The 66521-nt window shown below is 49.8% G+C and overlaps 24 protein-coding genes across 24 annotated transcripts in view; 12 read left to right on the top strand and 12 right to left on the bottom strand.

Annotated features, from left to right (window-relative positions):
- Positions 1–107: 107 nt before the first annotated feature.
- Positions 108–467, top strand: Z517_05762 (uncharacterized protein; the record flags this gene model as incomplete). The annotated part of the gene is made up of 1 exon (XM_013427504.1): positions 108–467. One exon carries the CDS (start codon positions 108–110, stop codon positions 465–467), a length of 360 nt encoding a protein of 119 aa, XP_013282958.1.
- A 7936-nt stretch (positions 468–8403) lies between these two features.
- Positions 8404–9189, bottom strand: Z517_05763 (uncharacterized protein; the record flags this gene model as incomplete). Its single annotated transcript, XM_013427505.1, has 1 exon — positions 8404–9189. The coding sequence occupies one exon, from the start codon at positions 9187–9189 to the stop codon at positions 8404–8406; it is 786 nt and encodes a 261-aa protein (XP_013282959.1).
- A 1710-nt stretch (positions 9190–10899) lies between these two features.
- Positions 10900–13346, top strand: Z517_05764 (uncharacterized protein; the record flags this gene model as incomplete). The annotated part of the gene is made up of 8 exons (XM_013427506.1): positions 10900–11298; positions 11354–11372; positions 11423–11617; positions 11672–11961; positions 12019–12225; positions 12278–12777; positions 12844–13183; positions 13239–13346. The coding sequence occupies 8 exons, from the start codon at positions 10900–10902 to the stop codon at positions 13344–13346; spliced, it is 2058 nt and encodes a 685-aa protein (XP_013282960.1).
- A 98-nt stretch (positions 13347–13444) lies between these two features.
- Positions 13445–14127, bottom strand: Z517_05765 (uncharacterized protein; the record flags this gene model as incomplete). Its single annotated transcript, XM_013427507.1, has 3 exons — positions 13445–13921; positions 13974–14030; positions 14107–14127. 3 exons carry the CDS (start codon positions 14125–14127, stop codon positions 13445–13447), a joined length of 555 nt encoding a protein of 184 aa, XP_013282961.1.
- A 666-nt stretch (positions 14128–14793) lies between these two features.
- Positions 14794–16860, bottom strand: Z517_05766 (uncharacterized protein; the record flags this gene model as incomplete). Its single annotated transcript, XM_013427508.1, has 8 exons — positions 14794–14955; positions 15027–15255; positions 15312–15438; positions 15486–15629; positions 15689–15934; positions 15994–16155; positions 16212–16632; positions 16687–16860. 8 exons carry the CDS (start codon positions 16858–16860, stop codon positions 14794–14796), a joined length of 1665 nt encoding a protein of 554 aa, XP_013282962.1.
- A 427-nt stretch (positions 16861–17287) lies between these two features.
- On the bottom strand, positions 17288–18993 carry Z517_05767 (uncharacterized protein; the record flags this gene model as incomplete). The annotated part of the gene is made up of 3 exons (XM_013427509.1): positions 17288–17377; positions 17435–17515; positions 18484–18993. The coding sequence occupies 3 exons, from the start codon at positions 18991–18993 to the stop codon at positions 17288–17290; spliced, it is 681 nt and encodes a 226-aa protein (XP_013282963.1).
- Positions 18994–19560: 567 nt separating this feature from the next.
- Z517_05768 (uncharacterized protein) lies at positions 19561–21868 on the top strand (the record flags this gene model as incomplete). Its single annotated transcript, XM_013427510.1, has 12 exons — positions 19561–19672; positions 19749–19832; positions 19889–20051; positions 20107–20191; positions 20252–20407; positions 20463–20667; positions 20725–20842; positions 20896–20932; positions 20980–21118; positions 21171–21271; positions 21339–21649; positions 21727–21868. 12 exons carry the CDS (start codon positions 19561–19563, stop codon positions 21866–21868), a joined length of 1653 nt encoding a protein of 550 aa, XP_013282964.1.
- Positions 21869–22202: 334 nt separating this feature from the next.
- Z517_05769 (uncharacterized protein) lies at positions 22203–22769 on the bottom strand (the record flags this gene model as incomplete). The annotated part of the gene is made up of 1 exon (XM_013427511.1): positions 22203–22769. One exon carries the CDS (start codon positions 22767–22769, stop codon positions 22203–22205), a length of 567 nt encoding a protein of 188 aa, XP_013282965.1.
- Positions 22770–23217: 448 nt separating this feature from the next.
- Positions 23218–25154, top strand: Z517_05770 (uncharacterized protein; the record flags this gene model as incomplete). The annotated part of the gene is made up of 2 exons (XM_013427512.1): positions 23218–23538; positions 23631–25154. 2 exons carry the CDS (start codon positions 23218–23220, stop codon positions 25152–25154), a joined length of 1845 nt encoding a protein of 614 aa, XP_013282966.1.
- A 375-nt stretch (positions 25155–25529) lies between these two features.
- On the bottom strand, positions 25530–27102 carry Z517_05771 (uncharacterized protein; the record flags this gene model as incomplete). The annotated part of the gene is made up of 4 exons (XM_013427513.1): positions 25530–25842; positions 25911–26248; positions 26337–26917; positions 26976–27102. The coding sequence occupies 4 exons, from the start codon at positions 27100–27102 to the stop codon at positions 25530–25532; spliced, it is 1359 nt and encodes a 452-aa protein (XP_013282967.1).
- Positions 27103–27611: 509 nt separating this feature from the next.
- Z517_05772 (uncharacterized protein) lies at positions 27612–29882 on the top strand (the record flags this gene model as incomplete). The annotated part of the gene is made up of 12 exons (XM_013427514.1): positions 27612–27726; positions 27783–27869; positions 27923–28085; positions 28149–28233; positions 28306–28479; positions 28517–28721; positions 28784–28886; positions 28943–28979; positions 29032–29170; positions 29221–29321; positions 29377–29693; positions 29744–29882. 12 exons carry the CDS (start codon positions 27612–27614, stop codon positions 29880–29882), a joined length of 1665 nt encoding a protein of 554 aa, XP_013282968.1.
- A 204-nt stretch (positions 29883–30086) lies between these two features.
- Z517_05773 (uncharacterized protein) lies at positions 30087–31115 on the bottom strand (the record flags this gene model as incomplete). Its single annotated transcript, XM_013427515.1, has 4 exons — positions 30087–30575; positions 30619–30692; positions 30749–30797; positions 30849–31115. 4 exons carry the CDS (start codon positions 31113–31115, stop codon positions 30087–30089), a joined length of 879 nt encoding a protein of 292 aa, XP_013282969.1.
- Positions 31116–31531: 416 nt separating this feature from the next.
- Positions 31532–32110, top strand: Z517_05774 (uncharacterized protein; the record flags this gene model as incomplete). Its single annotated transcript, XM_013427516.1, has 3 exons — positions 31532–31724; positions 31787–32013; positions 32069–32110. The coding sequence occupies 3 exons, from the start codon at positions 31532–31534 to the stop codon at positions 32108–32110; spliced, it is 462 nt and encodes a 153-aa protein (XP_013282970.1).
- A 3703-nt stretch (positions 32111–35813) lies between these two features.
- Z517_05775 (uncharacterized protein) lies at positions 35814–36311 on the bottom strand (the record flags this gene model as incomplete). The annotated part of the gene is made up of 1 exon (XM_013427517.1): positions 35814–36311. One exon carries the CDS (start codon positions 36309–36311, stop codon positions 35814–35816), a length of 498 nt encoding a protein of 165 aa, XP_013282971.1.
- Positions 36312–39152: 2841 nt separating this feature from the next.
- On the bottom strand, positions 39153–39866 carry Z517_05776 (uncharacterized protein; the record flags this gene model as incomplete). The annotated part of the gene is made up of 1 exon (XM_013427518.1): positions 39153–39866. The coding sequence occupies one exon, from the start codon at positions 39864–39866 to the stop codon at positions 39153–39155; it is 714 nt and encodes a 237-aa protein (XP_013282972.1).
- Positions 39867–40961: 1095 nt separating this feature from the next.
- Positions 40962–42425, bottom strand: Z517_05777 (uncharacterized protein; the record flags this gene model as incomplete). Its single annotated transcript, XM_013427519.1, has 2 exons — positions 40962–41772; positions 41821–42425. 2 exons carry the CDS (start codon positions 42423–42425, stop codon positions 40962–40964), a joined length of 1416 nt encoding a protein of 471 aa, XP_013282973.1.
- A 3029-nt stretch (positions 42426–45454) lies between these two features.
- Z517_05778 (uncharacterized protein) lies at positions 45455–47904 on the top strand (the record flags this gene model as incomplete). The annotated part of the gene is made up of 3 exons (XM_013427520.1): positions 45455–46521; positions 46573–46749; positions 46800–47904. The coding sequence occupies 3 exons, from the start codon at positions 45455–45457 to the stop codon at positions 47902–47904; spliced, it is 2349 nt and encodes a 782-aa protein (XP_013282974.1).
- Positions 47905–48613: 709 nt separating this feature from the next.
- Positions 48614–50302, top strand: Z517_05779 (uncharacterized protein; the record flags this gene model as incomplete). Its single annotated transcript, XM_013427521.1, has 2 exons — positions 48614–49854; positions 49906–50302. 2 exons carry the CDS (start codon positions 48614–48616, stop codon positions 50300–50302), a joined length of 1638 nt encoding a protein of 545 aa, XP_013282975.1.
- A 568-nt stretch (positions 50303–50870) lies between these two features.
- Positions 50871–51993, top strand: Z517_05780 (26S proteasome regulatory subunit rpn-8; the record flags this gene model as incomplete). The annotated part of the gene is made up of 2 exons (XM_013427522.1): positions 50871–51054; positions 51104–51993. 2 exons carry the CDS (start codon positions 50871–50873, stop codon positions 51991–51993), a joined length of 1074 nt encoding a protein of 357 aa, XP_013282976.1.
- Positions 51994–52350: 357 nt separating this feature from the next.
- Positions 52351–53205, bottom strand: Z517_05781 (uncharacterized protein; the record flags this gene model as incomplete). The annotated part of the gene is made up of 1 exon (XM_013427523.1): positions 52351–53205. The coding sequence occupies one exon, from the start codon at positions 53203–53205 to the stop codon at positions 52351–52353; it is 855 nt and encodes a 284-aa protein (XP_013282977.1).
- Positions 53206–53606: 401 nt separating this feature from the next.
- Positions 53607–56399, bottom strand: Z517_05782 (uncharacterized protein; the record flags this gene model as incomplete). The annotated part of the gene is made up of 1 exon (XM_013427524.1): positions 53607–56399. The coding sequence occupies one exon, from the start codon at positions 56397–56399 to the stop codon at positions 53607–53609; it is 2793 nt and encodes a 930-aa protein (XP_013282978.1).
- Positions 56400–57079: 680 nt separating this feature from the next.
- Positions 57080–61327, top strand: Z517_05783 (uncharacterized protein; the record flags this gene model as incomplete). Its single annotated transcript, XM_013427525.1, has 1 exon — positions 57080–61327. One exon carries the CDS (start codon positions 57080–57082, stop codon positions 61325–61327), a length of 4248 nt encoding a protein of 1415 aa, XP_013282979.1.
- A 1855-nt stretch (positions 61328–63182) lies between these two features.
- Z517_05784 (uncharacterized protein) lies at positions 63183–64679 on the top strand (the record flags this gene model as incomplete). Its single annotated transcript, XM_013427526.1, has 2 exons — positions 63183–64203; positions 64261–64679. 2 exons carry the CDS (start codon positions 63183–63185, stop codon positions 64677–64679), a joined length of 1440 nt encoding a protein of 479 aa, XP_013282980.1.
- Positions 64680–65717: 1038 nt separating this feature from the next.
- Positions 65718–66521, top strand: part of Z517_05785 (uncharacterized protein) — a gene marked incomplete at both ends in the record, with an annotated part of 959 nt that continues 155 nt past the window's right edge. The window contains 2 exons of the mRNA XM_013427527.1: positions 65718–65804; positions 65858–66521. The exon at positions 65858–66521 is cut by the window's right edge and continues 155 nt beyond it. Of these exons, the coding sequence (XP_013282981.1) occupies positions 65718–65804; positions 65858–66521 (751 nt within the window). The remainder of the gene's footprint in view (positions 65805–65857) is intronic.

Consider the following 66521-nt stretch of genomic DNA (forward strand, 5'->3'; position numbering starts at 1 on the left):
AAGATTATACAACCAAGTTCCGAACCCTAAACGCAGCACTTAGATGGGGCGACGGTATATCGATCCCTATTTTTCGCGAAGGCCTCAAGCCAGCGATCAAATGGGAAATGAGGACGTATAAAGGAGAGAAAATCGAAGACTGGATCGATGGGGCAATCCAGGTCGACAACGATTACCAAGAATACAAACGCCACGACAACTACCGACGAGGATTCGTAGTGAAAGGACAAAGGTCCAATACCAAAAAACAGAGGCAACCATACTACGGACCGATGCCAATGGACCTTAACCAAGTCCAGAAGAAACGAGGAACGACCCAAGGTAAAGACACAAAACAAGGCAGGAAGCCCAATGGGCTAAGGAACCAAGGAAACTACTATAATTATGGAAAGCCTAGTCACTACGCAAGAGAATGCAAGTCCCCAAAGAAACAGGCGAATCAGGCAGAACCCCAGAAAAAGAATTAGGCAAAGAGATCAGAGACAAAACCAGAAGCGAACGTAGTCCACGCAGGAGAATCAGTAGATCACCAAAGCGCAACAATCCTCGCTATTACCCCGAATCGCATCCACATCAAGACAAGGTACTAGAGCGATAAGGAATGCGTAGATCCTACATGCCCGAAAGGGACTATGTTCCAACATTGCCATACGGTCTACGAACTAACGGAGGAACCGAAGCCAAGGGAAAGGATTTTCTCGATTATCCTGTGCAAAAACCCGGAATGCCCTAGGAATCAGGTAGAGGGCTATGTTCATTCACATCAGGGGGGAAACCTAGAAACTCAATACATATACAAGATCGAAGAAAGTCAAGTAGAGCCGGAAATTAACATGACAGGCCGATTCAACCTAAACGAGTGGGAAGAAGATGACGAGCACCTAACTACGCTCCCAATGCTCGAATAGCTGCACGAAGAAGTAATTCGGATCGTATAAAGAGTACGAGACCTCGGAGCAGGAGGAACTAAGGAACAACGAGACGAGGTACTCCAAGAAATGGCCAGACTCATGACGAGAATTCTAGAAGAGAGACGAATCCTCAGAGAACGATACGAACGAGTAAGAATACTAGGACTAAACGACGACAGGGTCCTAGAGGTGTTTCGCATCTGCAGAGAACAAGGTGTCCCTATGCTACATATAGACGAGACTCTAGAAGGGGTATTAATCAGAGGCAACTTCGCCTACAACGAGGTAATAAGGTGCCCGTTAAGGAACATACCCCACTATTACGAACGACACCTGGACTATCTACAACCAGAAGCTCTAGGGATGTCAATTGAAGAAGCTAGAGAAGCACATCAAGCATCAGTAGAACGATGCAGGGACTAGAACTGTAAGGTATCCGACCCGCGGAACGGGAGGATGGACCACCTACACTAGCTAAAAAACTAGGGTAGGGACGGCCTAAGGAGCAGGCCGCCTAAGGAAGGACAGCTCCACCAAGGCGCGAGCGGAAGAGGGCCCGCAGAGAAAGCGCAGCAAGGGACCAACCAGAGGAACTATATGGAATGGCTATGGCGACTCACTCGCATTCAATCATTCTACATAGAACTCTAGGAGATCAGGAAGTACACATCCTTATCGACTTAGGATGTACCGGTAACATCGTCAGCCACCGGGTAGCTAATAAACTAAAGGAGTGGAAATACGAGAAGACCACGTCCTATAAACTATCAGGATTTACCGGAAAAGCACTATCTAACGTCACACACGAATTGAGAAGAATTCGATTATCGATCGACGAGTACCACGAAGAAATCAGCCTCGACGTCGCGGAGACGAAATACGATATTGTACTCGGAATGCCATAGTTAAAAAGGCATAACCCTATTATCGACTGGACGAAGGTCCAGGTACGGTTCGATAACTGTAACTATATAGAAAGACCTCAGGACCGAGAGGTAATGGCGGTACAACCCTTCGAGAGGAAGGAGGTTTAGGTACGACCTATAAAGATACTGGCCGAAGCATCCGTATGCCCGCCAGAGTACGAAGGACTTAAAGAAGTCTTCGAAAAGAAGGTAGGATTCGAGGCACTACCTGAATATAAGCCGTAGGACCATGAAATACGACTCTAGGAAGGGAAAAGACCTACGTTCGGACCACTTTATTCACTGTCCGAAGTAGAGTAATAGGCTTTACGTAAATACCTTAAGGATAATTTAGTAAAAGGCTACATTAGACCCTCAGAATCAGAAGTAGACTATCCGATCCTATTTATCCCTAAGAAGGACGGTAAAGAACTCCGATTGTGTATAGACTATCGGAAGTTAAACGACATTACCGTTAAAAATGTATACCCGCTACTACGGATTGATGAGCTATAGGATAGGCTTAAAGGCGCGAAGTACTTTACAACGATCGATGTGAGAGACGCGTATTACCGTATACGCATGAAAGAAGGCGAAGAGTGGAAAACAGCCTTTAGGACCCGCTATAGACTATACGAATACTGCGTGATGCCATTTAGGCTTACTAATGTACCAGCGACGTTCTAAGCGTTAATCAACAATGTCTTACGGAAATACTTAGACATCTTCTACGTCGCATACCTAGACGACATTCTAATCTACTCGAGGGATTATAAGTCGCATGTAGAATACGTTATAAAGGTACTGGAAGCACTAAAAGAATACCAACTGCCGGTTAAGCTAGAAAAGTGCCAGTTCCATAAACTAAGCGTGAAGTTTCTTAGTTACATTATCTCGCAAGACGGACTATAGATTGATCTAGATAAGATCAAGAGCGTGTTAGAATGGCTAGAACTAACGACGCTAAAGGAACTATAAGCGTTCCTCGGATTCGTAAATTACTCGAGGAAGTTCATCAGGAACTATTCGCGAATCGCAGCACCCTTAACGAATCTAATAAAGAAAGGAGTCGCGACCTTTACTTTAACAGACGACGCTCGGGAAGCAATATAGAGACTTAAAAAGGCGTTTACGGAGGCTCCGATCCTCACGATCTTCGACCCAGACCTCCAGACACTCCTTAAGACGGATGCATCAGACGGCGCGATCGCCGCGGTCCTGACATAGATAGGACTGGACAAGAAGATAAGGCCAGTAGCTTACTTCTCAAGAAAGATGACAGCACCAGAACTAAACTACGATATACATGATAAAGAACTACTTACTATCGTCGAAGCACTGAAACACTAGAGAGTATACCTCGAAGGACCGAAACATACGGTTAAGATATACTCAGACTACAAGAACCTACTATACTAGAATACGACCAAGGTTCTCAATCGGAGATAGGTAAGATGGGCGGAGACACTCGCCACTTACAATTTCCAGATTTACCATGTAAAAGGAAAGGAGAACGGCAGAGCGGACGCTCTAAGCCGACGAGCCGATTATATAGCAGACATCAAACCAACGCCCGCGTCACTACTACGACAAGAAGGAGAGTACCTCACGTACGCTCAACCTACTTACGTAGTAGGGGGGCCGTTATACAACACGAACAACGGGTACGATACAAAAATCTAGATAAAGGACACGATAGGACTGAAACAGCCCTGGAAAATACAAGAAAACAGGAAGGTGGTCATAGAACATTACTACAACGACCCACTTATGGGACACCCAGGGACAGACAAAATGATCGAACTGATCACTCGACATCACGAACCATAGAAAGGCATGAGAAAAGACATCCAAGAATTCACGTAGAACTGCGAAGTATATATACAGGACAAGCATAACAGACATAAACCATACGGATTACTGCAACCACTACAGGCGCCAGAAGGTGCGTAGACGTCAGTCACAATGGACTTTATCACGAAACTACTAAAGTCAAGAGAACCCCTCACGGGTGTGACTTACGATAGTATTCTAGTGATATACGATAGACTTACAAAGTTCTCCTACTTCAGGCCATACTTGGAAAGCTCGACGGCCGAAGACTTCGCATATGAATTCTTGAGAACCGTGTTCGTAAACTACGGCATGCTAAAAGAAATCATTACAGACCGAGATAAGCTCTTCACGTTAAAGTTCTAGAAGGAACTGATGAGGCTATTAGTTACGAAGCACAAACTATCCACATCATTCCACCCTCAGACAGACGGTCAAACAGAGAGAACGAACTAGACACTGGAACAATACCTACGGATGTACGTAGACTACGGACAAACGAATTAGGTTGCGATGCTACCGATCGCACAATTCTACTTCAATAACCATAGGTCAGCAACAGGATTAAGCCCATTCTACGCTAATTATGGATTCCACCCAAGACTAGAGGACAACACCCAAGAGAGCTCGAACCTAAGAGCACTAATAAAGGCTAAAACAATGAAAGAAATCCACGAAAGACTGCGAGAGACCCTGCAGTTCATCGCAAAAAGAATGGCAACATACGCAAATAAAAGAAGGGTCGAGGGACCGCCCCTAGAAGAGGGGGACCCCGTCTACCTTTTGCGAAAAAACATCAAGACAAAGCGACTAAGCACAAAACTGGATCATATCAAACTAGGACCGTTCAGAATCAAGGAAAAGATAGGGAAGGTCAACTACCGACTAGAGCTTCCTAAGAACATAAGAATTCATAATGTATTCCATGTTTCATTACTTAAACCAGCACTAAAGGACGCTAAACCAGTCAAATCACTACCTTTAGACGAAGGAGTTACAACGGAAGAGTACGACGTGGAAAGAGTGCTCAGGAGACGCGTCAGGCGTAGCACTCCCCAGTACCTAATTAAGTAGTTAGGATATGACGAGTCGGAAAATAGTTGGGAACCGGAGGCTCACCTTACGAAGGAAACTCTAAAGGAAGCTCAGAGGTAACACCCTAAGTGGTTTCACCAGACAGTATAGCTTCCCAATTAACCTACTCGACGCTCGGAGCGTCGGACTAAGCAAAGTTAGGCTCAGCCAGAGCCACCTCTTCGGAGTCAGGCAACTTATCGAAGACACCCAGCGCCTGCATCTCACGACGTAACATTCGACTCGAGACCTCCTCTAAGCGGGAGAGGTCGTCTTGTAGGGAACCGTCCTCCTCTTCTACATTAGCCAGCGCCAGCTAGGCGTCCGCCATCGCTTTACGTAAACGGGCAATTTCTTTTCGCTTCGCCCGTGACTTTACAACCAATTGTTTCTTTTATTCCCCCACTTTTCGGAATTCTTCCATCGAAAAGGTACCGTCACATTTTCGCTGTTTCCGGAGACATTCGGCACAAGAAGACGACTGCTCGCGGTCGTAGTAACAGACAACCCCGTAGTTAACGCACTCGGTGTAGGCCACCATTGCGATGTTCTCGGGATCGGTAGAGATGGAGTCGGCGAGTTCGATACGACGCTCACTTTGAGTTTTCACCGGTTTTGTGGAACGACGAGGTTTAACTATACGGAAGGACTGTATGGTTAGCCATGGCGAACAAAGAAGAAGGGAAGAAGACGAGAGACGATGGAGGGTGGGCGCGACCTACCTTAAGTACGTTGAGGACAACGAACAGGAAGGAGGGGAGATGGTGTTAGAAATGGCCTTCATATGACCTAGAGCGCGGGGCGCCCGGAGGCAGGTCTGCCGGGGCGGCAGCCTGACTACACAAGGCTAGGTCACGTACTGCACGTGACTACCCAAAGGAGAAATGTTCGATATGTTAGTATGATGGTATACTACCATATCAACATATCAACATACCATTCCCAGTTGCCTATTCGGGATATGCCTCATAAGTATATAGCTACGCTCATTCCCCTTTCATAGTTACACTCTCTCGTAGCCAACTCATGACATCTACTTCACTATACTATTCTGAAGTCACTCGACTATTCATACCTTGCGTACTCTCGACCCAGCTCATGTAATAAAGGAACTGTGACTGAGGAAGCCTAACTACGTTAGGCCATACAGGAAGCAGCTCTGACACTAGACTAGGCTACTTTAGTATTTAGTGTAGATAATGCTTAGCGGTATACGCTTCAACGCCTCGAGATAGGGTATTTTCAGACTTCGATATCTTAATAACGCGACTAGCTATAGAGATAGGGAGACCTACGTTAGATAGAGGAAGAAAAATAATATATAAATACCTATAATAAAAGAAAAATATCTAACGGAGAACGTTAACCTTAAGGGGTAGAAGAAGGATAGAGATAGTCCGCGATACTCTTAAACTTACGTAGGTATACGCGTAGATCTTCCTAGTTACTTTAAGGTCTATTCTTAAGGAATTCTAGATAAGTAGTTATTAAAATTAGTTATTCTTTATTATTATCTTCCTATTCTCGTAGTATTTCTCGTTAGATCTCCTTCTAGTCTTTCTAGCGATATTTAGGTAAGTTTCGAACGATATTAGTCGTAGTCGAATAGTAGAATCTAACTATACTCTTAATACGTTCTTCCTCTAGCTATTAATAATAAATTAATAGTTTTTCGAAATCTTCGAGGAATTAAGTTATATTCTTTCCCTTAAAGTAAGGATATCTAGAAGTTTCGCTACTTAATTAAGGTATCTATAATAAAATAAATCTAGTTATCTATAGCGCTATTCCGGACGACGCTAAAGTACTCTATACTAACTTCGAGTCCGTAAAGAGAGATAATTTATTATTATCTCTTATAGTATATCTTTCTCTCCTCTCTACCGTTATTTCTATAATATCTATAATCGTCTAAAGAACTAAAATAACTATAGTTTTTAACTAACTAAATAAACTAAAGATTTATACTAGGAGAATCTAGTAAAAGTTCTTAAGGACCTTAGAATACCGTTATAGACTTAATAGTAATATATATACCTCGCTTACGGCCTTTAATCTTAATATCCTTACTTACCTTACGTTATAGCCTTCCTAATTAACGTAAGGACTTCTAGAGGTATATCGTCTTAATCTAGTAGATCTATAAGTTATATATCGATCGCTCTTTTATACTTAAGCTTCTAAACTTTTTAACTAACGACTCTATCTCTTCTACTTCTATAGAAGTATTCTCTCTAGTTTATATCCTCTATTATTTTTATACCTTAAGCTTAGTCGCTTACTAGATTTCTAAGGAAAGGGTTCTTAACCCTTTTACTAGGAACGCCTCTATCTTCCGCGATTCTATCCCGAAATAACCCGTTAATTATATTTAAATTATAGAGGAAAAGGCTTTCTTAGTCTTTCCTTCTATAATTAATTATAATTTATTTTTAACGTTCTTTTAGAACGACTTTAGCTCGTATTAAATCCTACTTATATACCGATAGAACGCCTTAAGCTCCTCGAAATAACCTCTATCTATAGATTATTAGAGTTAAACGGACTTCTACTAGTTTTTTAGTTATTAACCTCAAATAGAATTATCTAATTACCGCCTTATCTAGAGAACTCTTCCGTAGAGTACTTCGCTATACTATATCGCTAACTTTACCGCTTTACGACGTAGTACCTTCTTAAGATATTATAATTCTCGTTATAATTCTTTCGATTTCGAGCTAAGAATAACTCTTAATAGAGGTACTAATATACGAGGATCGGTTAAGGTTTAGCGTATACGTATAATAACGTATAGAGGCCTATCTAGTAGGTTAGTAGTCGTAAGAGGTTCCTTAATTAGGATTTAGCCGCTAGTACGTTTAATCTTTAGAGTTAACGTCTAGGTTATACTATAAGGTATCGTAGGCGGTAGAAGAGATTAGATAGTAGTAGCGGTAGTAGTAAGAGAAATATAATATAATAAAGACTTAGTTATTATCGACGCCGCGTAGAATGATGATCCTCTCTACCTATCTTCTTCTTAAGTTCTCTTAGTAATACTTAACGGAAAACTCATATTAAGTCTTCTATATAGTCACGTGACTGTACTATCCTTCTTTCGACCTACCCAGCCCATTACAGTATATTAATATATTGTCCCCTTCCCTTTCTAGTAGTTACGTATAGTACGTAACCTAGCCTTATATTACTAGGCTACTACCCTAGTAGACCTACCTCTAGGCGCCCCGCGCTCCAGGTCGTATAAAGGTCGTTTCTAACACCTAGTAAGAGAGTGTACGGATTAAGGACAAGGCTAAGATTACGTAGATTACGTAACTTCTAAAAAGGGAAATATACGGTATATTAGTATACTAGACTAGACTATATTAGTATATTAATATACTATCTTTAGTTACCTATTCGGGGTAGACCTTATAAGTATATAGCTACGTTTATTACCCTTTTATAGTTTACACTCTCTTATAGCTAACTTATAATACCTACTTTACTATACTACTCTAAAGTTACTTAACATTTATACCTTAGGTACTCTCGACCTAGCTTATGTAATTAAGGAACTATGACTAAGTAAGCCTAACCTAGTTAGGCCTTACAGGAAGCAGCTCAGATACATTAATCCATTACATGATTAACGAAGGGGGTTCGTAGAGGCATTTATTTCCTCTTATATAGAACTACCCTCATAATGCTGCTGAGCTGACACTATTAGAGTAGTCAAAAATAACATACTCCTTTGTGATGAAGCAGTGTGACCTGCCCATATCAACAAACCGCCTTTCATCTTTAACCATAGCTTCATCAGCCTTCTGAGCTTCCTCTGTGGCCTGACTCTTGCCTGGGTCGTCGAACCACACTTCTGTGATCCCATCAAGTGGCGCCGCTAGCCCACGGCCTTTGCCTATGCTGGCATTAAGCTCAGGGGCGATCGTATGACTCTGTATATACTTGGCCATATTTGACACATCCGCAAATTGATTCACGAATGGCCCATGATCTTCTAGCCACGTCTTATGGCATGCTTCTTGACTGAGGTTGTCTCGCCTCGTCAACAGGTAGGTACACTTGATAGCCTGGCCTCCCAAGGGCTTCTTGTCGGTGTAGTCGAAGATGACATGTTCTTTCGTCATGAACACGCGGGACTTCTTGACATCGATAAATTTATCCTCGTCAGCCGATAACTCAGCAGCAGCGGCTTGTCCATCAGGTGTTGAAAGGCCTGCTTGGAAATCCTCGACACTATCCCACCACACTTCTGTGATCCCCGCAACTGGACCGAGCATATTGCGGGCGCTGCGTAGCGCCTCGTTGATCGGTGTCTCGATTAGATGGCTTTGCACGTATTTCTTGGCGCGAATTGCTTTCGCATGGCGACGAACTAACGGTCCATGTTTGTTCAGCCAGTAATCGTAGAAGGCTTTCTCTGGCATATCTGGACGTCTCTCAATAACATAGACGAGCTTGATCATATTGAAGGCTCTGCGATGGTAAAATGCGTTATGCAAGCTTATAGTATCGATGTGTATATGACTCAATAGTTAATGATGCAGTCTTGACAGCTCTCTATTTACCCTCTACTTTGATATATGCGGAATGAAGTAGAAGCCTCGGTTACCCTCCCCACTTCCTACTAGTACCTCATGACATTCCATACAGAGACTGATACATAGATCCGAGGAATAGACTATAAAGGGCGGGTTAAGCCTCATGGTTAGCGAGGACGGCGTCGGTTAAAACGACTCGTAAGAGAGGTGTAGGATGACGAGGTCCATTAGATCAAATTAGTAATTGCTTCCTGCTGATTGTTGCAAGATTCCCCGACAATGCCCAAAGCACGATCGAACTTCGACGCCAGTCGACTTCTGGATAATGATTGCGACATTATGGATGAGTACAACACTGTCGTGGACGGTACCTTAGACATGAGGAGAAAGTTTTCTTTCATCGTGAGCTAGCATAATCCTTTTAGGAGGGCAAGCTCAGCCTGGCAGCCCATTCCTGATGACGGTGACTTTCAGGCTGCTTTCTCTTCATGCCGATGGATTAAATGAAGAAATCGAGGCTACTCTCATTATAGCACGGCTGAGCCAGCAGCCCAGCTATGAGCCGCTGCCGTATAACTGGGAGTCACCGTAGGGGCCATTGCGCCAAGCCACTCGAGCAAGCAGTTGGAGTGTTGCACTTGATCTCAAATCTCCCCCAAGCGTCGGTCGACCCAGGCTTATGTTATCACACCACATGTACCGGAGGCACCCAGGAGGCTTCCAGGCCTCGGCGCTGCGCCTTGTCCCGAGGTTGCCGGAATTATGCAGTGTCGTGTCTTGTGTACCCGGTACTCTGTACAAACTACCTCGCATACTCCCGACCAGCGCCCCTTAGTCCCCGCAACCCGGCGATTCTTTAGGCACTCTGGGGTGGCCCCCAGGCTTACTAGACTTCGTGCGCTTCATGCTCATAACATGCACCACGCTACAGTAGCATGCACCATTAATGCACGGTATTGTAAAGCGTTTAGAGTCCCCGTCAAATGGACCCTGCCTTATTTTGGCTCTGACTGACTCCCAATAAGAACGCCTAATGTCTGAAAGTTAAGAATGGTTGGTTTGGTGGTTCGTAAGTGAGGGGTGCGCCAAGGGGCCCTGAAGTCTGGGGCAAAGGACCCCCAAATCATCAATTGACACCAATCTCTACGTTACACTTCCACACCTAGTATTGTGAGCATTGCAGAAGATAACGATAAAGTCAATGCTGACGAAGCACGCAGTCTACCCTTCCGCAGATAGAAGACATAATGGACAGAGCGCAGATGCCAGTCCCGGCCTCAGAAGCCATGCCTAGGACAAGACGTTCTCTTGCCTGTAACTTTTGCAGGGTCAAAAAAGTTCGATGTAGGCAGCCGAGATCCCGATATCGATTGCTTCTGACAGCTTCCAGGTGATGGAGGCAATCCATGCGTGTATTGCCGAGACCGCAATGTAGCCTGCACTTGGCCTTCAGCACGGCGAGTGAGGCCAAAAGACAGACAAAAGGAGCAGGAGAGATCAGCCGAGCTCCTGACGAGACTCGAAGCCTTACTACAGGCAAACAGCAATAATACAGAGAATACCAAAATCCTCGAGACTGCAGACGAGCAAGGTAAATCTTCAAGTTCAGGCCTCCGACCTCAGCACGAATTCGAGATGACTGCGGCACAGCATAGGACCGCTTTTGCCAGCGATATCACCTTGGAGCGTGCCTCGCGAGCTTCTTTGGAGACATACACGACTGCACCTTCTGACACTTTGATCACGTCCACCACAGAAATGGCACTGGGCCGGGATGCCATGGGAGCTCCTGATGCGCCACCAGAAATCCGTCCCTCTCAACAGCAAACCCCCATATCGACCTCAAGAATCACTCCAATGCCTGACCCGCACGTGTTCGGCATCGTCGATAAGTCGACAAACAGTTCACCTGGCTGGTCACGGAGCGAAGCCATCAAATCGCCGCGCTATGACGATGGGAGGGTCAGGGTTGATGGTCAGGAGGAGCGTAGTATTGACAAACAGGAGAGAAGCAGTATCTATTCTGCCGAATCGGTAGGTGCTTCCACGCTACTGTCACATCCGCCCGACGAGGCTAATCTTGCATCAGTCATACTACGAGTACCATGGTAAGTCCGTCATTCTGATGTCTCTCACACTAGCTGCTCAACGCTGTCAGGTCCGAGGTCCTTTCTGTCGATATGTTCAAAGCCGGGCATCCAATGGGTCACGGATCGATGCGGATGCTCGGGATTCCAGGAATCTGCGATTACCTTCACACGGGAAATAATGCGACCGCTCAAGATGGAAAAGAGGATGTCTCCCGTTCGTGCCCCCGAGCCGAGCGCAAATGACGCCTGCGTGTATGCGAGATGTGAGACTTTCATCTTCGTCTTGCATCGGAGAATGCTGATCCTCGCGACACTAGGTTTCTTCGAAGCAGCGCCGGCAGCCAGATTCGGGGTTGTGCAGCAGTCGTGGTTTGAGTCGAGACTGCGTGCCCATCTTAATGGCCTCGATACCAGCGAAGATCCTGCCTGGTACGCATTGAGGAATATCATCTACGCCACGGGATCACGCTTGCACCTTGCCAAAACTGCAACATTCCAGGAGGCATCTCAAACATCGTGGGAATTTTTCGAAAATGCACTATCCATGCATACGGAGATCTTATACTTTCGAAGCTCTCTCATCGGCGTGCAGGCTCTTTCGCTCATGGTAAGCAAGGCAAATCTCCGCCACCTCCGCCAAAGACACATCCACTGACAGAGGGAGGCTTATTTTGTGGACGAGCTGGGCAGCCCAGCGCTGGAGTACATGCTATGCTCCAACGCTCTACGGCTAGCTTGCTCGAAGGGCCTACATCGGCAGGCCGTGGCTTCTTGGGGGTTGACAGATCAAGAAGCATGCCATCGAGACTGGATATTCTGGGCCATATATTGCCTGGAAAAGAGTATCGCCTCACGTTCAGGTCGGCCGTCTGTGAGTGGCCGGAGATTTCACATAAATTAATCTTCTAACTGAGTGTGCCTAGATCACGGATGACAACGATATCAGTTGCCCGATCCCAGTCTGTGGGCCCATTGGAAGCTCCGTGGACGTGGTGTATTGTAACATGCTCATTCGCCTCTCTCAGCTATCGTCACTGGTGAATAAGCAGCTGTCCAGCGTTCAAGCTTTCCAACTGAAGCCTGGCGAGACGATCAAAACTGTTGTTGCCTTGGATCAACAGCTCAGAGCACTCAAAGACTCGATGGCATACGTTTTTCGTGTCGCTGCCCCAATCAATCCAGCTACATTGCCGTCGAGTATCAAGCTGAACCAGGCGCTCCACTTACAATTCATGTACTACAACCTGCTGTCCGAAATTCACAATGCTTTGACGTACCCCTGGTCTCAAACGATGCTCAGGCCACAAGACAACTTCGAGGATCGAAAGCAAGTCGAGGCCTCGCGCTCCATTGTGGCCGAAGCTGCTCGTGCGCTAATCCTAGCAACTAAATGGGTCCATCTGGATGCCAATTGTCCGATACTGTAAGTAAATGGTTTTCATCAATTCTGAGTGGTCCTTTTCCATGATGGATACTGAAGATTGTCTAGGCTCGCTTTCTCAGCTCCTATCCAGGCCGTCATCGACCTCTTTATTCATATCTTACAAGCTCCCGAGAGCCCGACTGTCCAATCTGATCTCTCATTACTGGACATCGGAGCAGGCCATTTTGCCCGAGTGGAATTTGCTACAAATTCCGAAATATCCACGTCATTTGTCAAGCAACTTGCCTCGTTTGCCCGTGTGGCCGTCAAGCATGCAAAAGGTGCGGTCCAAAATAGTGGTGGCCCAAGTGCTACTCGGGGCTCTGTAGGCGTTGAGAATATCTCAAAGGAGATCGACATGATGTGCAATCAGAATCACCTACAACATGGTGACATGACTCAAGAGGTAGGGGGAACGTCGCTACGCCCAGTGATGCACGGTACTGACCTCTTCAAATTAGGCTCCTGATTTCGAGCTCTCTGATTTCCAGCCAGAAAGTCTTAGCATGCTACTTCCGGGCCTTGACCTAGATACGGAGACGAACGATTTCTTTAATTGGGAGCTATAAAAGTGGACGAGTCGTGGCCACATGCGCGGGACAAGGTTCCTAGGATACGGATCGATATCGCCCGTGCCCTGGGGTTCTACCACAACTCAATTGCGCCCTCATTTCTTCAGCGCGAGGCTATCGTTGACAGCGATCCCCGAAGAGAAGTCGGCCAGCTTTGTCGCCATGTCCACTGGAAACGAGTAATGCTCGTGGATATATTGCCAGCCATTGCTTGTCTTTTGCATCAAACTTGTAATGCGAAAGTGCAGATCAAAATCGTTGCCGTCCTCTGCCTTGCCCCAATATCTTTCGAGCGCAGTCGCGTACGCGAAAGTCTCGCTCACGGCGACGATCTCCAAATCCTTGAACGCAACGTGCGCATCTTTGAGATACAATGTGACCTTCTCATAGTGGGCGCGAAAGTCCGGCCGGTTCGTGCATCCCATGAGATCAAAGATCATCATGTCGTCGAGCTCCCAGAATCGCTTGCCGCCGTGTGGATCTTCCAAGCACTCGTAATTGCAAAAGCGCGAAAAGACTTTGTAATGTTGAAGCACCTCCTCCTCGACATGCTTCAAATCGGGATTATGATACTGTATGTCTCGTTAGCACGTGGCAGAGCGCAGCGTGGCTGTCTGTTCCAACCTTAGACGGTCCTCCTGGGAGGTGGCCATGGAGTTCATCGGTGGTGGTCAAGGTCGTCTGCAAAAGACTTCAGTGACTATCCATGCAAAGCCACTCAATGTGACGAAAATTCTCATCTGCAGCGGCTACATACTTCATCTTTCCATACCGACATGGTTGCTGGGCACTTGATAATATGTGCGAGTTACTGATCTACTCGAAAAGAACCTCACAGACAGACAACGTGTAGATATTATGACTACCGGACAACCTGTCTATATTTCACCTCCCGCAAGCCGGATACCTCTTTCTCCGGGCATGACAACTTCGGGTCCAGTCTTCCCCGTCTCGGATCTTTGTGCAACTTCCGGGAATATTAGTTTACACCCTGTTGGAATTACGTGGCTCGGTCTTGGAGCTTGATATCCTGTCAAGCCATCGCAGTGCAGCCGAAGCCGGTAGTGGTAACAGTTACAACGGATCCGGCATCGAGCTCTAGGAAAGGAGCTAGTGGTACATTCAATCCGTCGTTCGAATGAGAGATTCTGCGATATTCTCATGCTCTGCCATCGGTGGTGGCGCACGATGTGCGAGAACGGGTTCATATCACGACTATGCAAACCCTCTTCGGCCCTGAGATGTAGATTCTACCGACTAGAGATTCACTGGAGAGTCAAAATGCTCAAACCCGTTATCGAACATGATTTAAGTTCGATACGACTTTCATGCGGTAACTCATTCTTGCCCACCGTACAGAACTGCCTCAGGTCTGTTGCAGTAAATGTGGGCAATGGAGCACTTTCTACCTTTCGTCGTAGAGAAACCAAGCCCTCCCTCGAGCTCAATGGGCGCTCTTAGCTTCGACCTCGGGAATATCGACGCTCACTTCCTCGACCTGCTCGTAGCTGTTGCGTTTTGAACCTCCAGGCAGAACAAGCTGCTCCACCGCGACGACTTTATCACCAAAGACAGCTCCGAGCTGCTCGAGAGTGTACCCACGGGTCTAGATAGTGCAATGATCAGCCTCCGCAACTCCCAAGTCTCCTGCGGCGAAAAAGAGGGACTATAAATTACCTCGGGCCACCAAATGGCGACGATGATGCCCATGACGGCAGAGAGAACCGCAAAGACGATATAGTAGCGCCAGCCAATGTGGGCTAAAGCCGTTGGAGTCACTGCCGTGAGGATCAAAGAGATCATGAACAGCCCCGACATTCCAAGCGAGACTCCCTGGGATCTCATGTAGCTGGGGTAAATCTCGGAGACGTAGATGAAAGAAGTTGCCTCGATGAATGTTGTGATCCTGCAGAAAACAAGATCAGCAAAGATTGAAGAAATCGGCACAAATAATTGACCGACCAGATAAGATCCAAGAAAATGAAAAATACGACGGCGCTGTTGCCTGCCTTGTTCGCCGTGCCAGCGTACAGCTTGATCAGGACAGCGACACAAATCATCCAGGCACTTGCGCCGGAGTATCCAATCACTACAAGTGTCAGCGGTAGAAATCATCAATCAGAAAGTCGAGCTTACGTAGCAATGTACAGCGGTTAACCTTGTCGTTCAGCCAGCCGCCGATGAGGTTGCCAATTGGATTCAAAACGGTCCAGGCGGCAAACAGCAGTGCAATGGTAAAGGGCCCATAGCCGAGAGTACCGAAGATGACTGGACCATACGCTGTGGGACAATAGTCAGTGAGAAGGCCAGATTCAAGCTCAGGCGAACCATGTACTCACCAAGGATGATGAGTGTCCCAATACACTGCGTGCCAAACATGGTGATAAAGCCAATGACCAACCGTTTTCGGAGCGGCGGCTGTTTCACCATTTTCCAGAGTGACGTTTTCGAAGGAGTTTCAAAATCGATTTGAGCCTTAAGAATCTGGTACTCTCGGTCCGCAAACTCGTGTGATTCGGACGACTTGCTCGAATGCAGTCGAATCAACACCTTCAACGCATCTTCCGAGCGACCCTTCATGTACACTATTTGGTGTCAGCCATTACCCCGGTTCCTGTTCGGGTTGCTGGTGCACAAGACTCACACCAACGAGGGCTTTCTGGAAGGAGCCAAATGAGTCCTAGGATCAGAGCTGGAAAGAGGCATTGGATTGCCAGTGGTCCTCGCCAGCCACCTGAACCGTTGACATGGTAGAAGGCAACGCCAATCCACTGGGCCACAAGCGTTCCCGTACCGACTTGCGCGCCTAAGACAGATGCTTTAGCTAATGTCGATCTGTATTGAGAGGAGCCGCCTGCTTACCGTGCAAGCCCACCAAGAATCCGCGCATGTTGGGTGGCGCAATCTCAGCCTGGTACAGAGGAACACCGCACATGAAGAAGACAGCGCCAAAGCCGGATATGAAACGAGCTACAATGAACATGGCTGGATGGACGGATCCAGTCTGCAGCGCGCCACCGATAATGGTAATGATGGATCCCACGGCAATAGGCGTTCGACGACCCCATCGGTCGGACACATATGGGTAGAACAGGTTGCAAATCAGAGAGCCGACGTAGAACAGACATTGCATGGCGGCGATCAGGGCATTGGAATGGTCGAGCCCTGGACCCGAAGTGACGAGTCCAAAGTACTCATACCAGTCCGGCTTGCTCAAGGTGCTGCCGACGATGGAGATGAGGTAGCCATAGGAGATCGAGCCCGTCGCTACGGTCAGCGCGACCTAGAAAAACTTGTCAACGCTCGGACATTGCAGTAGACCCTGCGGATACCCTACCAAGGTATTGTAAGAGGTTTTCCCTTGCGACATCGTGATGGGAGCAGAGTAGTATGGCAACAGTTTAGGAGAACTCCTGGGTGGTTGCTCTACCAGGAGGATATCGCTTGATAAAACGGTCGAGGAGCCAGCCCTGATTTTGTCAGTTGGCTCACCATCTCTGTTAAGGGTCATCGTGGCTCGGTGGATTCGGTAGCAGGGCAACCTTCGTCCAGCCTCCCCATGGGGAGGGAATGCTGCTGTGGGCGACATCTGGGGCTGCTTCCGGGCCACCTTTCGGTCCGAAATAGCCATTGCATCCGAATGTGTCACCATTGGGAGTGTTCTCGATAGCTAGACGACTTTTGGCCAAAGTGGCCTTTTCTGAATGGGCCACTACACTACTTTCTTATAAGCCAGAACTAATTAGACGACGGAGGTGCCGCGGGCTGGACTGTGCAAATTAACATGGCCGATAAGCGTCATGGCCTGTGCATAATGTGTTGACCTTGCCATGTGAACAGGCTGATCACTATTGTCTACGACAATCAACAATATAATCATGTACCTAAGCTTCGCTGGGGGCTCTGTAGTACACCGTTGTTTCTGGACCACCGTCCGTTCAAGTCAACAAGTATCCGGCGTCAATTACCTCAGTGGTGCCAGTGATCGATCGATTCTGTGCCAGGTGGACAATATGGTCTGCGACATCCTATTGACGAAGATGGTCACCTCAGTAGCAGCGCATGGCCCAGGGTCAGGGACTCACCTCCAAGGTAATAATCATCTTCAGAGGGTTTTTCTCTCGGACAGCATCGTGCATCGTCGTGGGAAATTTCATTCCCCATTCCTTATTCGACAATCAGCGCGCGTCAAAGTTCATGGTCAAGTGTCTGTTACAAACCGTAAGCATGAGGCTAGGCGCGACCGTGCTAACACGGATCTTAGGAGCAGCGATTAATGCCAGGGATTTAGCTCCTGTACCCATCTATAACTAATCCCCATCCGATGCTCCAGACGATAAAGAGAAACACTACGCGGGCATGCTAGGCGAAGATTAGCTGAAAAGTTTCAAGAAAATGTCGAAGCGGGAAGGCGATAGAGAGGCTGCTACCCTTAAAAACACTGGAGACCCACTAGTTAGCGACGACGATATAACTCTACGTAACGTAAGTAGTGAAGATGGTAAAGATGAAAAAGATAAAGTAGACGATAAAGATAAGGAATACGATAAGGATGATGAAGATAACGACGAAGACCTTCTCTAGAATATAGATATAATATATATACCTATCAGTAGAATTATAAAAGGCGACTAGAGGGCTAGAAGCCTTAGTTCTATAGACGGACTATTTAGCTCCGATTAGGAGTACGCTCTACTATATTACCGCCGTCTCGCTTTTAGGACGTGAATTTAGGCCTAAGGAAGATTTAACGGCGTCGGTTTAACCTAGGAGAAAGAGTCTATAGTTAGGGTAGGTCTATACTTCGAGTTCAGACGCTAACTACGAAGTACTAGGACGTAGACTTATATATACATGACTAATATTAAATTTAAGGACTTCACCTGGAATTACGTACCTCTTACGTATGAGACCCTTATGTTACTCGAACTAATCTCTAGGTGCCATTAGTTAGTAGGAGATCCTCTTGATCCTCTTACCCGGGTTTACTTATAAAGTAAGTTCGAATGCTTGTTCCCCCTACTCGGCTTGTAAAACAGGCCGGAACATTCGATTTGAGCTGCTTTAGTAACGGCGTAGGCCGAGGAGGTGTTCAGCTTAGCACCGGCAAAGTCATGATAGAAAAAAAGCTTACTAGGCAGCTGCCGCCGGGCTTGATTCCAGAGAGCGAAGATACTGTGGTGAACGATCCGCAGGTGGCCTCGAGATGATTTTTGGCCGCATGGAACAGGAACACGGGCGACTTGACGTTCATGCTGAAACAGTGGTCCCAGTCGTCCTCGTTGACATTCTCATCGAGATTCATGAAGTTGGTGAATGTCGTCCAGCCATGGTTGGACACTACCATGTCCAGCCTTCCCATGTGCTGGATGGCCTCGTCCACCAGTCGTTGTATGTCGGACCGTTTATTCAGGTCAGCCTGGATGGCACCATATTGTTTGGTGCCCGGCGTGTCTCCGTTCGAGGGTGAGCCTGGATATTGCGCGTTCAACTCCTCGATCAGTGCGTCTGCCTTTCCGCGGCTATTGCAATAGTTGATAACGACTCTTGCCCCGAGTTTCGCGAGTCTCCTTGCCACTGCAGCCCCCAGTCCAGCTGAACTGGCGGTGACGAGAGCGACAAAGTCACTTTCAGATGTAGACATTGTAGGCTAGGTCATCAATGAGCGACAAAGTGCGTATCGACGAATATGACGCTGGTGACTGCTCCGTCGAGGCAGGAACGAGATGATTGCTTCATCACGCCAACAGTCGCCCATGCGGCCGGGTTAGACCTGGGAGCTTTCCCGGCGTCCAACCGAACACCCTGGGTTGACTGGGCGATGAACTTGCCCTCGCTAAGATTTAGAAGAGCTTGGCTTTGAGGCCAAAGCGCGACTACAGGGGACTAATTTGCCAGGCACTTGAATTATGAATAATGCACCCACGAGACAGTCGAAGATTGCGGGGGGAAGAGCCTTACTGTCAAACTCGGGCACCGGGCCGGACTCTCGGAGTCGGTAGAAAGTTCGGTCCGGCAAACTGTGGGGGAGTTGAATATGGGGAAAATGGGGAACGCCAAACCGCACAGAGCCAAGCACAGATTGATTAGTATCCCGAGTATTCTATATGGCCAGGGTTAATGGTGGTAGGGTTTGCGTGCTAAATCCCATACGATACCTCGTTGTCGCCTCAAGAATCACGTCTTCCCACTCAACACATTGCCACCAACGATGACTTTTGCTCTCGGGCTCTTTTGGCCCTCAGTGGCCCTGGTGGTAGGTCTCGTGTACATGGGAGCGCGACTGCTGCGCGTAGGCATGCGTGAGGAGGGTCTGCCACCTGGTAAGAAGGCTCAACGCTACCGTCAACGCTCTGCTTGGGCAGCACTACTGCCAAAATGCTAACCTCCTGGTGTCAGGGCCGCCGACGCTCCCCATTTTAGGCAATCTACATCAAATGACGGATAAACCATATCTCATGTTTGAAAAATGGGCAAAGCAGTGTAAGAAATTTCAAGCAGGAATGCTTGTTGACGTCGGAGTGAGCTTATTCTTTCAGATGGTCCGATTATGTCGGTGAAGTTAGGAACACAGACGATGATCGTGATCAATACCGAACAAGGGATTCGCGACCTGTTCGAAAAGAGAAGTGGCAATTACTCGGCCAAGGCGTCAAATTTCGGCGCTGAATTTGGCGAAAACCTCAACTTACTCTTCAGGACGTAAGTGGGCGCGCCCCCTGTCCCGGCCCATTGCTTGACTGATAAACGGCGACAGCAACGATGACGTGTGGCGCCGGATGCGCAAGATGTATCACCTCCGCCTCAACATCACCGCTGCTAACAACTATCTTCCATATCAGGTGGGTTTCCGGGCATCTTGGAGAGCATTCTTAGAGAGCTGATCTGATGACTATGCTCAGGAGTTTGAGAGTCTGCAGATGTTGGACGAGCTGTTGGACAGACCACAAGATTTCTGGACTGTCCTCAAGAGATACACCACGAGTATTGGGGCGACGGTCATTTTCGCCAAAAGATACCCGGATCTCGAGGACCCCAGGGTCAAGGCACTCTACACGGTGAGCTCATTTTTCAATGGCGTGTAGCTGGCAAGCCTGAATAACAGATGAGCAGTGGCTCGAGAGATTTTCGGCCCTGATGGAGAAGACATCTTTTGCCGACTGGTACCCAATCTTGAAACCGTTCTATTTCCGAGCCCCTTCCTGGATCAGTGGTTTTCTGAAGGAAGCGGCGGAACTGAAAGAAATGGAAACGAAACTGTGGATGCAGCTGATTGGCGAGGGGCAAGAAATGCTTGATCAAGGCAAGATGAGACCAAGTGAGTGGTGATGCAGTGACCAGGCAAACATCGATATCGGCGACTAAACCCCATCAGGTTTTGCCAGAAATCTTCTCTTGACCATAGGTGCCGAATCTGGACAGATTGCGAAATCGGATGCTCTCACGTTCAAGCAGATCGCATTCGTGGTTGGCCATGCGTGGCCTGCAGCAGCGTAAGCCAGAGCCCCCAGCGACAGAGGCGGACTAATTTGACTCAACAACGCAGGGATACCACCTACAGCACCCTCATGGGCTTTGTAAAGGTAGGTGACTCGACGTCCTTCATAACACCTAGCTAACGGTACGACAGGCCATGGTTCTGTTTCCCGAGGTCCAGAAGCAAGCACAAGAGGAGCTCGATAGAGTCGTGGGAAGCTACAGACTTCCTACCTGGGAAGACTCCCCGAACCTGCCTTATATCATGGCGTGTGTCAAGGAGTCCTTCAGGTGTACGACATGTGGAAGTTATGCTGAGGACCTGTAATGCTGATCTCTCGGCAGGGATGCCAACAACAGTCGCAGGAGGCGCACCTCACGCAGCAACGAACGAGGATAGTTACTTAGGCTACCGAATTCCCGCAGGAGTCCCAGTTGTGAACAACGTGAGATGCAGCAATATCCCCTTGTCCTACTTGAGACGTGAAAACACAATCTAACCCTCGAGATCAGGTCTGGAGCATCAATAACGATCGAACGACTCCTCGTGATTTTGAGCCCCGCCGACACTTGCCGGGCCATAAGTTTCCCCCCGTCGGCGCGCCCATCGGATCAGATACATCCGACAAGCCTTATACTACTTTTGGCGCGGGACGGAGAATGTGTCCTGGTATTCATGTTGCTGAGAGGAGCCTGTATACGGCCGTCGCTCGCTTGTTGTGGTCCTTCAACATGAAACCGGCCGTAGACGAGAAGGGTAATGTTGTTCCGATCGACCGTGACGGCATGACACCAGGTTTCATGGTCACCCCTGTGCATTACAAGTAAGTTTGCCATTTCGAATTCTGATTGAATTATATACCTGGGAATATATGGCTGACGGGCTTATCTCATGGAGCAGCATGGTGTTTGAGAGTCGAGATGAAGAGCGAGTTGCACTGATCCGGCGGTCTTGGAAGCAAGCAAAAAGCTTTCTGGAAGAGGATGGGAGCTACAATGAAGCGTTCTTTCAGCAGTCCTTCGCGACTCAGTCACTCGCTTGAGGTGCACAGCTATATGTGTGTCCTCAAACAATGCGGCTACTCCAACAAAGTTCTGGGCTATGCACAATCTTCGAATCTACTCCTGCAAAAACTCTGAAATTTTCTGGTGCGATCCAAAAAGAAAAGGATATATAAGCTTGAAAATGAGACGCTGTGGAAAGGCCTCTGTGCAAGCTCTTTCTTGAACTTTCGAAGAGAAATTATGTACTTGGGTTCTCTGTCAGCGCAGCCGATCAATAGTAGTCGTTCGTTCCACGAGCTCGTCCCAGCTCGCCACTCCTATCCTGTGCTCAACAGCCTGGAAATCCAGTCCTGCATATTGTGGCTTGTACGCTCACAATGCCCACTCTGGTAACCCTCTTGGGCCGTTCTCGATGCGCTTCTTGATCGACCGGTGATCCTCTCCACTTTCCAATCTCCGTATAAGCTCCTCGGGATCAAAGTCAGTGCCGATAGGATTCTCTGCAAAGGCTCTAGATGCCATAAAAGCGTTGGCCTCATCGACAGTATCGAAGTTGTCCACCTGAGTCTCGATCATGTTGCCATCGGGATCGGTATAGTAGATGCTAGTTGTCGGTCCGTGGTTCACACACCACGACGGCAAAATACCAGCCTCTTTACGCTGGCGATAGGCCAGTGTAAGATCATCCAGGGTATTAAAGGTAAAGGCAATGTGCTCAAGACCAGCCGATTTCGGCACCTTAGGCCCAGTACCGGGGACGGCGACAATCGCGACGCGGTGGTGTTCCTCATCGTATGTCAATAATGAAAGAATCTCGTTCTCGTACGATGCCTTGGCGCCGAGGAATGTTTTATAGTAGTCGTTCATTGCCTTGAAATTTGGTGTACGCAACACCACGTGCGCCAGCGACGATGGGCTTTTGACCTCGATGTGACCCATGATAAACAGGATTGAAAAAGAAGGGACCAGTGAGTTTCCAGATTTGTTAAGAGACAGTCAACACCTGACGATAGTAAAAAAGCTCGTGCGTGTTTCGAACTGTACGGCAGGTAGTTGTTCACCACGTACGTACTGTAGCCTCTTCCCCCGCCGGACAACGTTCGGATTCAGTGAACTGTCAAAAAGATCGGCGCAACATGTCAGCCCTTTTGTGCCAACCTAGATTTATTCCAGACTTCAAAAGCCTCGCATAGAGCTGCCCGAGACCGATGGGCAGCCCGGTGTTCGGTACCCGGAGACATGTTACCGGAAGCTGGAGGATCCGGCCACAGGTCACGTAGGCTGAACGCATGTACAGCACGGTTTTTTGCATGTAGATGGTCCTCATTCTACAATCACTTCTTTCGAGTAGATTTTGAGGCTGCAACTCCTGATGCTTTTGGTTAACATGGCGGCGGATGATGGAGTTATACGCGAAGAGCTCTCACCAGATACGGTTCTCATTGCCGGAGGTGGTCCAGTTGGGCTGTTACTCGCGGCCGTCCTCTCGCGTTATGGGGTAAGATCCGTACTCGTCGAGCGGAATAAAAGTACGACACAATGGCCCAAAATGGATCTCACAAATGCAAGATCTATGGAGATCCTACGGCGACTTGGACTGGCGGAGGAACTACGAACGCACGGTGTACGAGCAGATATACCCCAGCCTGTACTTTTCTGCACGGGCCTGCCTGCTCCAAAGGCTTTGACCAGCTGGCAGCATGAGAGTGTGAGTATGCTCATCATCTCTTTCCCCGCGGAACACATTGCAACCCCAGGTTGCTTTGGAGTTACTGGAGGTTAACGCGTAGAGATACACAGGTTGACCAATTCCAAGCTCGTATCAACAGCACCAACGACGGCACGTTACCACTTGAGCCATGGCAGAGAGTGTCACAGGTTGTGTTTGAGGCTTGGCTCAAAGACCGATGCGAACACGATCCCTTGATTGAGCTGCGATACGGGTGGAAGGTAGAAGGGGTTAAGGAGAATGTCGACCAGGTCGAAACAGTCATTTCTAACGTAGATACGGGTGTCACATCAATTATTGTGTCCAAGTATGTGGCGGGTTGCGACGGCGCCAACAGCCGCGTCCGGCAGTCCCTCAAAATGCCCTTGGATGGCGGACCCATTCCAGCCTTCGTCCTGCTCGTCCACTTCAAGTCCAAGGATCTCTCGCGGCTGCATAAGCTGGGTCAATTCTGGCACATCTTCTTCTTCCAGCAGTCGGGGGAGTTTTCGGGCGCCATCATCGCCCAAGACGAAGTTGACACCTGGACGACTCACCTGTTCCTTCCCTTGGACGCGGACGAGTCCAAGATCGACTCCCACGAAGCGATCTATGAAGCTTTGGGCGGCTCTCACGGACCATACCCCATCAAGGTCGATAAAATACTGGTACGCTCAACCTGGAGACCTAACATTGCCGTGACTAGACAGTGGACGAGCCCAATGCGTCGTGTGTTCCTGGCGGGAGATTCGGCGCATCAACTCATCCCGACCGGCGGATACGGTATGAACACAGGGCTGGGCGACGCGTACGACCTGGGCTGGAAGCTGGCATCTTCCATCAAGGGCCATGGCGGCTTGGGGCTGCTTGGCTCGTACGAGGCTGAAAGGCGACCTGTCGCACTCCGCAATTCGGAACATTCTGGCGTCCACATGCAAACCCATCAATCAGTCAAACACTTGATCAACGGGTTGGACATTGCAACCCTCAATTCTGACTCCGAAGAGGCTATCGAGGCGCGTCGGAAGATCCACGAGCACTATCAGACAAACAATGGAGAAAATCTAGACTTGGGGATCGAAATGGGGTTTCGGTATCGGTCAACAGTGATCCTTACAGAGGGGGATGACATTAAAGAGCCAGAATGGAGCCCTTCTCGCTACATACCGACCACGTGGCCTGGGTCGCGACCGCCGCATGTTTTTCTGAAGGATGGAACCCCAATCTTCGACCTGTTCCACCCCACGGACTGGACGCTGGTGACGTTTGGAGAGGGCTGCGAGGGGATCGAGCACATGCTCCAGTCTGCTCAGGAGTCCAACATCCCTGTCAAGCATCTCCACCTGGTGGGAGAGACTGTGGCGGAGAAATTATGGGAGCGCAAGATGGTGCTCGTACGTCCTGACCAGCACGTTGCGTGGAGAGGAGACTCCGTTGCGTCGCTTGCCACAGCGCGTGACATTGTGGCCACCACCACGGGCAAGAAGCAAATTCAGACTGAAGCACCAAATTCCAAAGACAGCAAATTGCCCAAGCACGCGTTTACTGCGACCACTCAGCTCATGACGCAGGTCGATACCTTTGGTCTGGAAAAGATGAGCGACTTTCAGCGATGAAGCTGGAAGTTATTATTGCATTGTATCTACGGAAACCGTCTGCTGACGCAACAATATCCTGATAGAATACTTCGTCGCTTGGTATGGCATAAGTAGTAACTTGACTTGTATCTCTACCATTGCGAAGTAAACATACGCCATGATTCACTGGCTAGGACAAGTGACCGTCCTCTCGACACCGCCTTAGCCCGTCGGATTGTCTCTTACGGCCATGTATGCGTCCGTCGTGGGTTTGACTCTTGAGGGGCCCTTCTCAAGGTCATGAGCATATACAGATGATATCCTGCCAGCATTCACGAATAACAGGAGCTCAGGAAAGAATCAAGGTAGATATACCATTCAGGAAGAGGAGCTAACACGAAATAAGCACCATGATCATGCTTCGACTTTGTAAAAGTCGGGTTCGGCCTTGACACCCTCTTTAGCCATCATCTGACTAATTGTCCAATCTTCGTGAACATAGCCGTCGGGTACGTTCCTGGCGGTAAAGGGAGTTCCCTTTTCCAAATGACTAGATACAGCATCGTAGTTGGCCTCAGCATAATCTGCCGCGTCGTGGCCATAGAGCCACCTGGGCTGTGGCTGATTCAAAAATGAGGGGTCTTTCGCGACCGCATCCCAGTCTGTCTGATGCCAGCGATGTCGTAGCTCCCACCCTGCTCTTTGCGTGAGGGATGTGCGCTCGAAGCTTTTGGGGAGAAAAAGAAGAGAGCGAGTTAGCTAATAGATCGGCAGAATGACTCACGGTAGACTTACCGCAACTTCTCAAAGATTTTCAAAGCTCTTCGAATGTCCTTCTTCCCGGCCTTCTTGATCAAAACTCCGAGGGTGGCGCCGTCCTCGATAGCCTGAGCACCGCCAGTCCCGGATGTAGGTAGATGAGGATGGGCCGCATCACCCACAAGAACAATCCGACCTCCATCTGAAACCCATTGGCGGACTGGATCCCGCCAAAGTAGCTTATAGTCTATGAGGACTTCTTCAGGGATTGACTTTACCAGTTGCTGAAGAAGAGGATCCCAGCCGTCCACGACCTTGAGCATATCTTCCACTTTACCAGGCGCATTCCAGGACTCTTCGATGTCGGCCGCATCCTATAGCACAAGTTCTCGTCAGCCTTTCTGGACGGTTAATAGAGATCGAGTCGGCAGCTGCGATTTCCTGTCCGCAATTTCACCATACCTTGTGCGTACAGAAGACCGTCACGGCACGGAGATTTCTGTTGGTAGTCAGGATTGCGTGAGTATTCTCGCCAATCCATACACGGTAATCATCCTCATCGGCCTCTGCAATAGGTCTCGTCAATGGATTATCCTTGAGAGAGTCCAGATTGAACCAAGAGCGGTATACTGCGAAGCCGCTCTTCTGGGCTCTGCCCGGCTTCTTTGTCACGTGCGCCCTCGCCCGGCTATGGACGCTATCGGCCGCTACCACAACGTCCGCAATGACCCGTTCCCCGTTGAAAACAATGCCTGCGTGGTCCTCGTCCTCGAAATACTCGACGATCCGGGCGTTGAAGGTGAACTGCACTCCAATCTCCTTAGCATATTCGTACATGTAGTTCTGAACCTTGGTCCGGTTGGCGTAGCTGTTAGGAAATCCGTCAAACTCGGATGGCAGAGGTTGTTCCACCAAGAGCCTGCCGCTCTTGTCGCAGATCCTCAACCGCGTGGGAAGGGAAGAGACTCCTCGGATTTTCTCGAGCATTCCTGGCCATTGGCTGATGACGCGGGACGCGTTCGACCCCAGCATGATGACATCGCCTTGAGAACCTCCCAGTCAGTGGGAGTCAATACGGACAGAACTCTTCACATTGCGTACCTTGTCTCGACAGATCTTTCGACAGCTCGTAAACACTTACATTGCAACCGACTCTTCTGAGCGAGATGGCCGTTGAAAGCCCACCAAAGCCTGCCCCAACGACGATGACGTTGATAATGTCATGCATGGCGACCTTTTCACTATCCCTGAGTGTACATACCACGAAGCTCGTCCAGCAGACAACTTGAAGAGATTTACCATATCTGTAGCACTGCAGTGTGCCAAGTTTCCAGGCACTGCGCGAGCGACTGGATCGTTCGGGATCGGGACGAGGACTCCGAGTGCGTCAGCGAATTATCAAAGTGATAACGGGTTTGTCGAGTCTAGTCATGTCTGATTGGATGGTTGCCAGTCAGTAACATTTCCGAAGCCCCGAAGCGCCGGTACTAGGGGAATGCCTCGGGTGGGTAACGACCCCCAGTCTTTTCGGAGGCTCCCCGGAGTCTTAGCATCCGGTCCCCATGGGGCCATGAATCCGGCTGGGAGCGTTCTCCACTCATTCGCTTCCGGAAACTACAACACATGGTGGATCCACAGCAGATGGTACGATCCCCAAAAGACTGAATGTGAGCTTTCTGAGGAGTCCTTGTCAACATCGTTCGTTTTGTTGGTCTTGCGAGAATCGCTCTTGACGGCATGGCGACTGTTGACATCCATATCGTGAGCGGGGTCTTGCTGGGTTCAGTCATCTTCGGGGTATTACTATGGAAGGTGTCTCATTACGGTATGCGGCTTGACGGTTATCCGCCTGGTAAGATTTGTGACCTTGCAATATAACGCCTCGACCGCGGACTCAAACGACTGCAGGACCGCCAACAATCCCTATTCTGGGCAATCTGCATCAGCTGCCAGACTCCAACTTACATTTTTGCTTACAAAGATGGGCTCAAGAATGTAGGCCTATCTTCTACTGTCTTGGGGTTCTTGCGAGGCTGATCAGTACGAAGATGGACCGATATACTCCCTGAAGTTGGGCAGCCAGACACAAATCGTGGTCAGCTCGCAGACAATCATCAGAGACCTTCTCGAGAAGCGGAGCAACATCTATTCGACCCGGATGGATATGTTTATTCGAGAGAACAGTGACAACCTCAACATCTTGTTTCGAAAGTGAGCACAGACCCGATGGACCAGTCCTGGCCGTCTGCGACAATCTGACCCAAAGATTTGCAGTAACGATGACATCTGGAGACGCCAAAGGAGGATGTATCACCTGCGTCTCAATGCCAAAGGGGCTGATAGCTATATTCCATACCAGGTAAGAGCGCTTCCATCCAGTCTCTTGCGTGCACGTCCACGGCGGAGATGCCCTGACGCGTTCAACCACCAGCTCTTTGAGAGCCGCCAGTTGCTCCACGATTTCCTGGTCGCCCCGGACGATTATGATCGAAATTTCAGGCGATACACCTCCAGCGTGGCTTCGACGTTGGCTTTCGGATGGCGAACTCCAAGTATGGATATTCCAGCAGTTGCTGGAATGTGTGATGTAGGTACACATCTTTCGGTACCCTTGGGACTTAATGCTCAGATATCGAACGAAGTGGAACGACCGGAACGTGCGCATCGCCAATTCGTTGCAAATGACCGACTGGTATCCCTCATTGCGACCCGTCTTCAATCTGATCCCGACTCGCTTGAGCGGGCTCAAGCAAGACTTGAAGGAGATCAGGAAGCTTGAGGAGGGTCTGTTTATCGACCTGTTTCAGGAAGCCAAAGCAAGGAACAGAGAGGGCAGAATTCGGCCGTGTAGGTGGAATACTCCATTCTCCAATGTGCAATTCGTCAACTGACTGAGGCTACACTTCAAGGCTTTTCCAATGACATGATAAGCGCCAACGAAAAGGCCGGAGCCGACAGGCTGGGTGACAAAGAGTTAGCTCACAACGCGGTTCAAGCAGCAATGGGAGCCACGTAAGTGCTACATACGCTAATGGAACGCTCAGAGCTGCGAGCTAATGGACTCACAGGGACACTCAGTGGAACACCTTGAAAGGCTTCCTCAAGGTAGAGGCACTCGAACTAGAGATTTTTCTATGCTGACAGCAGGCTTTCCAAGGCTATGGTTCTCTTTCCGAAAGTGCAAAAGGAAGCGCAGGCGGAAATCGACAAGGTTGTCGGGCCTAACAGGATGCCGTCCTGGTCTGATCGTGAGCACCTCCCGTACATACGAGGTGTCGTGGAGGAAAGCTTGAGATGTGAGTTGCAAGTCTCGACAAAGCCCTGAGAATATTGACCGTTTTTACAGGGTTTCCTACGACTCTTCTCGGTGCGGTGCCTCATGGCGTTGCTCAAGATGACATTTATATAGGCTACAAGATCCCCGCCGGTGCTGGCATTATTAACAACGTGAGTTTGATAGGAAAGTACTGTTGATTGGTGAAGGTCTGACTTTTTATCTCAGGTCTGGACGATAAACAACGACCCGGAGAGGTACAAGAACCCCAGAGAGTTTGATCCCCGTCGCCACGATTTGGACAAGACCTCGGGAGAATTCTTCGGTATTAACTCCAATACCACTGAACGTCCTCACATGAACTTTGGTGCAGGGAGGAGAGTCTGTCCAGGCTTTCACGTCGCGGAAAGGGGCCTCTTCATCGCCATTGTTCGCATGCTGTGGGCTTTTAGCATGAGTCGGGGAGTGGACGAACAGGGGAATCCCGTCCCCATTGATAGAGATGCCGTAACCGGCGGGCTCGTGGCAGGTCCAGCCCCGTTCAGGTGGGTACTGACGACTCTGAGAGTCGTCAAGGCGCTGACGGTGATCCAAGTTGTAAGATTGTCCCACGGGACGAAGGACGCCGGGCCAAAATCATTCAATCTTGGGACGAGGCACTCACTTCCTTGGACAAGGACTTCGACTTTACCGACGAGTATTTCAAGAGAGAATTTCAGCATGTGAAAGCTTGAGAGAGAGGTTTTGGAGAATAGCGATAGTTTTAGCACTTATGACGGCGACATGACCCATGTCAGGGGAATGTAGTTGTTGAAAGCGCATGGTTTAAGCTAAGCCCCTTCTCTATCTCTGCCCGGTATTATCTAGCTCTTGGGTAGAGACAGTGTGGATAATGATGCGCGATAACGACTTGAACCACATTTCCCTACTCGTCCTGCTCAAGAGGTTGGGGGGAATGCCATACGTTTCCGGATTCTCCCAATCTCGGTGACTTCCACCTCAACCACGTCGCCATCCTTGAGCCATGCCGGTGGCTTGTGGAAGGCTGCGACTCCGCTCGGAGTTCCAGTCATCACTACCGTTCCCGGGCGTATGGTCCTGCCTCGGGTCAAGTGTCTGACAATAGACGGAATGTCGAAAATGAGGTCGTCCGTCTGGGAAAGCTGTCGCTGCTCCCCGTTGACGGTGGTCTTTAAAGTAAGCTTGGAAGGATCTGGGACATACGAGGTGGATGCTAGTATCGATCCGATTACTGTGAATTTATCGAAGGCTTTTGCGTAGCCGTGTTGGCCTCCTGAACGCGTAGGGTCCTGCCACAATCGTGAGGACACATCGTTGCCGACCGTGTATCCCAGTAAATAATCGAAGACGTTGTCAGATTCTGTCAGATTCACAGCCTGCTTGCCAAAGACAATCGTCAACTCGCCCTACGGCATGAAATCAGATCAGTATATTGCTTCTCCAGCGAACCCAATCGATACTTGCCTCGTAATCCATGAAGTCTGCCTCCTTGTGTACGGGCACGTCCTCGTAAGGTCCCGATACTGCCTCTATACACATCTTCAGCGATTTAAGTCGCCACTTTGCAGACATAGCTCACCTGATCCTCCTCCCTTGAAAAAGATCAACGGATAAGGGGGTATCTCGACCTGATGCGGCGATGAGCGCGGGTTTACGCATTACAAGCCATGTGAACATACCTTGGCTTCTTCAGCGTGCTTGCGATAATTGAGACCAATCCCATAGATAAAAGGTGGTGCTTCGATCGGACTCAATACTTTGGCGATCTTGACTGTGTCTGTACTGAGACAGAAGCTTTGCTTCCATGGTAGTCCACCCGTGTACACAGGCACAGAGACGCCCACTAGGTTGTCAGCCCAGTTGTGGCTTTTAGGGACTTCCCCGTAGTGGGCTTGCCCTGCGTGATCTTCGAACCTCACAAGACGTTTGAAGATAGAGTCTGCCATTTCTGCTGGAGGTTGCGTGTTCCTGACTGTAGGCGGCGTCGCTGCTCTATACTTGACGGAGGAGGCTCTCCAATTTCCATTTGACCATGCGGGAGACGGCTTACACGGTCCAAGGTAGTGTCATACCCCGTACACCAGTTCAGCGAGCTCCAAGATGGAGTTGCTGTACCTACGCAGCTTGCTTGTCTCAGGCATAGGAATCATCTGTCTTGTCGGAGTTCGGACTGCCGTGTCAGCCGAACCGAGTTCCACCGAGACCACGTTCTCCGGACGGAGACTGAGAATTTCCCCCTGCCAGGGCCACAAAACACTTCGTTGTGGGCAGGGTTCGTATACCTGGACTGTTGCATTCCCCCCCCCGATCCAAACTAGGTGCTGATTTCGGTCTCGCTGCTCTTCACCAACCACCAACACCAATGGCATCGACAGGACCTTTTGAGACGAAATGGCCAGCTGACATACCAGCTCCAGCAGGCGTCAAGCAGTGGATAGATGACTTCTATCACCTCGCTGACGACCAAGCCGCCGACGCGGGTCATCGGCTGGCGGAATTGTTTACGCCCGATGCGACACAATTCGGTCTGGCTGGGCCTTTGAAGGGAAGGGAAGGTAAAGACACACTTCTCCAAAAACCATCGTCCTGTCACTAAGCTCAGCTGCTAAATATATAGCTATTGCCGCTAATCGCCCGAAGGCGTGGATCACGCAGAAAGAACGCAGGCATGATCCCCTCGAGGTGTACACCTCCAAAGCAGACTACAGTGAGATTGTTGTCCTCGGGCGGATCAAGTCATGGTTCAAAAATGGGGAAGTGGTAGAGGCGGATTTCGTCGCCGGCATTACCTTTACAGGCGATACTTCGCAGAAACCACTCTGTTCGCTGTACCGCGTATGGGGGGTGAGTGGCTTCTAGCAACTGAGCTTGTTTTAACGTCTCGTGCTAATTTGCGTAGGACAGCGCACCGTGGGTGAAAGCGATGAGCAAACAGCGTTGACAAGAGGTATACAAGGCTAGAATTATGTGTGCAGAGATAGTGTAGTGCTTCAAAAATTGATATGCAAAATATTCGAGAAGCTAAGTTGTCCGCCGATAGCTGCACAGTTTGACAGTGTACGTAAGTGGTTGAGCCAGACCCAATGAGCACACCCTACCGAGTGTTAGTGGAGTTTGTGCACCAATTGAGGCAATCAAGAGACATACTGCTCTGATCAGACTGTCAATTGTCTTCGTTTGACCCGCTGTGATATACGCGATGAATCGATAGTGGCGACGATGATCTCATGCTAACGACGAGTGAATAGATCGGACGACCAACTGACGACCGTGAAAGAGACTGTCTGATACACGATGATGGAGAGAATGATCCACATTATGTCAGAACTCGTGCATTTGTATCCTTGTCAGAGATATTAAGATGGATGGGACTTGGTTGGTAAAAGTCACGTACGTAAGGACTGGAAGGGCGGGAGGCTGACGAAGGAAAAACTATATGAAAAGCCCGGGATAGGAGGTATTCTACTGCAAGCGTATAAAACCGCCTATTAATGAGGTTGCTTTAAACCTTATAGGTGGACTTATACTCCCTGACTCCATACACAATCAACACCCGGCAGAACTTCGGATTAACCTCGATCAGACCGCCCACAAACTGTTCAGGTGACAGCCTCACTAACCTGATGTTTCAGGTTAGCCAAGTGTGGAGGCGGAGTGGCCAACTGCGCTCGACTGATCAAGTGGAAACCCTTAGACAGCTTCAATTTTTGTCATCGTAAAAGCAAGTTTTCTCCTCTAACTAACAAGACTTGAATAGCCATCTGAAAGCCCCAGGGAATGGCAGATACCAATAGGTATGCGTCGGTCAAGCGACTCGGTGCTTCTGTACTCTATCAGCCCACCAGGCAAGAGCTAGTCGTCAAGTAGTCACCTCCAAATATAGCACTGCTTCCTTGAGATCGACTTCGATACAGTATCGTCTTCGTCCACGGTCTGCGCGCACATCCTTGCTACGCTTGGCAGACCCGATCATCTACTCCTAACACTCAACACGAGGTTAAACGTCGAGGCTTCCTATCACGTATCGGACGTGGGAATACCGCGTCTGTCGCTACTCCATCAGCATATACTTTAAACGAAGGTGGTGAAGGTGGTGAAGACGGCGAAGCAAATATTAATGCCACAGGCAGTGCCGCATTCTGGCCAGCTGACCTACTGCCGGCTCGAATTCCCGAGGCAAGAATTATCACATACGGATATGATGTGGATGTCATTCGCGGTATATTTCAGAGGGCTAGCAAGAATAGGATTTTGCGGTACGGTAACGACCTGATGGTAAAACTAGAGAGATCCCTACCTGACAAGGTAAGTATTTGCACCTTTATTGTTCTGCTACATCTCGACTGGACTTCAAGTGCTGGGTCTTCCAGAGGAACCGGGCAAATGCATAAGAGCCGTCATATTTTGTGGAACTTCCCATAGAGAATCTGATGCAGCAGCATGGGGACGCCTCGCATCAACTGTTGTGAAGGTGGCCCTCCAGATTGTGAACTCCAAGATACTCAGCGACCTGCAAGTCGACTCTGAAATCCTTGACCTCATCCAGGATGACTTTCCCAGGGCGTTGCATGACAGTCATCTCAGTGTACATTCACCTCAAGAGGAAGGTCTCACTGGTATCAGAGGATTTTTTGGGAAGGTACCGTGATTCTCACATGGCAGGATGCTTTTTTCAGACTAATCAATTGTCAAGGTTGTTGACGACTTTTCTTCAAAGGTTGGCCATGCTCTGGAAACGACGGAGGTAATAAGTGGAAACCATATTGAGATAGTGAAATGTAATGATGGTATTGAAAACATTTCGGGGGATCTAAAAGGTTTTTTACAGGCCTTTGAGAGCGAGCGACCGCCGCAGAGTATGTAATTCAAATACTTCGTGCGTTCAGAATACTCATTACAAGAAAGAATCAGCAGAGTTCGGACGAAAAGAAATTCCATATACATACCTCAACCGATTTTTCTTCTTGACTATAATGAACCTCGATCTAGGATATCGGAAATACACCCGAATACCTGTTCGTGGCTGATGCAGATCAAAGACTTCCAAAACTGGTGCAAAGGTGAAGGCTCCCATATCTTCTGGCTCCACGGCTTGCCGCAACTCGGAAAATCAGTCGTGGCACGCGACGTTCTGGAAAGTTTAGAAGCACCAGATGGAGTGCATTTCTGGGTTTTCTCCATTCCACTCACTGTAGTAATTTAGGATGGCACATACATCATTATCAAGAGATATGTCGACGAAACCCTCCAGGAGACCTTCTTCGAGTATACTCGTGAGCTAAAGAAGCGAGGGAATCTTGTCCAGCCTTCTTCGCAAAAGCTCTTATTTAAGGTGTCAACTGGTTTTCTTTGTCTGATTACTCTAGATCACTATGAACTACCATAGGATTACAACGAAGTCAGCATTAAACATCTGTTAGTCCCCTTTCATCGACGTCTTCCCACTGAAACGCCTCCCCTTGGGATCATTTGTTTTCAGCCTTTCTCAGTGCCAGGCAAACTATCACATAATAGGACGATACCTATTTCTTGATCAAGAGACTTTTGGAGGAGGATTAATTAGAGGAGTTGTTTGACCATACCGATAGGATACGACCCATATATGAGATGAACAAGAGAGTTTGAGAGCAAGTCCCACCGCGCAACCGAGGCCGCCTTCGTACACTGTTCGGAACCCGCAAGAATAATATTGCGCGTTAATTGCCGGGCACCACATAACGAAAGGACGCAAGCGTGACACCTTGCTCTTTCAACGAGTGTTCCAGAACCACACGTTCAACGAATGGCGCCTTTCAGTCAGATATCAAAAATCCCAAGCAAAGAGGACCACTTCGACCTGGATGCTGCTATCGAAGCTGTTAAAAGTGTAGACCCAATCTCTCCCGACACTGCAGATATTGCTCGATAATGGCTGGGATATCAATGAACCGGAAAGCTACTTCGAACCACCGCTCTTAGGGTAAGCACGCACCGATCAGTCATATATCTCTTTAAGCTGAAATATCTAGACGTGCGGATCGATCGGATGCTAATGAAGAGGTTGTTCGCTGGTTTCTTGATCATGGTGCAGACCCCAATGCCTATGCAGGAAAATACAAGCTCACACCGCTCTCTCGTGCCATTCATTTCGCGCCTGTCAATATCATTCAGCTACTCCTCGATCGCGGAGGATCTGCAGAAAAGGGTGAATTGATCAACTTTGTCTGTAAAAGGCCAGAAGATTCAAATACTCTATACTTGTTGAGACTACTTCACGAGATGGGAGCTAGCATCAGCAATTCCCTCTTCGACACAGACCCCAGCCTTAGCGACGTCACTCAATTCGAAGGGACACCTATGTGGATTTCTTGTACTGTGGGAAACATCACGGCAGTCTGATATCTAGTTGACCATGGTGCAAGCCCCTTTGAGAAACCATTTTTTGCTCGGTACTTGCCGCTGGATGCAGCCAGGGAATATGAACACTGGGAGATTGCCAAGATATTGTCTAATGTCTCTAAATAATCAACTGAGAGGCTTCAAAATGTAAAGACAACGAGCTAGATTGGGTCCTTAAGGGAAGGTACAGAAAATATGTGAAATGTGACCTGATCTCAGAACAAAAGGGGGCTGGCCTTGAACCTAATTTCTTCCATCGGATTTCACTAGAGCCATACTTCTGAGGTTTCCGATTCAGCAGCTGTCGGACGATCTGAAGGTGCCCAAGTGAGTATACTCTCCAGTAGCTCAGACAGCACTCCGGGACGCTGATGTAGTCTTTGCTTGATATTCTGCCACTCATCCGGTCCCACACCATTCTTCCAGCTGCATCCCTCCTGGAAGAAAAGCTGGTATGCCGTAAGGCCCGTTCCCCATACGTCCACCTTGCTGTCGTACTTGGAGCCTATGCTCGTTCCAGCTTTGATTGCGAGAACCTCTGGGGCCAAATACACAATCGTTCCCACGCTGTGATCCGCCGATGTTGCATTGAGAGTTGCGCAACCGTAGTCGATAATGATAGCGTGGGGCGGATCATATGCGACCATCATGAGATTGGTCGGCTTGAGGTTTCGATGCATGATACGATTTTCATGAAGGAGGGCGTGGCCACGGAGGACCTGCTGCATGGCATTTTGATGGATGCGGTAAGACTTCGCCGACATGGTGAGCTCAATGAGTATTCTAACGCAAGGAGGGACATGAACAGATACACATCACCAAGTTTTCCACCCTCTATCCATGTCGCTTCCCCACCAGAGTACTCTTCAGCGATCAAGTTGCAGAGATTTGGCTACCGTGGTCAGTCTAGGCGCCTCTTTGGCGACCAGTAAGAACTTACGTGCGACCCGACCCGCTTGGAGATCTCTATCTCTAGCCGGATACGCTCGAGGTTTCCGCATGTTCTTTGTAGGTGTTTGACAGCCACAGGACTACCAGTCTCGCAATTTATGTCACCGACCATGACCGCCGTTACTTAGAGGCTCTTGTATCACAAATCCATGGAGTTCAATGTGATGAGGTTGTGGGGTGGGCTCAAGGGAAGGGTGTATTTGCCGGCCATGCCACTCAGATATCAAAGTGTTCACCTGAGTTCGATATTTGCCCAGCTCAGTGAATTCCAGACAGAATGTGAGGTTTTCGATCGTGATACTAGTGCGAGGTAAATGTTTGACCATTTTCAAGCTTCTCGTCGCCATTGATATATATCGGCTTCTTTGCAGGGGCAGTTACTTCCAGCAGGCCATCGTTGATATTAAAAACCCGGCCGTGTCTCCCCAGAACGCGGTCCTGTTTCCGGTCGACAGTGAGTAGAAAGTCAGTATGTCCGTCGGGCAGATGCCGTCAACCGCTTCCCCAGACCCAACTCAGTCGAGGTACTTTAGGCAACTTCGTCATGCTGAAGATATAATGAAGTTGATGACAAGGTCAGATCGAGCGACCACTATCTTCAAAGGAGGTGAGTTCTTTCGCTGCCTCATCGATATAAATGAATTGCCTTGCGCGCTTTTGCCAGTCGGGATCAAGTCGTACACGCTGAGCAATTTTGCTAAATGGGAGTCGCGCAGGACGATTTACGGGTATCAGACGAGCAAAATCGCCCTCAAGCCGTGCGGACGTTCTTGGAGAACACGGATCCTCGAGAACTCCCGTAGCTGGCGTGCTAGGTGGTTCTTGTTCCGCCTAGTCAGTTGGCATGATGGGAGCGGCCCAGTGCTGCGTGAACTGATAACGTGCTATTTCTGGGATCGAGAATGCATACTTGTATTGAGGTAACGCACGCTGGGACTGTGGCGGGATCCCCAGAGTGGGCTGGCTACCCCACTCGCCCACAATTAGGGAATATTGTTCTTGCGAGCTCCGAGAAGTCGCAGCAAAGTCCAGAGAGCAACTCACGTGGCAACGCGAGGTAATGGCGTTACACGTGCACTCCAAAAGTTCCAGTTGCTCATGTCTAACAAAGTCAACGAGGCACTGAACCCACCGAAATGCTCGTCATCCATATCGATGACTCTGGTCAATGAAACCCTTTTTTCCCTACCTCCGTCGCCAGTCCTCTAGTATGGTAGCCAATATTTCCCGTCGATGCACAAACAACTGTGCAAGCGACTTCGAGCCGTGGCCAGAAATGGTGAACCCCCAAAGTACCAAGAGCGCGATTGTTTTGCCCTCTATGTCGAAGCCTGCTATATGTTCTCCGCCGAAGAGTATACCGGCGGAGATGACTTGAAACCAACACCTCCGTCTAGCGACGAACCTTCCACACCTCGAGACGACGGTGATGCCTCTCGTGGAGTTCCACTACAGTCCTTTGGTGCGCCAGGGGTAGGAAAGCTTGGATTGGCTGATGAAGTTTCAAAAAAGAATATCGACCCCAAATAAGATGAACATGCCAGATGCGGCTTCGTTCATCGCCCATGGGTGAAGCAGGTTGAGTTGAGCTCGACGACTGGGGTCAAAAACGAAAACAGAAGCCGAGAGGGCACTTGGGCTCAGTCGATCCGCACACCCCATCGGTAAAAAGAGCAAGACATGACCAGGTCACTTCGTACGGAAAATATGGCAAGGTTCACCACCCTTTACAGGTATCCACTTAAGCGATATCGAACCGGATGGCGTACTGCAACTTGTGTATCACCGTTCAGTCGTCTCAGCGCCAACAGTGCCAGACGCCTTATCATCTATGGCCACAATTTCGGGCTGTAAGATGGGGATCATGGATGTCATCTATGATCAAAGACGCTGAAGTGGTGAGAAAGTGTCTACTCAACAATCGATCGATTCCGTTCATAATAAGAGTGGTACGGTCAGTCAGGCCTAGAGGACGCAGCTTCATCACTCCTACTACGCACCTAGAAAGACGTCTTTCCTTCGTGGAAATCGCCTCCTTTACCGCCTGTTCACTTTTCGCTCAATCCCGAATCCGCCTCACGATGTCCTATGTCCAACTTACTGTTTCTACTATTGTCGACCACATCAACACTATATGAGACCAAAGGAATCAATGGTGTTGCCCTACGAGCTCCCTGAAGGGGCGGATATAATGGCTCTTACCCACGGGAAAGGTGTCCGACCCTCTTGACGCAGTTCACGAACTCATTCGGCGGAGAGAAATATGCAAAATTGCTCCTGTTTGAGGGTATTAGGAGATGAAACGTTACCGCCTTGGGGAAGGAGTGCGTCAGGCTGCGTTTATAGTAACCGCACTGCACTGGAGGTATCAACGGTTCCGTTAAACATCACCACGGCGAGGATGGTTTTGGGAGGGGTCCCCCAGCATCTTCCCCTGCTTCAAGATGTTGCTGCCCTGCAGACACCGTGTCTAGCCGATGTTCAGCCTGCTCCAGCTGAGTCAAGAAATAGAAGGTCTTGGATATCACCAGTCCCAATCACTCGAGTCTCATTCTAGAGTAGCAGCTTGTTTGATCCATTACTATACTCGCAAGGCCATAAGTGGGCGGAATACTTCGTATACATCGTTATCGAGTCACTGCTGTAGAGGGTCTCTAGAGTTCAGATGGGCTTTCTGTACTGCAATTCTTGGACCGTATCTCTAGTTTTTTGGGCTTCCGCCTTGGTTTCGACTCTTCCTGGATGCTTTGTGTCAGGTTGACTTCTGTTTGGGGTTGTTTGTTGGGTTCAGTGGGCCTTTTCGACCTGATTTCCAGCTTTGGCGGCTTTCTTCGTGGTCTCTCGTCCCTTCTCTCCTTGTCCTCCGGCATGTCTGTCTCCGATGCTGCTGCGATTGCTCTCTGCTCAACGTCGGAGTTGTTTTGTTGGCTCACCTCCTGTTCTAATGCCTCGGCCACCTTTTCGGGATCAGCGTCCTCAAACTTTTCCTCTTTCCCACCCAGCTTTACCCACGGTCCATGGATAGCACCAACGCCGGTTCCGATCAACATACCCAATCCCGTTGTTGGAACTGCTGCGATAGCACCCAACACCGTTCCCACTCCGGCACCGAGGCCCAATCCAGTAGCTGCACCAATTCCTCCCCCAAATCCAAAACCCTGCCAGGTGCCACTTTGCAGGCGTCTCGCCATCTTGCTATGCCCGTGGGCTTCCACCTCCTTGTCAAAGGCCTCCTTCAACAACTTCTCCCGTTGCTTTGAGTCGGTAAGTGCCATGGCTCTAGATTTCAAGTCATTGGCCTTGGATTGAGCTTTTTGAGCCTTTTGAAGACTCTCAATCGTTTTGACCATTTCTTCTCTACTTGGCATCTTGTCGCTACCATTATTGGGTGCATCATTGTCGACACCGTTCTCATTCGTGCCTCCTCCAAGTATAGATTTCATTACATCCATTATCAATTGTGGAGGCTCTGGCCTTGAACGATTGTAGCCTGAGTTGCTCGGTTCGGGCCGGTGATTAGAACATATCCTGCGAAGCTGTCGTAGGCTGCTCGGGCCGTTTGGAGGGAGAAGTGCTGATGAGCGAGATATAAGAGAAAAACTTGGTAAAAGGGTTGGTTGTTATACGAAACGAGATTCCGACGTCATCGCTTCATCCCTGAAGCCACTGTCGAGTCAACACTTACAATGCCAAGCATCTACGTCAGAGGCCTTTTTGCGCATGGAGACTTGTGACGACCAATTTGGAAGACGTATTCTTTCCTTCGAGAAGTTCTTTTCACTTTCCAATGTATTGACAATCAGCAAGACTTTGGCAAAGAGGGGTTAAGTCCTCATTGTTTTTCATGTAGAATGATGAGAAAGGACAATCGGCGGAAATCCCTCCATGAAACCACATTGACAGCGGCGAAGTCATGCAATCTTAGGGCTTCCATCCCTGCTAATTGTCAATGAAGTATGAGTTTTTCTCAGTATTTCGCAAAGTTACACGCCTTTCCACGCGCCCACCCACACACGCGCAAAGGAAAGAAGAGAAATCGGAACACAGTAATGTCGGTGAGCAAACTTCTGCCACGCCCAGAACCCAGAAACTTGGATGTAAGAGATGGACGAACACTCCAACTTAACCTGACATGGGTACCTTTTGAGATATCGAACCTGATAGGCGCGCTGCAGTAGTTGGGCTGGTGCAGTAATGCCACCGGGATTGCGACACTTCGTCAGGGAGGAATCAGCCAGTGCTCGGAGAAAGCACCATGGGGTGAGTATAGTGGTTATTCGACTTAAATTGCAGCCCCTGTGTCAATCAGCCTAGAGCAGCAACGCAACTGGACTATACCATCGCAGGGGAGACCCGCCTAGATAAGAGTATCTTTGGACCTTTGAATGGATGAACAATTGATGACGAGCACTCCTTCCGCAAAGTGATCGCCCATTGTGATAGCTTCCAGCACGAATCAACAACTACTCATTGCTAACAGGACCCGGCCCATCCATGGGCTTCTTGTTGCCGTCCGTTTCCAAATGCCTTGAAAGTTGTAGGTCATTTTCCAAAGTGTTTTGCACCGGGAGTTGTGACTCGACCATCCGTTTTCGCAACGTGGCCAAGAATTGTGATTCGGTCCCTCCTACGTCAACGAGCACTTTCTCTAGGAGATGCAGCGCGTGCCTTGAGTCCATCAAAAGGCCTCGCGTTCCAGGTGAGGGAGGGGCGCAAAGGAGAACGTCCAACAAGGAGTCGGCGATGCGAAATACCTTGAGCTCCTGCAAGACGTTATTTCTGAAACCAGAAAGGCTATGAATGCCACTAACCATGCCATAGCCATGAGGCTGGATGGATTTCCACGACACATTTTCAAGAACGGAAAGCATGTCGCGTGCAATCGTCGTTGGGAGCAACGCTGAGAATGCCTGATCTCGGGCGTGACAAGACACCGCAAAATGGGCAATTGTATACTGCCAAAGCAGTATTCGAATCCAATTCCGGGTAGCCAGTATATCCACCCCTTGAGACTCGTTCAAGCCTTCACTAAGCGGATGACAGCTGAGATCACGCTGTAGGGTCGATATCCTGTCTTTCGCACTAAGATTGCATGCTAGACTTGTTGACGAGGGGACAGAATCGAGAATATCGCCATCAAGGAAGGTGAAGAGTCGGATCAAGCCTATGAATGCCGGCACGGGGGCGGCGTCATATCCTTCTGTGGGATCAGCGCTCGGGAACTCGTGCATCGGCTTCAATGTGGTTGGAAGGCCATTCTGGACACAATATGTTCTACGTTCTAGGTCAACCCTGGAGGGCGTTCAACTACTTTGAACTTACCTTTCAGAGATAAACAAGATCCAGTAAACTCGCAATCTTAATTGACGCTCTCTTGAGTCTATGCCGGTATAAGTGTCGAGCTGATGCAATTTGAGACCATGGGCGTAGGTGAGGGTCTCTCGCAGGTAGAAGCCGGCGGTGCGGAGTTTGTCTGCATTTGCATAATAGATATGGAGGAAAAATGAGGTCAGAAGTGACGACATAGAGTACTGTTCTCGATACTCGAAAAGCTGTCTCAGCCTCTGGGCTTCTGCCACCAACTCCGAGGAAGAGGACCTGGAGGACACAACATGCTCAGGAAGCCGGAGTTGGGCAATGACAGCTGCACACAGCGCTGCAGCAAGCGAGTACGACTCATAGTCTTCTTGATTGCTCCTTAGAGCGGTGATGAGTTCATCATGCGAGACGATGGGCCACACGGAATATAGGCGCAGGCGGAAAACCTCTAAAAGTCGCTCGTAAACGTGCATAGGGATGTTAGACTGCGCTTTGGGTGAAAGACCATGGTCGACCGCGGCCTCGAGCACCGATTCTTCAGGCGGGGTAGGAAGTGATTGTTGATCGCTGGTTGCTTTCAACATCCTTTGGAATTGCTCGATTTTCATGTTGGTGACCGGTCTTGGACCTTTGGGGCCTCTTTTCCGACGTACCCGGAGAAACGTGCATGGTACAGAGCGATGATTGCATTCGAAACAGGGTGATCCTCCAGAACATCGCACACGCCGCAGCGCACAGCCGTCGCAAGGATTTGCAGTCCGCATCCGTCAAGACGTCACAGAGGGTCTGAGATCCGGACGTGAAGTTCTGAAAGGTTTCTCAGTGCTAACGTCCCAGTTAAGTTTGGAATTCGTCAATGAATATTCCGTCGTTAATTCGGGGCTTAATATCACATTGTATTTGCCAAATCGGTCTTAATAGAGAAGCAATTCACGTGGCTTGGGGGCCGGCAGCAGGCTTCAAGATTCGACAGGGTGGAGGGTTATTCTGTAGGTGTTGGTTGAAGAAGACTATGGGTGACTATCTTGAACGACATCAGTCATTTTGAGCGGAGAAAAGATATGACCGGATAGAGTTTCCTCAAACAACTACGTGGGATGCAGGCAGACTGTAACACTATCACCAGCAAAAGCGAGAGCTCTGTCGGGTGTTCCATAGGCTGAGATAGAGGCGCCTCGGCAATGAGTGTTACTGCCAACTCCTGGTGTGGTTGTACTGGACCTCGTCAATCACAAAATGGCTATTCCGTAAGCACCAGCGGTGGTAACAGGCGGCCGTGTTTCGTGACAACCCATTCGATAAAACTAAGCAAAGGATAGACATGGATAATCGTCCAGCAGTGCTGAGTTTTCGTGTGAAGAACTCGTCTGTAACCCTCAGTTGTAACCCTCAGAGTCCTGTATGGTTAGCATTGGCGCAATAATGTTCATTCGTTCGCTGCGACGACTTTCATTGTACAGACCAAGATGGGACGATGTATAGTCAGAAACAGGTATTTGCAAGACCTTCAGTTGGAAAAGAAAAGGCCTTGACATTGAAAGTGGCCGCTGCTCCAACGCGATTAGGTTTCTTTGAAAGATGTTAATATTACTGCGGTGACTGGGAAATATTCGAGAAGGAACTTGTCCTCGCACTCTGTCCCGAGCACTCGGTACCTCGTAGTCGCTGAGAAATTGGTTGTGGGGAAGTGGCATCATCCTTGGTACGTGATTTGGCCAAGGTTCCGATCCCACAAATTGATTGGGACCGCCCTCCGAATATGGTACCGACGAAGTAGGGTGGTAGGGTAACAGCATTCATCGATGAGGGCAGGTTGTCGTCTTAGTAGCAAATGTGATGATGGCATGTCTCGAACACTTCCAATTTCACCGACTGTCGAAAGGGGGCAAACAAGAGTGCGATGGATGAGTTTTTCGTTTGTTATTCTTAGCTAATTGAAAACGAGGTAGCTGAGGCAGGCAAGCCAGGGCTGGCCAGGTTAAAGGACGAGTTACGAGGTACTCGGTAGTCACTGCCTGGGACGCAGGTCAGCCCTGGTAAATTGGAAAGGATCCTTATGGTTTAGGGGCTAAAGGGCTGCATTTTGCCGAAAGCCAAATCCACCAAGCAAATGAAGCCGCATCTTGTTTCCCAGAGACGAATACGAGCTTCTTGCCCCTAGAACCTCCCCAGATTCCGAGCTTGAGAATTGTTGTCACCCGTCGAGAGATTCCAACGAGTGTCGGAAAAGAATGACAGATGAGATTATTGTCGCTTGGTGTTACTTGTTATATGGAGTTGACACATGAGAGAATTGGTGGAGAGTGATATTGGATTTTATCAAGCGAATCCTCCCAGATTCGCCCCAAAGGTCATTATTGGATGAGCCTTTCCTGGCAGGACGAAGTTTCAGCGGAGAAAAGGTTGGAGTAATTGTTTTGCCGTAGCTAAAGCATCAACTACGGCCCATGGACCACGACGGTCTCTACATCACTCCGACAATAAGCTTATAGAAAAAAGGTTGAAAGAAGCCTTGACGTGTTATGTATGTGCCCGGGTATTCCACATGGACATCGACGTGCAACGAGATTAGAGACACGCGATACATGTACCGAGTAGTATTAGGTGGTTGTAAATTCCAAAAGGGGCAGGATCTACCAACCCAAGGTCGCACCTTCCCGACTGAACATGCAGCACTGCGGCTGACGTTGAGGCACGTGTTCCTCCTTCATGCACCTCTTCGTATAACTGTAACTGCTTGTAGGCGTTGTTCAGACCACATATCCGACCACCCCCCAGAATCCATCCTCTCGGGCCTCCAGGAGCCAGACTTACTTTCAATTTCTCCGTTGCGATCCTCCTGAATCCTGACCTCAGCATCCCATCGAGCTCTGGTGCCTCCCCTGTTTCGCATTCAGGCTTCCATCGCTTCAAAGCCCCAGCGTCTCCACCCCCCGAGAAATGGCGCCCTCAAGCAATTGGTGGGCGCCGAACCCTGTCATCAAGCTCAAAGATTAAACACAGCTTGCAATTTCCACCGGCGCAAACATTGGCGAATTCTCGACGCTCACGCAATCCACTTCCGACGCGCCCTGTCCCCTTTCGGCTCTAAACTACCCCTGACACCAAGCTTTTCTCAACAACCACCGTCCATCGTCTCCTCCAAGCGTGACCCTATTGCCAGCAACGGCGTTGAACGGCTTGCAACGTTCGCAATCCTAACCGTTTGGCGTGATGTGGCTGATACTCGAACCCCGTGTCCAAAGATTGGCATTTCGCTTCAAGGCCCATCGTTGCAGGATGACCAGCCGATCCTCATCGCCTGTCACCAGCGCATTGTACCAACAGAAGTCCACCGCCCTATCCACTATGCTAAACTGAGACAGTTCTGCCCCAGCCCAACGATGCCTGATGGCATGCGAGGCAATCATCCCGCTGGCGGAAACCCACAACCCACGGCTTCGCGGCAGGCCGATCAGGCTGTCCAATCTTGAAGGAAAGGTCAAAAAAAGAAGCCCCCAACGGTGAAAGCTAAAGTGATATACAACCCCTACTCGCGCCTCTGTTTTGCTTCTCTTCTTTTCCTTCCCGTACGCATCATATTCCTTCAAGTCACTCCTTTGTGCAGGCAACTCTGCCTGCGTCCATTCGTTCTATAATGCGTTCTTTTCCTCTTTTCCTCACCGCTGCTGCGGCTGGTCTCGCACGTGCTTCCAATTGGGAGTCCGATGTCACCGTCACAGCCACCTCAACTCGAACTCACACCGTCTGCCCGGTAACGCAGGTCCTCACATGCGACGCTTCGGGTCCTACGGATGTCGGCGCAGGAAATGGCTGGCACCCTGGCCAAGGGAACAACGGTGCTGAGGATTACTGGGCTTCGCTCTGGAATGAACAGAAGTCCAAATATGGGATCGGAAACGGCGGAAACACGGCCACCGCAACTGGCGCACATCCCGACAATGGCTTCGGACACGGTCATGGCGGTCATGGCGGCCACGGTTCGACGCCATCTACGACAGCCGGCGGCTCAGGCCCAACAGACACCGGCGGGAACGGTGGAAACGGTGGCAACGGTTCAGGACCAAGCAGCAGCTACAGCTACACCTCGCCCACCACCAGCGGCGGTTCAGGCCCAACCTCATCTTCAACTGCCACAACCTCAGGCTCCGGTACTTGTGCCACTTACACCCCTGTCAAGAATGCCACAGACGATTACTGCAACTCCGCCTCTGATCGCTCCGTTTGGTGCGACAACAAGGATATCAACAGTGATTACTACACTGACTACAAGACTGGTGTCACCCGCAAGTACACCTTGACGATTACCAACACCACTTTGGTCTTCGATGGCACGGGCCCCAAGCTCGCTCTCGCCATCAACGGTCAAGTCCCTGGCCCCGTGATCGAGGCTAACTGGGGTGACATGGTCGAGGTCACTGTGATCAACCAATTGCAAGACAACAGTACATCCATTCACTGGCATGGTATCCGCCAACTCAACACCAACGATCAGGACGGCGTTCCCGGTGTGACTGAGTGCGGTATTGCTGGAAACGGTGGCAGCCGTACATACAAGTGGCATGCAAACTCGTATGGTACTTCATGGTACCACAGCCACACTTTCGCCCAGTATGGTGATGGTATCCGCGGTCCTATCGTCATCCACGGACCCGCCACTTCCGACTACGACTACGACATGGGTACAGTTATGATTGATGACACGTAAGTGAAACACCTGTGCTAACAGGTCACGAGAGTCTAAATTTTTGGCAGTTTCCCCATTACCGCTGCTGCAATGGCATCGCGCATTGCTCACGTCGGACCTGGCGGTTCCTTCAACACCCTGTTCAACGGTATGAACAAGAACCCTGATGGAACTGCTCCTGGTGGAACTCCTTTCTCGTGGGGAGTGAAGCCTTGCAAGAAGCACTTGTTCCGCATCATCAACAGGTTTGTTCGGCCCTGGTCCCGCTTAATAACATCTACTAAAGTTGTTACAGCTCCGCACAAAACAGCTACATCGTTGGCTTCGACAACCACACAATGACTGTCATTGCTGCCGATTTCGTGCCCATCGTGCCCTACGAGACCACTACCCTCAACATCGCAACTGGCCAGAGATACGATGTTATTGTGCAGATGGACCAAGCACCCAGCAGCTACTATGTCCGCGCGGTCATTCAGACCGGCTGCCCGTCGGGTGGTGCCAACTCTGGTTTGGGAACAGCTAACGCCATCATCAACTACGAGGGTGCTACGCCTGTCACTCCCGTCATCTCGACATCCATCACCAACGTCACTGCCAACATTTGCCAGGACGAACCTCTTGCTTCCCTGGTGCCATACCTGGAGAAGCCGGCTGGCACTGTTACTGCCTTCCAGGGCTCAGCATCCACTATTCCTGCCGGCTCTGTTACCTCAGTTGCCACCAACGATGACGGAACTGTTTTCCAGTGGTACATTAACAACGCCGTCATCAACGTCAACTACAGCCAGCCTACTCTTCAGACCTTGGCACAGGGTTCATCAAACAACAGCCTGGTTAGCAATCCTGTTGTTCTCAACCAAGCCAACCAGTGGGTTTACTTCGTTATCCAGAACCAGTTCTTCGCTTCTCATCCTATGCACGTCCACGGTCACGACATCTCGGTTCTCGGCACTGGTACTGGCACTTTCACCTCCGACCTGGTCAGCTCTCTCAACTTTGACAACCCAACGCGTCGTGATACTGTCATGTTGCAAGGCTCTCCAGGCCCTGGTTTCCCAGCTGGTTACACTGTCATTGGCTTTGAGACCGACAACCCCGGTGCCTGGCTCATGCATTGCCACATTTCGTGGCACGTTGATGGCGGTCTTGCTCTTCAGTTCCTTGAACGACCTGACGACATTCCCGCCAAACAATATGTTAACCAAGCCTTTGAAGATGAATGTTCCGCTTTGAGTGCCTATGAGAACTCCAACCCTCAAGGTGCTAAACTGGCTGGTCAATCTGGCCTGAAGGCTCGTGGATACACTGATGAGTTGGATATCGAGGTCTTCCGCCCTGATGCCAAGATTGACATTCACAAGTACCGCAAGCGATACTCCCACCGCCACCTCCATTAAATGACCAGATCCCAAGTCGAACGCCATTTGCACGCAGCAGCAGCGTCGAAGTAAATAATGGGAGGATTCTGGTAATGCATGCTCATGTACCCTAGCATAAGTTTTGTCTATCTTTCGTCATGTGCCAATTCTATTCATTATAGGAACTCGGAGCTTTCTTTTAAATGACGGTGATGAGTGGAGCTCGTTGCCGTCCTTTTTCAAAGTAAGATGTCCAGATCATCTCTCGATATGGTGCAATGTCTATACCCTAGTACCTCGTACGACCTTTTAGCACAATGTATACTAGATCACATGACTTTGAGACGAGATGTTACACCCTGTTCCCCAACTCCAGCGCCCCCATAACCTTGGCATTTTTTCCAACCCCATTATTTAGTAATACCGCTCTCCACCACGTTGAATGCACAGAATGTGGAGGCCCCTCCACCCTTCATGGGGAAATCCCGCGTGTCCCACGAAGTCGTTCTTCGGATTCGAATGCTCTTGGTCTTGATGACGGTGCACCAATGGGGGGTTACATACAGGAGCAGACATGGGGTCGTCCACCTCGACCCTGAAAACCACTCCAACTCTCCTGTTTTCAAGGTGTTCTGTGCGACGTATATGGACTTCTCAATACCTCGCAGAGCGGCGGACCATCTGAAAGCTTGACGAGTGGGCTTGCAAAAGAGCATTGTGTGGCTTTTGTAGGAAGATGGAGGTCAAAATGCCCAGCACCCGTTTGCTGACCTCAGTGCGCCTCGAGAATGTCTCGCCTCTGAAAGCGATACTGGCCACCTGTGTCGCATTCCCCTTGATATTCATCATCGGCTTCTACCTATGGGTCACACCGAGTACACTGAAGGATTCGAGACGGAAACACCTTCCCCCCGGTCCTCGCGGTTTGCCCTTTCTGGGAAATTTCTTTGAAATGTCAAAGGCTGAAACGTTTCGATTTCAGGCGCAGAAGTGGGCCAAAGAGTATGGGGAGATCTTCTACACTAAGATGGGAGGAGCTGATTACATCTATTTGTCATCTCCGACTGCGGTGAAAGAATTGATGGACAAGAAGTCTGGCATATACTCCTCCCGACCACCAGCACCGCTTGCTAGCGACGTGGCTTCCGCAGGTCGACGACAATTGTTTATGCCATACGGGCCCAAGTACCGCGTTGTACGGAAAATCGCCCATCAGCTCCTCAATATAACTGTTTCAACCAGCTATCAACCTATTCAAGACCTTGAATCCAAGCAATTGATGTACGATCTGCTCCACGACCCGGAACACTTTTATGACCACAACCGACGCTATTCATCGAGTGTGATCCTGACAGTGGCATATGGACATCGGATGGCCGATTGGGACAACCCATTGGTCAAGAAGATCTACAGTGTGGTCAACAACCTACAACAATTTTCCGCACCGGGTGCTTTCCTCGTGGACACATGGCCTTCGCTGCGATATTTCCCCCAGTGGATGTTTGGTAACTGGAGGAAGTTTGGCGAGAAATGCTTTGCACATGACTCCGTTGTCTACCTTAATCTCTGGGGAGACTTAAAGAAGGAGGTCGACGAAGGCAAGGCTAACCCATGCTTTGCGAAAGATTTCTACCTCAGCAACCCGGAGAAACTTGGATTAGATCAGCTTCAAGCAGCATATCAAACCGGTGGCCTGGTCGAAGCTGGCTCTGAAACAACGTCTGCTTTCCTCAACTCTTGGATTTTAGCAATGACCCTGCATCCACATATTATGAAAAAGGCTCAGGAAGAGGTCGATCGAGTGGTTGGAGGAGACAGGCTGCCCACATGGGAAGATGAGGCAAATCTACCTTATCTCAGAGCCATGATTAAGGAATTACTTCGTACTCGCCCGCCCAATAAATTCGGTATTCAGCACTATACGACTGAGGATGACTGGTACAACGGCTATTTCATCCCCAAGGAGACAGTGGTTGTCTTGAACTGGTGGTAAGTGTCTCTGGCATCTAGCATCATAACTTCTTTCTGACATGCGCACAGGGCAATAAACTATGATCCAGCTCACTGGGACAAGCCCGACGAGTTTATGCCAGAACGCTTTCTCGGCTACGATCTCCCAGCCGCTTCCTACATCAACATTGGAGACCCCAACCAGCGGGACCATTTTTCGTACGGAGCAGGAAGGCGAGTCTGTCCCGGTGTCCATGTGGCGGAGAAGTCGCTATTCTTAAACATTGCTCGTGTCCTGTGGGCCTTTAACATCTCCAAGAAATTCGCAAAAGATGGAAGTGTGATTGAGCCTAATACTGCAATGGTTCCAGGCTGGATGACAATCCCTCAACCATTTGAATGTGATGTTACGGTGAGGTCGGAGAAGAAAGCGGCATTGATCAATAAGATTTGGGCCGAGACCAAGGAGACCATGGGTGAGAAATAGGTCGCTGGCCCTAGGGATGGCTGGTTTCGAAGGCTGTTCCAAGCATGCTATATTTAACGTCGCCGAATGTGCATCCAGTATTTTATTTCTTGCTAGATTGAAATGGAACGATCCAACAGTCTCCTCCCGCAGTCGTGCGCAGTATTGCCATTATAGTGGACATTTCTTTGCAGGTCTAAGTCTCACAAGTTGCATCCACAATGTTGCAGAGGGTGCACTGCTGAACAGTAGGGATTGAGCACATGCAGCGAGTAGTCATATCTGAGCATCCTCTAACTCTCTGAGATGCGACTGTGATTGGCTCGCCACGACGTTCGGCAGAAGGAAGTGTCGGCAAAGTTGCCAAATCGAAAATATTACGTCCGAGTACAAGGACACAAGCCGCACTTGGTTCGTGGTCGCGTCAATCAGTTGCCTGCTTTTGAATCAAAGACAGGTACCGATCACTGTTTCTGTTCCATAATTCTGTTCTGCCAGGAAAAATCAGAGCTCCAAGTACAGTAGACATTGTTACTCCTTTTCCAGACTGTTCTCAACCCTCCGCCTTTGCCGCCCCTAGCTCTCCGGCATGCCTGCAACCACTGCAGAGACGCTTTCCCTCGTGAACAGGCAGGTCTCGGTCGCTCCTCTCGTCCTCTTATCAGCTGCAGATCACTACGGTCGCTCGGCCAAAGGAACTCGAAAACGAGTCGTGGGTGTTTTGCTGGGTCAAAATGATGGCAAGAATGTGCGAGTTTCAAACAGTTTCGCCGGTTTGTTGACAAGCGCCCTCGAATACGAAACATCGCTGACAGATAATAGTACCCTTCGAGGAGGACGAAAAAGACCCGTCCGTCTGGTTCCTAGATCATAATTATGTCGAGTCGATGCGGGAAATGTTCAAGAAGGTCAACGCGCGAGAAAAATTGATCGGATGGTACCATTCTGGCCCGAAGCTGCGAGCATCTGATCTCCAGATCAACGAGCTGTTCAAGAAATACACTCCCAACCCTCTCCTTGTCATCATCGACGTCCAACCGAAGGAAGTCGGCGTACCCACAGACGCCTATTTTGCTATTGAAGAGATCAAGGACGACGGAACAACTACCACCAAGACATTTGTGCATACCCCTTCGATCATTGAAGCAGAGGAGGCAGAAGAGATTGGGGTGGAACATCTTCTCAGAGACATCCGTGATGTCGCAGTCGGCACCCTCTCCTCCCGCATCACCCAACAGCTGCAGTCGCTACAAGGTCTTCATCTACGGTTAAGGGACATAGGCACTTACCTTCAAAAGGTCCTTGATGGCGACCTTCCCATCAACCATGCCATCCTCGGCAATCTGCAAGACATTTTCAACCTTCTCCCGAACTTGACGACGCCTCCGGCTTCCCGACCGAATGGCAAGAACCAAATTGAGAATAGCGAGCTAGCTCGTGCGATGAGCATCAAGACCAACGATCAGCTGATGACTATTTACCTGAGCTCGCTAGTCCGCGCAATCACCGCATTCCACGACCTCATTGACAACAAGAATCAAAATCGACAACAGCAAGAAGAAAAAGAAGCGAAGAAGGATGAGGCAGAAAAGAAGGAAGGTGAGAAGGAGAAGGACGAGAAAAAGCAGGGCGTCAACGGGGCGGTAAATGGAGACAAGAAAGAAGGTGACGAGAGTGGCAATGGAAAAGGAAAAGGCAAGAAGAAGAGCTAGACATCTAAATGTCTGTGACTTTTTGCATTGAGCAGGGCGTTTCGACCAACAAGCTCGGCTCCAGGGCATGTTTTGTCTGCTGAACATGGGCAATGTATAATATCATGAAGACACTAAACTAGTGTGCAGGTCCGAGGCGGCTGTGGTCGTCTGAATTATGGCCCTGGAGCCACTGATTTTCCCAGCGATGATGGGCTCCTCTGGAGGCGGCCAAAAAAAAACAAACGCATCAAAGCCTGCTTCCCGTGTTCCGCGAGACGTCCTCTCGACTCCGCACTTTCGAAGAGCCTCGCTGTTCGAGATGCGCCGTGCCTTTTCATACTACTTGTTTTGCAAGGGCAAGCAAACGGTGTCTTCCTAACCGTAGTCCCAAATACCTCCATGCTCTCCCCACCCGCCTCCCCATGCACTTGCTTCTTCCCGCGAGACAGTTGTCTCCTTTACGCTGTTTGCGAAAATATTTGGGGCAGCTTTTGCCAGGAACACTGCTACAATGTGTTTGCAGCTCGGTGTTCTGGCGAGCTTGACAGTGACAGAACCACCAAATTTGTACTCATATTCGGCCGTCGCCTTGGATGGGCCGGTCCGGCCAACGTCAATGTCGTCGTCAACTACCCCAGAGTTTCGACCATGTTCCAGATTCAAGCTCTGAAACACGCTCACGCTGAACGCCGGACACGTGCAATTCCAGGTCTCGAGGCGGACTTCGTAAAGCGGGACCGTGCTGCTGTGGCCACCATGATGATAGTATCGTGGTCGCGAACTTTGCTTGTCCGCAGTGGTTGAAGATTGGACGTAGAAAACCTCCCAGCCACGATGATCTGGTTGGACCTGAGGATTAACTTCTGAGCATTCGAGTAACGAGCGATCCTCTGCTGAAGAACGTCTCTGTCTGGGAATATCTTCTGGGTCGTCTCCCACCAGCACTGGGGAGTTTACCACGAGTTTCGTAACCAGGCCTCGGTCGAGGATGTCAAGGGCGGGAAGAAGTTCATGAGGGAACAACATGTGCAGGGTCAAAAAGATTGGACGGACCTTCCGCTCATCCAACAGGGACAGGCGCTGGACCCAGTTATGACCTGCCTGATCTGGGCTGTCCTGCAGAGGAGGATGTTGTCGTTTGTCCTGTGGAGCGATGTTTGGGGCCGAGAGCTGTGACAAAGCCCTGAAGATTGAATCTAGAACCGATGGCTGTGGACGATTCCAGCTCATTGCGAGGGCTGAATATCAGAAACGTGTGTCGAATCCACCCCAGAGGCTTGGCGCCATGCTCATGAGCTTGCAGTGAGCAATATCATTGAAGATCACAATGAATTGGTTACTGATAACGTAGCATCTTATTATTGTCAGGACGGGGCCTGTTCTATTCGTGGTTGTGGACTGTAGAAAGAAAGTGGAGATATTGAAATCGCTTTGCAGGGTCTCCCCTCAGATACATCGCAGTCTACCTCGTAAATGCCAGGTATCCAGCGACTCTAAAGACAATTTCGGGGCTAATCCCCAACTTTACCTCGAGACTACGCTCTCGATATCACTTCCGATACACTAGGCACCCAAATATCGTGGTCCTATATTTGACAAAATCTACCATACAAGTTGTGGATTCGAGATGCTCAGCCTTGCCATCGAACTCGGCCGCCCTTCATTACGCTCACAACACCCAAAGGAACCTGCGCCGCATCCACTATTTGGATGCTTCCATACTTTTCGACAATTTGGGAGCCGTAGACTGCGAGTATCCATTTCCAGTAGGCATTCATAGAATCAAACGCTTTGACAATGCCCGTAGACGACGATTTCTGACTGCGGGTTGGCGAGGGGAGCTTGTCCAGCCATGCAGTGGTCTCATTGGTCCCATGAACCTGAAACTCAGCAGGGACCTCGAGTAGGTGAGAGTAGGTATTATAAAGGTTGATAGATCGCTGCTCGCGGTACTTGAGGTATTCGTCCTTCTGCATGAACTGGTCGCCAAAGGTAGGTAGTCCCGATGGGTAGGAGGTCTTTCGGCCGTGAGTCTTCATCTCCGATTCGAATTCGGCTTTGGCAGTAAGATATGACTTCTCCTCGCGTTCGAGGCATTTCGATAGAATCGTCTGTGGGGACTGACGCATCGTTTCCCGCATACAATAGAGTGGTACAAGGGGATTGTGTAACTCAAGGCCACCCATTTGGATGGGCCAATACCAGACTCCATCAGGAATATCCTTGACACCGAACCTCTCTTGCGCCAGGCTTGAGAGATGGTCAGTCACTGAGCCACCTGGGAAGAGTTCCTTCTGGATTTTGGCAAATGTGTCGATCATGTCGTCCACATGCTGGCGGCCGAATGCAAACGATGGCTTCCCCAGATTGTTGCTGAAGAATCGAGCCAGGTACGCGTTGTAGGCTTGAATGTACGAAAATATCGAAGTGCAATGGGACAACTGCAGCTGAAGTTCTTTGATATGTGCATCGACCATATCCTGGTCTATCACAAATCGGACGCTGTTAGCATCCAGGCGTAGGAAACCCCAACGTACGTCTCCTTTGGGCAAGCGAAGTGTCTGGGGAGCCATACTCTCGCACTCCATCTCTTGATCAGATCCCGAGAATCGCGTGTTTATGGGCCGAGAAAGGGAGCGATTATCGAACACGACGCTGCCAGTTTTTTCTTCGTTGAATTCAAGGCCCATGACAGAGGCAAATGTGCTCATTGCATCCCATCCACGCAAGCACACTTCCTCAGTGCCCCAGAACCAGAAGTCGTCGTGAAGACGGTAGAGATAATTTTGGGTGGCTTTATTCACAGCATAGTCCATGGCGAATAGAATGACCTCGCCAAAGACATCGCTGAGCGCATGCGACATTGGGACACCTCGTAGCCGAACATGGTACTGCCCGTTTGGCCCATCCTGTTCGAAGCGCATCGGGGCTTGCAGGAACGTCCGAAAGAAATCTAGCCATGTCGAGCCGATTCCAAAGAACTTTAACACGGCGAAGATGGTGCTGTGTGGGAGTGACGGCCCAAACCATTGAAAATCCGAACGAATCACAGCATGAGAACTCCCTGGACGGACATGTTGTGAGACGAGAGCCTCAGTGATGAGTAAGTGTAGGAGACCCTGCTTGGTTGCGACCGAGCCTTTCTTAAGAGTACCCGAGTTCAATCCATCATCACTAATCGCATCACGAACGCCTGGGGTGTTTGAGAATGGGCCCTCGTCATCGTTGTACACTCGGGCGCCTTCGGACTCCGTGGTTGGTAGCTGTGACATGAAATATTCCTCCCCATACTGATCTTTCCGCTGTACCTCCACACTGTTGTAGCGGGGAGCTGACTTCTCACCCAGGAAATACCATCGCCGATCCCAGTCGTTCTTGGGAATTCTTCCTCCCGCAGTCCTCCATGCAGGGGAGAGGAAGAATTCTGTGAGGCAGGATTTGAAATGGACTGCCCACTTAATACCAATGGTGTGAAGTAGAATTGCATCGAGGACATCCTCATCCATGAACACTCGATATTTCCCGTTCAGCTGCCGTCGCTGTTCGACAGGTATTGCACCGTCGATGGTCGTCCACTTCCAGCTTTCAAGAGAAGCAAATCTCATATTCAACACGTCGGCAACTTCCTGGAGCACACCCGGATTATTTTGAAAGGACTTTAGAATAGCAGCCTTCTCGTCGGATAAGAGATCGGTCCTTAGGAGGCCAGTAATTGTGACTTTGAGACTGTCTACACTGCACAGTTCAGCAGTGGAGCGAAGAGTCCTACAAAAAGCCTTGGTGGAAGTCTCAATATTCTGGAAGTGCTTGGATATTTCATCGTCCGAATTGAAGAGTTGATTGAGATAGCGACCAATCGCTGTGTCATCAGTTTCGCGGTTAGTGAAGACGATGGACTCCCACTGCGCTCTCTGTTCGTGCATTTCCTTCCGGCCAACACTCTCGAATGATGATTCTTCCATTGAATTTTGTTTCGAGGGGTGCGTTTGTACATCTATGGAACTCGAAAGCCATTCGGTCACGAGCTCAGAGAAGAATTGTGCGTGTTCATGTTGTACACTTCTCAAACTGAGGTGCTCTACCAACTCGTCATGGATTCGGTGGACGATCTCAGTGGCAAAAGCTGGATCTTTGCCAGCTTGTCGGAGGAACAATTGTTGGTTTCGACGGGTTCGTGCAAGGTCAGAAGCTGGTTCAGAGTCGGAATCAGAGTCGGATGAGTCGTCATTGACAACAGTAATGCCGGCTTGCCGACAGGAACCGACCAACAGCCTGCGCGTGCGTTCCAGGTCGTCCTTGAATGGTCTTGCTTCACGGATGATGTCCTTCTTGGATGCCTCGAAGTGATCACGCTGTTTCCTGACCTCCTGGATTTTGGTGGAGGTCACGGAGCGGAGAGTTTCTGGAAGCGCTGAGGAGGCCATTGTGGTTGTGAAAGATCACCAATCGTGGAGAAGGGAAGAAGCAGATCGATCGGAACGCCTGGCAAGTATTGAATGTACGATAAGACGGTTAGCAAAGACTATCCGAAGGAGCTTGTGAGGCCCCCGTTCGCAACATGAGAAGCAAGAGGGATTTATACCATTGTCAGCTGGCGATCAAACCAGTACAGTGACTCACAGATCACATTTCATTCTTCCTAAGACCACCGTTGTATGTGGCCTCCAAGTTCCTCATGACAATGGCGGGAGTGTGGCCTACAACGAAGTGGAGTGTTGGAAACGAGACTGGCCATCAAAAAGGGGCGACGACGAATCCTATCAAAGTCTGTGATTGGACATTGACACAATTGGTTCAAGTCACGGTAGCCTGGTGTCTGGCGGCGCCGTCACAGCCAAGCTGCCCGAAGAGGCCTGAGAGGCTAATCGGCTACCGCGGCGCATTCATGACATAAACCGCAATATGGCACATAATTGTCGCCCGCCCTACCTACGCGGTACAAAGATACACACGAGGTCTTGCCTTGCGCATCTATTCCATCCGTGCAGACCAGAGTATGCTTTCATCGGTCGAGTACAGAGCAGGATCGTCACGCTAGACGCTCTGTCACCATGCGTCCGCCGAACATTGCCAATCCTGCGCAGTCCATTCCCTCCTCTCTATCATGGACGCACCAGAGTCCCATCCGCCTCCCAACTCCAAAGTGATTATTCAATGTATTGATCCACATAACCTATTTGACCGTCTCGAACCTCGACTATCAGCCAGAAGTCCTCTGCGCAACTTACACTGGAAAGCTCCCAACCGACCACTCCGATCGATCTCAAATCTTAACATATCACTGACGCGGGAAGACCCCTCCGCTGGGGCACAATCCAACGTTCGGCGGCATCAGATACCAGGTCTGCGTGAGACCCCTTACGTCAAATTATATCTCCTACGGTGCGATGACAAGGAAGCCTACAAGGAGAAGGTCAGGAAAGAGGTCCGCCAGTGGGTCAAGACGCACACGTCCTCAAGCGATGGTAAACTGTCGAGCAAGAGCCAGGAGGATCATGATGCTTTCGAATGGCTGATTGTCCACGTGGTTCTTCCAAACACTCCCGCTGCTAGCCAGCCGAAATCATCAAAGCACCTCTCACTGGAAGCCTCGGAGAGCACCGACAGCGTCAATAGCAAGTCAAAGTGGTCTGGCAAAAGCCCATCCACGGTTTTTGACAAACTGAGAGCCGATTTCAGCAGTTCCAAGTCGTCAATTTCTCGCGTTGCACAAGTTCGCCTCCTCGACCCTGGAGACAAATCAACGCCCTTGACCTCTGCGGAGGTGGAAGAGCAGTGGCAAGACTTAGTGGACTGCCTGAAAACATGTATCCTGCGCTCATTTGATGCTCGGGTTGCTCAATACGAGTTAGACATCCGCGAAAGAGACAGTCAAAGAAGTTTGCCTGGCTGGAACTTCTGCACATTCCTTATCCTCAAAGAGGGTCTGGCCAAAGGCTTTGAAAACTTGGGATTGCTTGACGATGCCCTTGCCGTTTATGACGAGCTTTCCTTGGGTCTCGACACGCTGGTCAAGGAACAAGCTCAGAGAAACGATCACGATGAGAGCGGGGCATTATTGACCTTTTCCAAAGAATCCAAGGATCTACTGAGAGCAGCTCTGGACTCGGAAACGCAGCGTGTCCCGCCTATAGACGTCAGCTTACCGCTTGACCTGAGTAGCATTCTTGCGGCAGATCAAGATGACTCTCCCTTTGACGTTGAGAGGAAGAATTACCGCAACCTTATCCTATCTAATGATGTATCGGCGTTGGACCTTCGCATCTATCTCTTCACCCGGGAAATGGAGATCCTCACCAGGCAGTCGCGGTTGGGAGCGCGGAAATCCTCCCAGGCAGGCGCTACGGGAGTCGATTTCAACGTGGTCGCAGATTTAGTGGAACGAGCCATGCAGTTTATCAATCTTGTCGGTCGCACTCTCCGATTTGAGCTTTACAATGCCTGGGGTGGGTATGAAGGATTGAGCGAGAATGAACTGCGTACCCAGAGAACAGTCACAAGCAATATTGTTTCCAACTGGCAATGGCGAGCCACTATACAAATTCTTGCCCAAGTTCTGCCAGCTCTGGGTGGCGATGTCGATTACACCAGCCAAGAGTTGTCACTGGACACTACTGAACTCTCTTATGATCTCGACGCAGCTGCTATAGACCAGCTTCATGGGCCTGCGGAGAGCTACCAACACATATCCCTTACTTCTGGTTTGCGGTCGTCTTCTCGCGAACGGTCTCAGGAACGAAGCAAAAGGCATTCTTTGATGCCGAATGGGACTATTCTTCGACACGGGCCGTCGAATCGAACAGGGTTTGAGCGTCTCGCTCTGTGGATATCAAAGCTCATACTCATGGCGAGACATTTTGTCGAGACCTTGGAGGCTGTGAAACCGTGGGTTCTGAGTATGAAGCATTCTGCCCAGGAATCAAATGGGAATGGAATGCAGCCCATTGCCACCAACGGCGATGTCAGCCAGGGCTCGGTAGGAAAAGACCAAGACCAAACCCACCTCCACACCGAGCTTCTCGCAGGCTTAGAGTCGACGACATTGAAAGCAGCTGCGACATCAAAGCCAAGCTTCCTCAGGCTTTACGCTATGTTTTCCGTCCTTGCTTTTCGGATTGTATCATCTACGAAGAATCGATCTACCTCCCGGCAAATATTGACAAACCTCGTCGAGATGGAATATTCTCAAGGCAACTGGTCCACTGCTGCACGATACCTTGAAAATATCCTTGGTCCACTTCCACGTGGGTCACATCATCCTTCTGAAGAATACCTCCTCCGAATCTATGCCGAGTGCCTCAAGTGTCTTGAGCGGCCTAAGGATTACGCGCGATGTCTCATTTCTTGTTTGCACCACTCCAGAAAGGCTGGTCGTGCGACTTCCTCGAGATCTTTCTCCGAGGCGAACCAATATTATATGGATCAGCTTTTCCAGGTATTGCCACATATTCCAGCAACAACACTACGTGCGACATTACTGTTTCGCATCTCCGCAGTTTCGCACCACATAACTCCACTTGAGAACAAGGATGGCTTCACTATCTCAATGAAGATGAGTAGTCTTCCTGGTGTCTCGACACCACCGATCGATAAGGTCAAATTGCGGCTCGTTGCCAAAGACGGTGTTGAACCGCGATTCATATTGCTCTTCCTGTCTGAAACAGTGGTCATCGACTCGACAGACAAGACCATAGCCCTGGAAACTCCCGTGACAACGCATGGCTGGTACGTGCCGGATGAAGTTGAGGTCTGCATTGGAAATTTGAGACTTTTGCACCACTTCAAGTCGAGGCTAGACGACGAAGCTGCCGGATTTAATGATTCACTTAGCCCTCACGCAGAAGTGGTGCCGCTTCTGCTCTACCCCAGCTATCGATCGTTTGGAATCAAGATGTACCCCTTCCCGGTCATTCATTTGGCTCAGATCCGTAGGCTACTACTGCAAATCAGGCCTGGGCGAAACGATATCAAGCAGGTCAAGCTTCGCTTGAGGACGGCAACGGCTGGACTAAGGCTCAATATTCATGACTCCAAATTGGTAGGTGACCAACATGAGTCAAATCAAGTGCAGACGGCTCGAGAAGGTGACGCTTTAGTGATGGTCCTAGACAACTTGGGCTCATTGACGGTCACGGAGGTCGAAATCCCGTACACCATGGAGACTGCGTCCGAGCCAGCCATAACATTGCGCCTTGAGGCCACTTATGAGACGGAGCAAGGGATATTCACCTTCTACGACACAGCTTTTGTCAAGGTGATCTTACCTGTAACAGTCAATGTTCAGGATGTGTTTCGTAAGGATTACATGTACTCGAGATTCACCATCATCCCTTCGACAATGGTACCCCTTCGTCTCTTTGGCTGCAGTCTCGACGGCAATGACTCCTATGAGATGGTTTCAGGCGGTGGCTTCGCCGAGCCATTCGTGGTGTTCCCGAAGCAACCTGCTAGTTGGACCGTCCGTCTTGTGCCCAAGGACGCAAATGCTGATAATGTCAGCAGAAGGCTGACTCTGGTTGTTGACTTCCAATCCCTAGATGGGGTGATGTTGGCAATTCTGGAGACACATTTCACTAGGGAGCTTGCCAATTCCAAGCATGCTTTCGCCGCCCGGCTTCTAACATCGCACCTACTGGAACGGGTCCGCACCACATGGACCGAGCAGGATGTGGAAGTTGCAGGACTAACACAAGAATTTGAAGTTTGGAAGATGGAGGATATGGCGTGGCCATCAGTCCTGTGTGCCTTCGACCGACAAAGAAGAGTTGAGATTGAAGATTGGCTTCAAAATTGGCATTCTCGAACGCCACCGATCAAATTTTCGTCTTCAAAAGTCCCTCAACGACAGCTCAGACTATATGTCGACATTCCTTCGCGACCGGTCCTAGTGTCCGCGTTTCTAGATGCCGCATGGTCAGTGCCACCGCACGCGACTGCAACCATCGGCCAGCCATTGCAGGCCGAAATCGTCATCAAACTCGAAGACCAGATAGAGGGAGAGCTGGAAGGATTGTTTGAGATCGCGGCCCTTTCAGATTCGTGGTTTATTGGAGGCAGACGCAAAGGCACTGTACGACTGGGCCCCGAGGCGGTACGTATGGGCTTGATCCTGTTCCCACAGCATCTCGGACACCTGCTCGTTCCCTCGGTCAGCATAAAATGTCGCAGACGGGTCAGAAACAGTGGCAAGGACGAATGGATAGATCTCGTGAGTGATGTGCAGAATCCTGCTCATGGTCGAAGTGTTCTCGTTACCCCAGATTTGCGGAGCACCACTGTGGAGGTGTTTGGAATGATACCAGACGAGGGCGTTGGCAGGCTAGTGGCAAGCGGGAGTCGTGGAGTGGGCTGAGACCCAACTACTCCGTACAGGACCCCCAACACGCCCTTCACCGCCATGGCGAGACTCCAAGCTGGCATGAAACGATGCCAATATATTTTTTTGAGCCGCAGCTTGGACATTCGTCCTCACTACTGTGTGGTGACACTAAGCGCCAGGAACCGCCTCGCTTTGAGCCATTCCAGAAACCTTGACTCCAGCTATTCGGACCAGTCGCAGAGTCCAACTCCAGGGTCCGTGCTCGGTACGAGCCGACTACCACGCTTTAAGCAGATTGGTGCGGTGGAGTGATGACATCGGCGGAGGTGAGGGCGAGTCATGGTGGGTTAGCGTTAGGTCTCAGCTCCCCAACAAATTCGTTTTCGTTGGAACTCCGATTTCACCCTTGCACACCACAGACCACCAGCTCCCATGCTCCCAGCAACGCTGATCATTCCAGTGGACAACCAGTGGTGCCAGGGACTTCGGCTGGAGACAACATCACCTCGTCATGCTTGAACCTTCCCCATTCGACCGAGGCATCAGCTCTGCCACCTACCTCTGACCTCAAGTCCTCTCAGCATGTGAAACGACAACCACTCTGCTACAGTGCGAAGATCTGTTGCACATGCCATAGGGGCACGATCGATTGGCAACCATCCCTTGACACGGGCAGCAATTGCCGGCACGGAATGCAACATGTGCTCAAGGACCCGACCATCAGCGGTCAGTCAATGCGCCCAACCGACGCACGACATCCTGCCGGGCGTGTCAGCGGCGCCTTCCTTTGATCGACAAGATGGCGAAACTGGAGCTGCCAAGAGTCGGGCAAAGCCAGAGGTTCAATGGTTCTTTGAAATAATCGGTCAACGAAGGGGGCAAACCCGTGTATCCTCAAGCCTGGGTGGGGTGGAATCAGGGAGAGGCACCACTGCACACAAATGTCTCCCAACTCAGTCCCTTGCTGGGGAAAATGTGCCAACCAGTCAAGTCCCACTTTGGGGATTTTGCTGAAAATCTTGGCCAGGCCGTGTTTGCCATCCGAACAATCTCCCTGCGGAAGTGCAAAAAACCGAGTAATAGCAGGACGAGGATTCTGTAGACCAGTACTGACAGAAACACTCGTTCGGGGCAACAGCCTAATCCAATCACCTAGTCTTGGGTGGTCTTGGTTTTATCAGCTTACGTATAGACGCAGCAGCTGAAGATAGTAGTGGACAGAATAGACCAGTAGATGCTCGTCTGCTTTTCACTTTGGAGGATTGGGTTGTACGGAGTTTGAGCGATAAAGCAGAGGCTCGGTCGCCGCTCTCGACAGTAACCACCTACCAGGCTAGGTAGGTAGGTTTGGTAGGTATCCAGCAAGTGGGTGGGCGATCCTCGGGGCCCAGACAAAGACCCTGGAATCGTCGCTCACCGCCCAGGCACAACCGAGCAGCTAAATGGTCTGCGTGTCGATGCTAGCTGCTGGTCCCCTGACTTGCCCCTGCCGCGCTAGCCCTTGGGGGGCTTTGTTGAGATTCACGGATCATGGCGAATTTTTCCCCTCTGCCCAAAAAAACGAATTGCCCGCAGCCCACATTCACTCCACTGCCCTGCGCCTACAGGACTTTTACGATGGGAACACCTCTATTCATTCGCTGCTAGTGCTCCATTCACTCCTTTGGCCTAAAGAATACGACGCTTTGAGCCTTAATATTATTTTTCCCTCAAGCTCAGAAGCTCCCCTCTTAAGCCTGGCCCGTCGCTGCAGCCTTCTTTTATTCCTCACTGCTCTGACCTCCCCCAGCACTTCCCTCAGTTGGACTCTTCCTACGTCCGTCTTCCTAGCACTCAGGTCGAAGATTCACCTTATTGGTCTGTTGAAGAGTCTTTCGCCAGCTCAACCATGACTTCCACTGCATTGCCCGCTGAGGCAGTCCTTCGTCATCTGGCGACAACTGACTCGACCCCCAGCTCCTCTGCCAACATCTCACCTCTCGATAGTCCGAGAACCTCCCCTTCCTCGACCTCCCTGTCCTCGCTTGCATCGGAAGACGCTACCACTCAGGCAAAACAGAGCCCCGAGAGGAAGCAGCTGCTCGATACCTATGGCAACCCCTTCGAAGTGCCTGATTTCACAATTGGCGATATACACAAAGCCATCCCCAAGCATTGCTTCCAACGATCTGCGGCCACCGGTCTGTACTATGTTGCTCGGGACGTCACCTCCCTCGCCGTCACCTTTTACCTCTTCAACCGGTTTTTGACCCCGGAGAACGTCCCGTCCACCCCGTTAAGAGCTGGTCTGTGGTTTCTGTATACTGTTGTGCAAGGGCTCTTCGGTACCGGGCTGTGGGTGCTGGCTCATGAGTGCGGGCATCAGTCATTCTCGCCCAGCAAGGTCCTGAACGACACCGTCGGTTACCTCTGCCACACCGCGCTTCTGGTGCCTTATTTTTCTTGGAAAATCTCTCATGGCAAGCATCACAAAGCCACGGGCCACATGGAGCGAGACATGGTCTTCGTCCCCGTCACCAAAGAGCAATACTGCACTCGAAGAGGGTGGCTGCTACATCAGCTCGATGAGCTTACTGAGGAGACTCCAATTGCAACTGCATACCACCTGATCGCCCAACAACTTTTTGGTTGGCCCATGTACTTGCTCACCAACGTCACCGGCCACAACAAGCACGAAGTTCAGCGTGAGGGCCGCGGCATTGGCAAGCACAACGGTTTCGCAGGCGGAGTCAACCATTTCGATCCTGCCAGCCCGTTGTATGAGGCCAAAGATGCCAAGCTCATTTTCCTGAGTGATTTGGGTCTTCTCGCGGTTGGAAGCATCCTCTTCTGGGTCGGTAAGACTTATGGTCTCTCCAATTTGTTTGTCTGGTATCTTGCTCCCTACTTGTGGGTCAATCATTGGTTAGGTAAGTTATACAAACCAATCTGGTGTTTCCAAACTTCTCTTGCTTACAGGTAAACAGTGGCGATAACGTTCCTGCAACACACCGACCCTTCTCTTCCTCACTATACTCCTGAGATGTGGACATATACCCGCGGCGCTGCAGCCACAATTGATCGAGAATTCGGGTTCATCGGGCGCCAACTATTCCACGGAATCATCGAAACTCATGTCCTCCATCATTATGTCAGCACCATCCCATTCTACCACGCTGATGAGGCCAGCGAAGCCATCAAGAAGGTTATGGGTCGTCATTATCGAAGTGACACCGAGGGAGGTTCATTGGGCTTTCTGCAAAGCTTGTGGAAGTCGATGAGATGGTGTGGGTGGGTTGAACCTATGGAGGGGGCTACCGGGGAGGACGCAGGCGTGCTGTTCTTCCGCAACAGAAATGGGTTGGGACTGTCTCCCGCCAAGACACCGAAACCTACGGCGTCATAAGTTTGAGATGCATCGCAGAACTCTGACGGGTTCTGCTATTGATACGCTTTCACACGGTCTGCATGAAAATACCGGAGTTTGGGCTGTGTCAAATTGGAGCATTAAATGGTAGAGCAAGAAGACTCTTAGAGAGATAGAAATTCTGGGGAGGATGAGATCTGAAGTTGCGCAGGAACTTGTGGGTTGAGGGACGTCAACATCCTGTTCTTCCGAGCATTGCGCGTCAGGTGAGCCCGCTTGTTTCATAGATCGGCGCGACGGTCGGATATTGGGTCCGGAGCTCCTTGGAGATGTTATGCTACAGCCTAAAAGTCCAGACAGCGACTACCCTAGTAACCTAATGTGAATCGCATTACTAGAGACTTGATCCTCCGATGTCGTGTACGATTACGGCCGAATGGTATAGGGCCTGAGGAATAGAGGAGGCGAGATGAAGTAATGTACCGAGTACTCGTGTCTGCCTAGGGCCTTCAACCACTGTTTGTTGTGTACTCGGGAGGTAGCCCCTTACGGCCTTAAATTGTAGCTTAGCGGTGTGCGGTCTATATTCAACCCGCTGTTCACGTTTCACCTTGCGGAGATGTTGCTGTCACACTTTCGTCCTCCACAAACGAATTGGGGGGTATCTCGCCTGATTCAGAGCATTCGTGCGAAAGCCATGCCGCCGCCCAGGTCAAGTTACCTTTTTGGTATGGAGCCCAGACGTTGCAGGTAGCAGGTTCCTTGCCATTGGCACCTCCGCCGCCCAAATTGATACCCCGGTTTGCTCTCTCGCTTGCGATTCGTCTCGTCCGAAAATGCAAAGCACATCATGCACTCAGCGCGATGAAGTTTAGCAAGGTTGTATCCATGGCAGTGGCGGCTTGGTGGTACAGGCTGTGACCGTGATATATAGTCGACTTTTTTTCACCAGCCTTTGTTTTTACACATTCGATATCAGCTTTCATTCCTACTTCTACAACTCCTGGTTCATCTCATCGCTAACGCCTTGAAAAAGTGCTTGAAATACGCGACAGTCGTCTGTACATTGCTCCCACTATGGCTTTCAAGAGTGCCCTTCCTCCCTTTGTAAAGCGCCCACGTGCGCAGAGTAATTGGCCCGACGCGAGGAGCAGATTTCTTTACGTGAGTCTCCGCAACACCATTACTGCACGGTTCCGAGCACTGACTCTCTCCAGGCTCTCCGAGAAAACTTCTCGGTGTCGACGTGGATCCTCCTTGGGGCTCTGCTACAGTCCCTTATCGTCTTTATCATACCGCGCTTCTATGCCATGCTTCCTTCTCTTATTGTGCTTGGAGTCCGTCTGGCAGATACAATGGCCATTACTCTAGGTCGGAAGAAAAACCACTACCTCGATGAAGCTCTTCCGTATCGCGTTTCTCCGCAAATCCCGGACGAGGATGGCACTTTTCACGAGGAAGCAGCGGAAGAAAAGCTTGCTGTTTTCATGCTAGGAGCCAAGGTCAATCACCCGCTTGGGATTTTTGCCCCCAACGTCAAGACTATCGGCGACTATCTGAGCCAAATGATCCAGGATCTCGAGGCTGAGAATCCTGATCTTGGCTACTACGGTGGTTCCAACTGGACGAGCCAAGATAAAAACGGCGCGACAGAGCTCATGAATCTGAGTTACTGGCGGTCGGCCGAAGATATCCACAAATTTGCGTACGGCAAGCTGCATCGCGAATGCTGGGACTGGTGGAATAAGACGATCAAAGAAAATGATCATATCGGCATCAACCACGAAATCTTCGAGGTGGACCGCAAGCACTGGGAGGCCATCTACGTCAATTTCCAGCCGACGATGCTGGGCGCCACGACGTATTTGAGAAAAGGCGACA

The sequence above is a fragment of the Fonsecaea pedrosoi genome (assembly GCF_000835455.1).
Source record: "Fonsecaea pedrosoi CBS 271.37 unplaced genomic scaffold supercont1.4, whole genome shotgun sequence".
NCBI lineage: Eukaryota > Fungi > Ascomycota > Eurotiomycetes > Chaetothyriales > Herpotrichiellaceae > Fonsecaea > Fonsecaea pedrosoi.